At 46.6% G+C, this 55,082-nt stretch overlaps 2 protein-coding genes across 5 annotated transcripts; one reads left to right on the forward strand and one right to left on the reverse strand.

Annotated features, from left to right (window-relative positions):
- The first annotated feature begins 4,103 nt into the window (after positions 1-4,103).
- nfil3-5 (nuclear factor, interleukin 3 regulated, member 5) lies at positions 4,104-16,720 on the forward strand. Of its 2 annotated transcripts, none has more exons than XM_049014144.1 (2): positions 4,104-4,258; positions 12,364-16,720. In XM_049014144.1, the coding sequence occupies exon 2, from the start codon at positions 12,974-12,976 to the stop codon at positions 14,783-14,785; it is 1,812 nt and encodes a 603-aa protein (XP_048870101.1). In that variant the 5' UTR covers positions 4,104-4,258; positions 12,364-12,973; the 3' UTR covers positions 14,786-16,720. The 2 variants fall into 2 exon arrangements, with proteins under 2 accessions (XP_048870101.1, XP_048870100.1); XM_049014143.1 differs by lacking the exon at positions 4,104-4,258 and adding an exon at positions 5,054-5,401.
- Positions 16,721-34,895: 18,175 nt separating this feature from the next.
- Positions 34,896-50,535, reverse strand: rgl3a (ral guanine nucleotide dissociation stimulator-like 3a). Of its 3 annotated transcripts, XM_049014140.1 has the most exons (18): positions 50,493-50,535; positions 49,228-49,441; positions 44,327-44,616; positions 43,475-43,516; positions 43,195-43,361; positions 42,825-42,988; positions 42,495-42,725; positions 42,291-42,394; positions 42,034-42,118; positions 40,544-40,612; positions 40,018-40,104; positions 39,873-39,905; positions 39,034-39,155; positions 38,560-38,655; positions 38,296-38,425; positions 37,790-38,038; positions 37,045-37,159; positions 34,896-36,929 (listed from the first exon to the last, which is right to left on the reverse strand). In XM_049014140.1, the coding sequence occupies exons 2-18, from the start codon at positions 49,411-49,413 to the stop codon at positions 36,775-36,777; spliced, it is 2,325 nt and encodes a 774-aa protein (XP_048870097.1). In that variant the 5' UTR covers positions 49,414-49,441; positions 50,493-50,535; the 3' UTR covers positions 34,896-36,774. The 3 variants fall into 3 exon arrangements, with proteins under 3 accessions (XP_048870097.1, XP_048870098.1, XP_048870099.1); XM_049014141.1 differs by having other exon boundaries at positions 38,296-38,422; positions 49,228-50,527; XM_049014142.1 differs by lacking the exons at positions 49,228-49,441; positions 50,493-50,535 and adding an exon at positions 46,739-47,121.
- Between the last annotated feature and the right edge of the window lie 4,547 nt (positions 50,536-55,082).

The following is a 55,082-nucleotide window of genomic DNA, read 5'->3' on the forward strand; positions in this document are numbered from 1 at the left end:
TTTTGCAGTTAATTGAACGAAATATTTTGAGTTCATGAGTATTTTTGTGAGTTGGAGTTGTTCTAACTGATCTTACTTAGTCACAATGAGCAATGAGTTCACTCAGCATGATTACACTAGCCCATCTGACTAAAACCCCAGATCACTTTTTACAGTGTAGGTTTGCCTGGAACCAGGGGTGGGAAACCAGTGAGGGAGCAGGTCTTCGGGATAACTTCCCAATCAGCCGATAATAATGCTAACAATAACAGAACCACTGTTTTAATATTGGCTGACTGAGAGGTCCCAGAAACCCACACCCACACCGGCCCTCCGTAGAACAGCTCTCCCACCCCAGTCCTAAACCCTCCTCATTGTTCTTTTTGGCCTCCTGCTTTTCACCCCACGCAATCCTTTGTTTCTGTTTGTGTGCTTCTTGGTTCGTAATAAAACCTCTTTTTATTCACCCAAAGGCCGCATCTGAATTGTCCCTCCTTGTTGTGACACATGCATCCTACTTCTTAGTAACTATTAAAATCATAAACCAAAAACTCCATAATAACGCAGCACTGATAGCAGTCTCATTCACATTTTAATTATATGAACATCCAGCTCATTACTGTCACATCAAGATTTTATCGGAACTCTACAAACCTGATACACAGACACTTTTTTCTGTGACGTGCTGAAATAGCGGAAAATAGCCGTTCGGGCAAAAGAGGCATGTGTTTGCTTATTATGTCTGAAATGCCGAATGCATGAGAAGCATCAGTATATGATATTAATGATATTTATCATAAAATATGATACTTCAGTCCATTGGTTGATTTAAATGCACTGTACTTCTTGTTCTTTAGAATTAGTATTTAACCTCAAATGGTTCAAAAGAATGTACATGTACAAAAATCACTTTTAGCAAAAAAGAAAGGCTAAAGGAACAAAACAGTAAATGTACAAGAAATCAACAGACACTTTCATTCATTCATTCATTCATTCATTCATTCACCTTCTACACCACTTGTCCTACCAGGGCTGTGAATGTCTGATGGCTAAAAAGCACAGACGTTTGTCTGTGTCTTGTATTGGGTATGTTGTTGGAACAGCATGATAGAAACAGTTACTTGTAAATTGAAGATAGCTGGTTGAGGTCATAAAGCAGGGGTCTCACACTCATTTACCTGGGGGGGGGGGGGGGTACTGTCTATATGGTGTCCCCCCAAGGGGACTGCATGAGAAATCACAAAACAAAACAAAAAAAAAAAAGCATCCCATCTTTTTTCAACTTTTTGAAATTTATTGTGATTAACTATATTCAGGACATTCTGGTAACCTGGTCAGATTTTGCTTACTGCCTGCTACCAGAAACCTGGCAGTGAGGGGCCTGAGTTTATTAGTTACATTTGCAGTGAAGGGGCTGAGTTTATTAGTTACATTTGCAGTGAGGGGCCTGAGTTTATTAGTTACATTTGCAGTGAAGGGGCTGAGTTTATTAGTTACATTTGCAGTGAGGGGCCTGAGTTTATTAGTTACATTTGCAGTGAAGGGGCTGAGTTTATTAGTTACATTTGCAGTGAGGGGCCTGAGTTTATTAGTTACATTTGCAGTGAGGGAGCTGATACTCGACACTTTGAGAATGGCTATCAGACAGCCTAGATCTGCATTGATTTACTTAAGTTCGTGGTGGAGAAAAGTTTAGGAAAAAGGTATGTGCTTCCAATCAGACACATTACCCGCTTAAACTGTTTGGACAACTCTAGCAAGGAAGAGGGTAACTCTCAGAAATTGCGCAATCATGTCTGGGTTTCTGTTAGCGCCTCTACACTGCGCTTGGTGGTCGGTGCTGCACTGCAGGTCTATACGCTGCGTCTGAAGTGCGCTTATCGGCATCATCACGCTATGACTGAGATGTTCTGAAAATGTTCAAAAAGTACCCCAGACCCAGTCCTCTTAAAAGGCTGAAAAATCTCCAGAGCGCCGTAACTGCCTTCTACCACGATTTTACTGACACAAAACAAACCCACGTTGCATGTTGTGCCTGCATGCTTGCATCGGGGAGAACGTTGTTACCTTTGGTTGATGCTAGATAACTTTTACAAAGCGCGGTAACGAACCACGGTTTTAATTAGTTATGGGCAGATCTGCATTTTTTCAGTTCTGATCCGATTCCGACAACTGCCGATACTGATTCACATTCCTATACAGAGCTCTTTTTACTCTGATACTTTAATATAATAAATATATACTATATATTTATACTTATATATTAATATCGCTGAACTAGTAAATACAGATGAAAAATGAATGCCAAAAAATCTTAAATTAGGCTCCTAGAAACCTACATAACGTGGTGTTCCACCTTGTTTTAAGCATTTTTGCCCAAAAACACACGAAAAATAGGAAAGAGTTGTCATGCAACTGATTGCACAAATACATTTAACATGAAATAGGAGCTATGTTTTTAGAGACTGCAAAAAACTAAATAAGTAAGTATCAGATGTGGATTGGTCACGCACGGCCAGTACCAGATCCATGACATAGGTCTGGATCGGCGCCGATACCAATCTAAATATTGGATCGGTGCATCTCTAGTTTTTATGATACTGGTTAGGTTAGGGAAGCACACTTATAATTGAAAGACTGCTGGTTTGAATCCCCAACCAGCAAGGCACCACTGAGGTACCCTGAGCAAGGTACCGCCCCCAAGCACTGCTCCCCCGGCGCTGAATTAGCTGCCCCCTGCTATGTCACATATGGGTTAAATACAGAGGACATGTTTCGTTGTTGTGCCCTGTGGTGTGTCAACAATGACCACTGATCACTGAATTCTAACTACCTCTTCCCCAGCACAAAGTAACGACTGATTTGTGGACCAGATTAAATAGTAAAATATAAACATATCGGGGGCCGTGTGAAACTCTCTTGCGGGCTGGATGTGGCCCATGAGCTGGGAGTGAGACCTCTGTCATAAAGACTTACAATCCATCCATCCATCATCCATACATCTTCCAACCAGGCTGTGGGCTGTAATAACTTTATGTGAGGAAAATAAAAAAGGGTCCTACTCAAATGGAGCACATGCACTTATTGTATTCTTTTGTGGTAGAAGATAAGAACATTATGCCGGTTTGGGAGATGAAGGCTTCATATGAGCTCCTATCATCAAAAACAGAAACACTTATGTTGTAGGGCCTGCAGATGTTCTGTGAAGGTAATAAGGGGAAAAGAGCACAGAATATAATATGTAAGCAGGTATAAAATTGCAAAAAGATAAAAAGATTAGAACAGTTATGTTTGAGAGAAACTTCTTAAAGATACAGACCTGGACAGATGGCGCCCCGGCTGAACAGAGACGCAGATACACCACAAATACTTACACAAGGTCAGGTCGGTCTGACCCACACATACCAGTGTCAAAGAACAATTCAGTTGAAGACAAAACTGAAACGCCACTCCTGAATTGCTCAACTTAAAAAAAAAAAAAAGACACGAAGAAGAATCACAAGGTATTCCAGATTATTTATTTTTTTCCTTGGGGGGGGGGGGGGGGGGTGGTATTGGGACAAGTATGTGCTGGATATAACCAACTATTAACATGGTGAGAAAAAAAGGAAATGGATTTGTGAGCTTGTTTTAGCAGACAAGACACTCGCCTCCTTTCACTCCTTCAAACCAAATCAGAGCGTCCCACCAAACGTCTTTCAAACAGTGTCCCCTGTTCTATCATGCAATGCTGTATGCAAACCGTAATATAAAATGAAATATTCACATACTAAAACTGCATTTGAATATATCGTTGTGTGTGTGTGTATATACACATGTACACACATTTTCTGTGTTCGTTTCTCTTTTTCCTGGAACTAGAGCAAATAAAATGAGAATTTCATTGTGTACTGCACATGACAATTGCCTGAATGTTGAATGATTTAGTGTCTACAGACTGACAGCTTAGTTACACTTTCCGTTCAGACGAGGCTTTTTGTCATATTTATGCAGTGATCAAAATTGCAAAGGTTATTTAAGCATGCCCGGGTATTATACAATGTTATATATTTCGCAATTTCCTCTGAATCATACTCGTAAAAGTACTCGACACTTCCCCGTTACTCAAACCTTTGCATTTGATCTTCCTTCACATTGTATCCACATACGTATATAAGATAAACTAGCCTAGCAGTTGATGGACAGCTCGCTTACTTTTTACCTGAATGCTTTGGTTGAGGATTCACAGTAATTTTCAGTTGTGTTTTATGTTTTATTGAACAAATAAGACCAGCATAAGGTAAGCCAGCATGTGTTATTTTGTTTTAAAAACATCTATTCCACTTTTCAGTTCTTGCGTTTTACCATTCTTTCCACTGTGCTAAGGCTTTTATAGACTTGCGCAACCATGAATGTTTATTTCAAAATACGTAGAGCGTGTGTCAAGAGTACTTAACTAATATCGATCGCAGTTTCTAAATGTCAAGCACAACATGTGAAAACTGATCTGAACTCTTTCGACGGCCTCTGGTATGGTTGTAATCTAACTCCAGCACTCTGCGTGCACAAAAGTTAAACGTTATCGATTGGTAAGAAAACTTTTAAACGCAAGTTTAACGCAATTAGCGCGTTACAGTTGCAGATAATGCAGCCTGTATTTCGCATCTCGATTTCCAATCAGACAGGCCTATTCCTTTCGCCTTTCTCGTTATTTCGTTCGACTTCTGAAATGTATATGTATAACACCCGGTTCTCACCTTATTGGACGTTTATCGCCACTTTCCCTGGCTCCGCTACAGCTGACAGACAAGCACAATATACTTTTCCGGCTTATTGTATTTGCTGGAGGCTTTTTTTTTTTTTTTTTTTAAAAAAAAAAGACATCCCCCCCCCCCAACGTTACGTTTTGCGAGCCCTCTTCTCATATTGCCCCCCCGCACTTTACACCTTGTTTAGTAACTCCATTATGTATGCGTAACGTTAGCGCTCCTTCGGCGTTGCGCCGCTGCCCTGGCTCCTCCCCCGACTCCGCCCGGCCACGCCCATCGCCCCTCCCATTCGCCGCTACAGGGAAAAAAACGAAGGAAAAAGAAGGGGGGGGCAAGGAGGGACTGAGAGAGAACAAAAAACGTGACTAGGCACCAAAGTGTTCTGTTATGCAACTACTGACCTACTAACATACATATTGAGACAGAAGGAGAGAGAGGGTGAAACTGGAGCAAATCGCCAACATAACATGAGGATTCAAAGAGAGAAGGGAGACACGGAATGCACGCGCTGAAACTGAGCACCATTTAGCGCTAGTGAGCGGCGAACGACCTTAGCCTACATTTCAGTCCAAACTTAGAAGGCAGAAAGTAAGAAGACTGAATAAACGAGAACTACAGCCCCCGAATAGGAGTGTGCCGCTGAACACTGTGGATTTTTAGTACGCGCCAGAACGGTAAGTTTTCGTATATGTATGAAAATACCCCCTTGCTAACATATGGGAATCTGCAGAAACAGTTGTATATTCGAAGAAGAGCGACCGAAGCGGTGACAATGTATTGCACAATGTATTTGCCTGGATTCACGCTTACCTCTTTGTTCGTGCCTAGCCTTTACTGTTACTGTTACATGTGCTCGTGTTAATTGTTCTTGGATGTTGTTCACGCAAATCCAGACTGGAATAAATAATATCAGTCGGCGAGTTTTGCAGAGCATTGGTATAGCGTCTTGTTTCGGAGGGTGAGTGGATGGTCAGCGTGTTGGCAGCGAGCGGTACGCATTTGATTTTCTCAATGTCAGGGCGAGGCAAAGCCCCGGTGCGTTTTGCTATTGACTATTGTAGGGCGGGGGGGGTTAAATTCCTTCAGAAATGTAAAATGAACGGGGACAGCAAAGCCTTTCAAACCGGCGCAGCTCACAATAAACGAAAGCATCGGTTGTTTGACTTCATGAAAGCTGAAATTGTATTACGAAATGTAAGAGTTTCACTCGTTTTATGACATTGAAACTTATAGCGATGCTATGGTGGCGCGGAGGTTAATTTTTTTTTACTTTCACACTGAGAGCGTAAGAAATATATTTGCTTGAAATGAGGAGAAATAGCTTTGTTGGCGCGGTATATCACGGGACGTGGTTGTATTGCGCGGTCGTTTCGTAATGGTAGTACGTATGTTTATTATTTTTTTAAGTGATGCATTGTCCAAGTTATACGAGAACGAAGGGAAACGCCAAAACTAAAGCTGTCCTTTTCATTCGCACGTGTGGGCCTCTTTGCTGAGATTTACACCGGGGTCTGCAATGCCACTCATTATTTATACAGTTTTTTTTTTACCGTGTAACAGAATATTTATGCCATCTACTCATCCGATTTCATCACCACACAAACGTGTCCGCTTACGGGTGCGACGTGCCAACTTGTTTAAAAAATAAATATGGAATCGCTGCCTGCGTTTGACGCCGGCTTGTGTAATAGACGATGGCACGCATATTATTTTGGTATAGTTTTTGTTATGTAGTTTTGTTGTGTGTGTTCGTGACAGTGATCGCGTCCACGTGTAAACTTGTAGATTGAAGATTGGTTAGGAAGTGGCTAAGCCGAGCTGCTAATGTTGTAACATTTCCTGGATGAAAACCGCCTGTGAACTTGGAAAGGGTCAGTGGTGAGTCATAAGTGGCGGTTAAAGACAGAGAAAGAGAGGAAAAACTGAATATTTAAACTTAAAATGATCTGCTCATTTGAACTGATAAAATCTGCCGTTACGTGCACGTTATTGTAATCGCCAACCCTGACGTCAAAGGCACTTGTTTTCTCATTTTTTTTTCAAACTTTGCCATTATTTCCTCATGCCAGGATGACGTAATTTGTAAAACGGCGTGAAATCCTTTGGGAATTTTATATGTACCCAGATTTTGTGCAAAGCTGATTTGTTTTCGGTTACATCTAATTATTTGTAATCATACAGCTTAGTTAAATGCCTCGTATGCAATACACGTGCTGTAAAATGATTTATAATGACATTTGATGGCAGCACAAAACGTTTGTAACGTTTGTGTTTTTTTCATCAATGAATTGTAAATAATTAGTATGCTTAATCAGAAAACCATAAATCAAAGAATGGAATTCGGGTGAAATTTGGGTAAGGAGCTCTGTGATAAGAAGGGTTGCTGTTATGTATGAATGGGAGGAGAGGTACTTTTTTTCTGTAATCCAATGGGGAGGGGAGGGTATCCAGCCCACCCCCCTTACTGTTTGACTGTCTCGCCTGTATTCTTTGCACTCAAAAGTCCGCACACATGCCAGTACTAAATAATACAGGTTGATTTCTGGGCTTCCTGTCCTTGAAAGATCTACAGTTTCCAGAAGTTTGCCGAAATGCCTTCAAACTGAATAAAGAAGCCGGCCGACATTCATGAGCCCCTCCTTTGACAAAAGTATCGCATCGACTCTTCTGGAGCTGCACTCGCTCACGCAGGGCTTCCCAAGAGTGTGCTTCTCTGTGGCTTAAAGGCTGCATGCAACACCCATTTACATTAAACGCGTGTGTGTATATTTCATCCGGTGTGTTCTCGGGCAATATAAGAAAAAGCTGCTGCCTGGGTGCTGTGTAAGGGGTCGTGCGCAAACTTCTGATCCGAATCGTTTCTGAAATACCTGACATCCTTTCTCCGGGCTGAAATTCCACCTAACATCACACGTCACTGTCCCTAAGGGCAATTTGTGAGGTTGTGTAGGGAAGGATAAAGATAATAGCCCCCTCCGCCTCCAATTAGCTATATAAAAGAGATGACGCAACTAGTGGAAACCCAAAGTGTGTGTGGTGGTGTCCATGCCTGGCGGTTGGTCGCCGCTTAACCCAGTTGGCATCAGTAGCTCGGAAATGTAGGTCAAATCGGTTGTCCGGGAAAAGGAGAGAGAGGCTAGGGAAGTTCGGTGTGGGGGAGGGGGAGATTTCGCTGGCCCCGGGACACATTCTTGCTGGTCTTACAGGGGTTAGAACAACTGATGTAGTTGCTCTACTTGTGTGATCTCTAGTAGCAGAAACAGCCGTATATTGTGGTCTGCACGCTGTGTTCCTTAACTAACCGGTGTGTGATTATACTACAGTTTTCCATCGTGTGTTTTTGAAATGAAAAGGAACACAGCTGTGTGTTCAGGCTCATGATGCCACAGAGCAAAATGCAAATGACTTGCAAAATGCGTATGGAAATTGAGACATTGTCCATGATCATGGATACGGCACCAGAAATGTCTGCGACGTCGGCACCTCGTTTCTGCTTGGCCGTGTTTTGAACGAAATCCGGACGTTTTACACATGAAGCGGCAGTTTGTGTCTCGTCGTTAAGTCAAGGTGTTGCCTCTCTGGCTTTGTGGACAGTAGAGTTGGAAGAGGCGGAGCTGATCCCGGTGTAGGTTCATGCCAGCCGCAGAAAGTGCCGTCCAGTGGAGGAACCGAGTCCACAGAAAGAGCCGGTATAGAACAAGCAGTGTTATGACATGCCTCTGGCGCACGTATGTTTCCTCCTGGCTTCCTGTTCGGGTGTGTCGAAACAATAAAAATGTGTGTAGGAGGTTGTGTGCTATTGCATATTCTGCCAGTATGGGAGATGCAAAACGCTACACCTGTCCTGCATGTGAACATACTCATCCAGACTGACCAGTTTCTGTCCATCTTAATCTTCGCTTGCGCGTTCTTGGTGTTCATGGAATTTTGCAGTTAATCCAGGTATGGATTGTGTAGAATGAGAGACCTCCAGTTGCACAGGTGGAGTATATGCAATAGAAGAGCAGCGAGGGTGGGTGGAGCATGCCTGGGAGGGCCTGAGTAAGAGTTGGCGGAGGCTGTTAGTCAGATGATAGTCCATGCTTTTGCTCTGAATGCTTGAGATTTATTGCATTTTTTTTTTAAACCAAATTCATTCACACAGAATTTATGCAAAATACATACAGTTGTAGGTCAAAGATACAACAGCGACTCTTTGGCCTGTTGCATTGCCAGCACAGCGAGTTCTGGTCCTGCTCTATCAGCAGTCAGCGGGGTTTCTAATGTGCAGACACTGGAGGTCGGTGGGTGCACAGTTCTGATGGTTAAGACCGTAACTCCCGGTACGGTCCGACAAGCAGATGAGCAAATGGTACCAGAAGCAAAATGATGTATGAACTTCCTCATTCTTGAACTGTCTCGGTATATTTGAACTGTCGATAAGGCCAAGTCTGTATTATTGGGATCTTGTACGTCGGTGCCATAAAAAGACATGAAGGGGAGCCTTTAATTTTATTCTTAAAGAGCGTGCAGGAGGCTGTGTTTGCACTGCGATCGTGGTGCATGCTTGCGTCGTGGGGCTGCTCGTAATCTCCTCGTCCGTGATGCTTGTGGGAACCAAAGCCAATCATGCACTGGTGGGGCTGGAAAAAAACTTTAATGCCTGTAGCCTGTCCTGGCTGCAGGAGCAATAAACGGAACTGTGTGCGTATGTAGTGACGTCAGCTGTTTGTTTTTCTGCCAGCCCCACCCCCCCACACACACACACACACACACACACACACACACACCTGCGGTCTGCTTCAGTGCAACCCATTTGCCTCTGTGGTGAAGTTGGGATGTTTGGGGGGATTAATATTGGGCATGATTCATTGATCCATGAAGTGTCCCCCCCCCACACCCCCGTTGCTGACGTTTCTCTTGTATACCGCAGTGCCGGTAAAATTCCTCTCCTCTCCGCCAATTGAATTCCTTACAGCACATCCCTCCCATTCTCTCGCTCTATTTTTAGAGCTGACTCTAATCCCCCTCTCTCTCTCCCTCCCCCCTTGGTCTCAGACTCTCTGTCCCCCTCTTTTGCTCCTTATCCCCATTTTTCTTTTGCTCTCTTGCTCTCCCTCTCTCTCCCTGCCCATTTTCTTTTTACTGACCTGCCCCCCCCACCCCACTTCCAAGGCAGTTGGACAGTAAGCAGTGTTCACCATTCTGTCCGGTTTCTGGGTCAGTGGGACGCGCGTCTCAGAATGCAGTGAAGCCTTTTCCATCAAATCTCTCGTTATTCTGTTGGGCTTTCATTAACCTGGGTAGTCCTCACCCCTCGCGTGCGGTACCCCATGCCCCCCTGTTTCCCGCCTGTTAAATGTAAATTAGAGAGACTCACACCCTCATTTAGGAGTGCTTTAGTGTGCACCAGCTGTAACCCAGCACCTGGTTTAATGCCTCTGTGATTTCCGGTTTTGCTTCCAAAGCTCGGTTCATAAAATCTTGGGATGGAGGATGGGGGGGGCAGCAAAAGGTGTCCTCCAATACCATTTAGAAGTACGCCGGGGTTCCATAACACATTCCCACAACCACAGAGAAACCAGAAGATAACCTCAGAGTAGAGGCCTGTGTGCGAGAACATATTACATCATAATCACAATGTTCACGTGGACAACGGAAGCGAGCACGACTTCACATGGTGGCGTCAGTAAGCCTATGAAATGAAATGAAAATTAGTATTGAGTAATCCATTCATCCTCTGACCGCATATCCAGGCAGGGTTATTACCTCTTAGTCATACAAAAAATAAACTGTCGGAAATTAAATTAATTGTGAAAATTTGAAATTGAATTGTCTTTAATCAGACGATGAATTTTCCTCCTTGTCTTTAGGGTGATTTTTAGGACATACAGAGGATGAACGAGGAGAAGAAAGGAAGTGAACTTGCGTGACAGATGGAGTAGGGGGGTGTTGGGTGGGGCCAGGTGTAGGGTGTCCCCAGACCAAACATACTCCATTTATGGGAAACATCTTGATCGTATTGCCAGTGTTAGCAGGCACTAGTTTTTTATTATATGTTTAGCAATAGTCCTGTTGCAGAAGTTAATATTGTACGAAAAGTAAACACCGGACACTCTTGTTGTCATGGAGGGGAAACCCACTGAAAGTGTGATTTACGGTGGGGGTGGGGGAGTGTTCTAAGGCTTCGTGGTACACGTTTAAATCCCGGTTTATGGAACTTGCGGGCAAGGAGTGAGGCTGGTACGACCCAAGACGAAGCCTCGGCTTTCTCGGCAGTTACTGGGTTACCGAGAATGAGCAGCACTTCCCAGGGCTGCTGGAAACGCGTCCACGTTGTGTAACGCGGCGCTGACATAAGCCCCGAAGGGCTCAGCTGCATCTCGGCTCCGAGCCCTCGGCGATTTCGACACGCGCGAGAACAGATTGGTAATTCTCCGACGGCTTGGCGTAAGAAGCCGGGGAGCCGCTCAGAAGTTTGTGTCGTCAGTACCGTGGGAGTCGGACCAAATACTTCCCTTGTTTGTTGTTGCCTGTGAATTTATTTATTTATTTTGTTTTAGTTGGAGGGAAACAAAGCCACTGCTGGACGAGTAACACTTTGGGCAGCGGGGGTGGGGGGTGGGGGGGGCTGGAGCGCTGTCATAACGAACAGCGTCACAGGGTTCCGTTGTCATTTCGAAAGGCGTCCCGATGACTGGAGAGCCTGAGTGTGGACTGGTCTCTGCTCCGGACACACACACCCAGAGCGACGGTTATGTGACATGTTTGGTGTCTGAAACAAGTGGGTCATAGTAGGATCCACCTCCCTGCCCCTCTTCCCTTGACTGACCTGTATTCTTCAGTCAGCTCCACCTGCTCTATCTTCCCACAGAATCTAACCCTTTTCCATCTGCCTTCTATCTTTTTTTTAAACTATTTTCAGCTCACATGCAGAAATCTTTCTTTTGCTGCCTGTTGTTATAAATAATTCCACCTAGTCTGCAGTCATAGCTTTATATCGGACACACTTCATGGTTGGGGTTTAGATGCTGGTTCCTGCCATGTTGCACCTGTGCTCCTACCTGTTAATTGTTCATATAAAGATGTGTCCCCTTGAGAGACATGTTTGAGTATCTTACTACTATTCCAGCAGCTTTAGATCAGTGTTTCTCAAACCGGTCCAGACTGTCGGGGGGTCCCCTAGGACCGGGCTGAGAAACACTGCTTTAGGTTAAATTCATTTTCTCTCTCAATTCATTCATAACAAAAAGAATCAAGTTTTTTTTTTTTTTACCATAGCTACAAGTTTCTGATTTGAAATACGAGTTTGGGTTCTAGCAGGTATTGTGTTCATATGAGGAAAAGGAATTTGCATGAATGTTGAATAATGGCTTCAGATAAAGCACACATTAGCCAGACTTGTTTCTGAAGTCTCTTGTAATGATTTCGGTAAAAGCAGCCAACTTAAACATCAGGTTAGTGTTTGGGTGTCACTGGGTCAAACGTTGTGAACTTTCCAGAGCTAACTAATGATATTGCAAAACCTAAGCTTTAGATTTATGATCCCGTTCGCTTTGGCAAACATTTTGCCCGTTTGATATCTGTAGAGCTCGGTGTGGACGTTTTTGGAGTTCAACCATTAAGACATTTCCCCCTCTCTTGTCTGTTTCCGCAGTCTGTTAATCGTGAGTCACAGGACAGGAATTGGAACTCTGCGACCTTCGAGCTTCTGAAAATCCCAAGGCAGACAATACGACCTACATCCTACAAGACGCCCTGAAGTGCTGTTGGCCACATCCCTTGCCTCTCGGAGGTCCTGTGAGGATTTGGGGGGATCCCCTTTCGCATTCTGTAGACTCCAGGAATTCCTTCAAGCAACTGCGCAGTGGGGAACGTCTGAAAATCCTGGAGCCAGTCTTTCTCCCTCTTCTTCCCTCACACCATCTATTTAAGCTAAATGAGGGGTTTGCGTTGACTTCCGCCTGTTTTTGACTTGACTCGTTTTTTTTGACCCCTGAACATGCGAACATTTACATGAAATAAAATGCATGAAGGAATCCTGCAACGAAATCAATGAAGTTCATTTCCAGTGAAGCACCGATACCTCATCTGGAATTTTTTGCTGCTCTCCCTACCTAGGAATTCCCAGAACTAAACAAAGAAGTTACCCACGTGAGATCAGCATTCTTTCTCTGTCGCCTCACCAATCGCATTATATTTTTCAGAACTCCGTTTCCAATGTCAGCTGAGTGCCAGTATACAGACGTGGCCTCCAGCGAAGAACAATGGAAAGCCTGAATTTGCTTGTCTCTTCGACCAGTTCAAAGAATCTCGACAGTTTAGAGACGTTCTCCAGCTACAGCGAGAGTCTCCCCTCGCCCCCAAGTAACCCCCCTCGCCCAGCACGTGCGACGAAAGCCAAGCCCAGCATGACCTGCCGGCGTAAGCGGGAGTTCATCTCTGATGAGAAGAAGGACGCCTCCTACTGGGAAAAGCGCCGCAAGAACAACGAGGCGGCCAAGCGCTCGCGGGAGAAGCGGCGGCTCAACGACATGGTGCTGGAGAACCGCGTCATGGCGCTCAACGAGGAGAACGTGCGACTGAAGACGGAGCTCCTGCAGCTTAAACTGCGCTTTGGGCTGATCAGCTCTGCCTCCTACATGGAGAAAAGCCAGCAGATAGGCGCTTGCGGTGGCGGAGGAGGCGTGGGGGGCGCCTCCACTGGCAATCTCTATTTCTCCAGCAGTAGCTACTCCAGCTCCTCTCAGGTGTTGGTGAACTCGGACTCCTCGGAGGCTGAGCAGTCAGGCCGGGGTGACCGGCACACCCTGTTGCCCAAGTACTCCCCACGTGGCTCTCTGTCCGACATGTCAGACGGCTCCTCCCGGGACAGCCCGGAGCCCATACCCTATGCAATCAAGCAGGAGAGCTTGGGCGTGGACATCAGTGGCCCAGAGATGGATAGTGGGGGCAGCAGCGGCATGTTCAGCGTCCGTCACAGCCTGGGATCCTCAGAACACCAGCAGAGTCAGCAGGAGATGGAGCCCTCGACAGACTGCCGGCATGGACAAGAGGCCGTCGCTGGCACTGCCCACCCCTCCATAGCTACGCCACAGAGGAGCGTCATCCTCTACCGCTCCAGCAGTAACACCTTCCCCGTCGATGACCGGCGGTTGCCGGCCCTGGAGCAGCAATCTGTGCCCCAGCCGCACCAAAGCGCTCCAAACCCCCATCAAGCCCACGCCAGCAAGACGGAGACCTCCGAGACTGTGATGGAGGTGGCAGACCGGTTAGAGATGAAGGCTCTGGACTCGCCACCTTATTCGTATGCCGCTACACACAGTGACGCAGGAGAGGGACCAGGGCACAGAGCTCAGCACCAGCAGGGCCTCTATGGCTATCCAGATGAACAGCCGAACAACAGTCCAGACTCCTGTGCCCCCGAGCTCTCAAACAGTGTAGAGGAGGGTAAGTCCCAGTCGTACCAGCACCAACACGCCTACCTCAGCCCCATGGACGAGGAGCCCCCAGTGCTCACCTACGAAGGTGGCCTTGGGTCTGGTGGGTACTACAAAGAGCATTTATCCTCCGGCAAGGACACCTCGTCTAGCGACGGAGAGCCCCGCAGTTCAGACAAAGAGATATTGACTGACGACGAGTCCCCGGCGTCGTCCTCCTCTGATGCGGGAGGCTACTACCAGCATCCAATTGTGGCACCACAGTCTGTGTCCCCATCACTTACCCCCGTCTCCCAGAGACAAAGTGGGGACAGCCAACCAGAGCTCAAAGCCACCGCCCTTCCTCACAAGCTGCGGCTCAAGTACCGGACGCTGGGCGGTGGCTCGGCAGGAACCCAGAGGGAAGCTTTGCCTCCCTCTGTGGTCTCACCCGTTGCCCTGCTTCAACACCCGTCTTCGGCCATCGGTCCGAGCGACCAGAAGGCGAGTGACGGCAAGGAGAGAGCAGGTCCAGTGTTATCGGGGAGCTGCAAGAAAGAGCCTGCTTCTCCAAAGCGACAGGAGGGAGGAGAGGGGAGGAAGGAGGGCAGCAGAAAGGAACCAAGTAGTCGGAGTGGAAGAAATAAGAGACATGACTGAGTTTCCATCCTTTGTGTTTCCAACCTCAACTAGACCTGCCCCCATCCCTGGACCCAGGAAGACCTGAGTCCTTAAACAGACCTTCAGCTATGGCTGGACACCAGGATGCACTATTGTGCTGCACTGACTTGTTAGTGGACAAGTCTCCCACAATTCTGTCTGCTCTACTAAGCACTTACAGATCGACCAACCAAGTTGTGTGAAGGAGAAGGTGGAATGGAACTCTCTCCTTAAAAAAAAAAAATCTGTCAAAAGTGATTGTAGCACACAGATAGTCCTTTAAAAAAGTGAGGCCGTAATGAATCCACATTTTGTGAAGCCTAAAAGTGCCCCTGGTATATTTGTGTGTGTGGGAGGGGGTGTTTGTGTGTGGTTGTTGTTGCTCGGGCACCTCACCTCCTCAACTCTTGGTACCCTGGGGGCCATCCCTTGACCAAAGACGCCGTCGTCTCGTGAAGAGCTCCATCCAACGTCCTCTCCTTCAGTCCTCCAGCACTCTCCCTTTTGGTCTTGGCTTTCCAGCACCCTTTAACTCTTCAAGCACTTGGATTGTATATTACTGTGACATAAATATTCATATTATATTTAAATCTATTTTAAGATGAAAACAAAAAAACTTAAAAAAAATAAATAAATGTGGAACCAAGGAGGAGTAGGGATGGTTTGTCAGTGTTGAAATTGTTGTACAGTCTTACCATATCTTGTCAGTTGTAACAAATGCTACTTAAAACAAAATGTTTTTATTTATTTTCACAGCACTATGAGCTTTATTCTTTATTTTTTATGTGTTTTTTTTTTTTTTTAAACAATCCCCAAGGGCGCCGCGCTGCTGTGCTCCTGAGCGGGCCGGTCGCTCCTGGGGCTTCTTTGGGGTCGGCGGACGCGTCTAGATTAATGAACCTGTGCCGCCATGGTGGGGGGCAGAGGGGGGTGCTAACACGGCGAGGCGGAAGTGCTTCCGGGCGGGTATCAGGGCTGAACCAAGAACCTTGTTGTTTGGCAACAAATCATGCCTCTTTAAAGGTAAACGTGTTTTGACCTTTAGCCAAAAAATGAGTTGGAAATTAAGTAGATACTGCATGATCTAGAGTAGATCAATAAATCAAGAGTATATGAGATTTGCTGTCGCATAAGCGGTCTTGTACGGCACTGGTTACAGTTCGACCTCAGACCACACAAACTGTGCTCGAAACATATTAGCGGCGTTTGTGATACGAAACGAAATTAAACCTATTGTTCTCTGTCTGTGATCAGGTTCAGCCGAAAACTTAATTCTACCTCAGTGCAAAGGCGCGGTGATGTCTGAGCAGATATCTGCCAGGATCGCAAGCCGCCCTCCTACCGCCATGCCGCGGTTTACCAATGCCGTTTTTAATTAATGGAGGAAGAATACAACCAAGACATAACTGAAATAGTTCACTGTAATTTAAGTTGCAAGCAATTCAGCTCGTCACCTGGAAAGTCATTGGTTTGACACCCCAACCCCCACACAGTTGCCTCCTTGCCTTGTAATTTGTCTCACTGGGACTGGAGTCCAGAGTCTGCACTGAATCCGTTTCGCTGCCCAGGAGCCTGTCGTTGGCCATTGTGTATACATGTATAGTTTTCTCTTTTGGACAGTGTTGTAAGTTTTATTATTTTGTAATATTGTTTTGGGTTTATTTTCCCTTCGCTTCTCCCTCCATTACTTTGTCTCCCTAATGTGACATGTTTTTGATCCCTATAAACATGCTGCAGTGATTTTTATTTTTCGTTTTCAGTTTTCTGAAAATAAGTTGTGTGTGATATGATGGAGCGGGTTGGGGGGGGTGTCACCTTTCCATCCCCCCCCCCCCCCCCCAAAACAGACTGCGTGTGCAAGTAGAAACACTAATGTTAAAAGTGAAGATGGGTGGAATTCAAACTCTAAAGTAAATAAAAAGTTGTTAGGCAGCATTGGTTTTTTTTGTGTGTGTGTGTTTCACCATTTCGGGGAAAATCAATTCCGTGGAATTGTTTTCCCGCTGTGTACTTCTGGTCACTGATAATATGGTTTACAAAAACTGAGGTTCCATGACCCCCAGCTGGGTAAATGCATTTTATAAAAGGTCCCTCTCGCTGTGGAGTGTTCGCTGTATTTAAACCCTAGCGGTGTTCATCCCTCCCAAATTCAGCTCCCTGATCCGGCTGCAGCAATAAACCCAGGTGTGAAGATCTCACAGGTTCTTAGTAACAGGATCTCCTTCCCCTGAACCCCCCTCCATCCCTCGCTCGGTAATTGACGTTTTGTCGTCCTCCCGAGCACCTCGGGCATACACACGAAATGATGTCGACAGTCTTAACGAGTTTGGGCGCATTATGGCTCAGCTTCCACTCCCCTTTATTTCCCCCTCTTTCCTGCACGAAGTACGTCTCTCGTTTTTTTTTTTTCCGGAAGCTTGCTCTTTCATCGGAGCACACAGGAGCGTGGCGGTGACGTCTGGCACTCGGCGTCCCACCGGAATGCCCCCCAAGGCTTTGCTGATGTAACAGCTGGCCTAGTTTTCCTTTGCTCGCTCCTTCCTGGGCCCGGCTGCACGCGCTTCCCCGGCCGTCGGCGGACTCTGAATGAGCTCATTATCTATAGACGCCGTGACCAGAATCTCAACTCGTACTTTTTATTTTTCTCCCTCTTCCCTCAGCACTGAGAGGACGCGTAACACGACATGCATTAATATCTACGAGACGCCCTCGTTCCACTGACCACCTACAAGAGAGAATTACAGGGTCGTTTATGGTCAACCTCTACGAATGAGTAATTGGGACTGAGTGAAGTTCCCCTTCATCCTGCCCTGTGCTGAGAGGGGTCGGCATGGTTGGCGAGTCCAGCTGGCGGACTTTGGTTACGCCCTGGTTAGTGATAGCCAGACCCATCCCTGAATTGGCTTCCATCTAAATTTAATGCCACAGCTGTTGTGTTTGACTTGTGCATCATGCCTGAGTTTCTCCGGCTCCGTATAGCTCAGTGAGCCGAGCTGTGAAGTAGTCTCCTAATTTGTGCCCTTCACTATTTCCTCGGTTCCCAAACCGTGCGCTGTTTAGCTGTGTGAGCAACTATCAACTATTTATGATACTGCTGCCCTACTTATCTATATAAAAGCAAGTTTCCTTATGCTTTTAGAATATATGAATAAAACAAATTATGTAAAGTTACTCCAAGTAAAATATAGCGGTACAACAGCTCTTGGGTGGTTTATTTGTGGTGTAAGATAATCCCTGGTGGGATGGGTAATCTGGCATCTCGGGACCTGGACGATGGAGTGTGACCCTTTTCATCACAGTCGTGAACCCACAATGTGGCTGTGGCCTTGTGATGTGCCTCGGCTCCGTTCCCGAGCACGCCGGCGCCACCTGGCAGAGCCTGCATGCTTCGCAGCCCGACTCGGGGTGAGACCCTGTCCCATGACGGCTGCTGTCGATGTATCTCGGGTTTGGGACCCACACATTCCAGTACTCCTTTCATTTTTGTGGCCCTCTAGGTTCGACTTGAGTATGCAGAAGGCATCCAGAAAACCACAGGCCAGAGGAGAAGTAGGCCATTATGGAAGGGGTGGGGGGGGGGGGGGCAAGGTGTGTGTGTGTGTGGGGGGGCTGTATCGCTGCTTTCGCAAAGGAATCACTGGCACAGTTGGCAGAACATAGACTCTGAGGTTACCTGTGAGGTCAGTGGTACCATCCAGGTATTTGCCCCCCATCATGATTAAGTTATGTAACATTGTCACCGGTACGGAAAGCTAATTTCCCCCTAAACTTTAACAACCAGTCGCACCACACGTAGCAGCAGTAACTGCAACCGAACGTTTCCTATAATTTCATATCCGTCGTGCGTGTTGCTGTGGAGGAGTCTGACCCTCGGCTCTTTGAGGACCTGCCTTGATGGAGACGCTTCATTCAGCATGAGCAGCTTCTTGTGGGTCACTGGGTTCTGCCATGGCGCTCTGGACCTTGACCAGGCCACTCGATGCATTTTCATTCTGCTTCACCTCAGTCATTCACATGCCGTCTCCCAGGAAGAGCCCCCATCGCTCCAATTGCTCCCCATTTGTCGGCGATGGCTCTAGCTGTAGCTCAGTGGCATCCCAGACCCTCAGAAAGTGCTTTATAACACTTTCCAGATTGACGTATTTCAGCATTTTTTCTCCCCCCCTCTGCTCTGGAATCTTCTTGGATCATAACATATGGAACTTGTAGAAATTTTTTAGGTGAATACTTTACTAGGATGGTAAAGTTCACTATGAGTACAGTCTGACCCTCCATTTATTGACTGCTGAGACAAAAGAGTTTTAATCAGACATTTGGGAGCCAAGTTGGAGTGTAGGGTGTCGTATCTGGATCAGGTCAGGGTGACCCACCCAAAAACTGCTAGTTCAGGGAGACACTGCTGGCTGCAATCCAAGTGAGAAGGCTGGTTCTGGGTTCTGACCCCAATCCACGGAGACTGTATCCCTTGCCTAATCCACATTCAGAATTTTCACTGTGCTTTTCAGTAGTTATTTTAACAACCTAAATCAATGTATCTGGTTGTTAATGTTAAGAATATTCTCTCAGTTTCCTTTCATTTTCTTTTAGGTGTGTGCATATAAAGGAATCCTAAAGGGTCACAAGGTTTTTCAGTGGGTTGTATTGCTGCTTCATGCTTGCAGGGTTATGGGTTCGAATCCCACCCTCAAAAGTTCTTCTGACTTTGCTCCTGGAGAATGAACGCTCATTGTTTGGCTGATTGCAGTGGGCTGACATCCCATTCAAGGTAACCTGGGTCAGCCGGCTTTTTAATATCTGTCGGTTTTCCTTGGGAAAACATCCACACATTTTCCATAACTGCTCATCTAGTCCAGGGCTGTGGTGAGTGTGGAGGACACCCTACATGGGGCGATTTTAAGATGCTGATTCTTTTAACTGGATGACATTGTACCGCGCCAGGAAAGACGAGGATCAGGAGCAAACTCGTTTGGATCCGGGAGGGAATGGTGTGAGTGTGCAGTGCTGTCTACTGAGCCATCATACTTAAAAAAAGACGGATGAATAAAGTCCAAATTATTTTATTGTCTGGGTTCTCATTACGGCAATGTTTTGAAATAGCAGGGCAGTTAGACTCAACTTGTTTTTCTGGAATCGTACAACAAAAGCAAACCTTACAATAGCTAGCTAACGCTACTAAACTCAGCTATTACATGTACCAGATTTGGCATGTGACGAAACCGCTATTCCTCAGACTGGCTTGTTACCCTGCACGGGGGGTGTGGAGGGGCGGGGGGGGGGGCACATACAGTGAATCTCCTGGTGCAAGAGCCAAAATTACAGCTACCGTCAACAACAGTTATAGTTAACAATGGTTAACATTATCCGGAGTGGCAGGGAGAGGAATTCTCAGCTGATTGTGACCCCCCCCTCAATCTCCTGCATATGTCCTGGTACAGATGGTATTTTGGGCACCTCCCCGACCCCCCCCCCCCCCCATCCCCCCCCCAGCCCTTGTCGGACCTGCCTCCTGGGCCCTGATGGTCAGGCTGTGACGCTGAGCCGATCTGGCAGACTTCTTGAACGGGCCGCAAAGGGCCCGGACCTTGAGCGACCCAGTTACGTAACCAAAGTACCTGAGAAGTAGGTCAGACTTGGGAGAGTGAGACAGGGAGGGGTACATATCCACGGATGGGGGTGGGGGCAGTTCTGTGCTACACAAAGAGTTCACTGTACCACCCCCCCCCCCCTGGAAATTGCATTCCCGTTAAACTAAATCAGATCCTGGTTTGATTATGAAACTTGTCATGCCTTTGGCATCTCATCTATGTAGCAGAGTTGAGTCTAAGATCGTGCCCTTTGCTAAAAATGACAGGCATCTGCTGGTTTTTACTTCACAAGTGAAAAATTCTTCCGTGTTTAATTAGTCAGGATGTTCTTGGTATTTAGTCGTGCTTTAATTAATGACTTCAGCCCTTCAGGAATGAGAAGACAGCCCCGGTTACTGGTGTTAATATTACATAATAATTTTAAAATACCTTTTAGCTCACAAAACCAGACTATTAGCTTGTTTTGTTCGGTATGCTGGATTTCAGGCATCTTGTGCGGCAACTGTGCAGTTTAATCAGCGAGGATTAACATTGGGAAGATGTTTGTCGAACCGTATTGTGAAATTTTCACACTGTTAATATGAAATGATCTTGGATGAGGGTATAATGCAATTACAACACAGAACTGTCCGGGGATTATGAAACGCCCAAAACCAGCCAGTATTCAGACAGAGTGGAAAAACGCTATGAGTCACGGATTAGTCAGAAAACACAAATCACTGCTGGGGTAGGTCGCGCACGCTCATACGGTATCACCAGCACCGACAGAAAGCCCTGTGGTCCTTGGCGAAACACCACACCTGACCGATTTAGGCACCAGGTGATTAAATCCACAAGTCGGCGCGTAAGACAAAACATAGGATCGTTGTTAATATGCCTTAAAGCCCAACAAAATCTGGGGCAGCCCCTCCCCCGGATTTGTCCCCCCCATTTACTGTGGTGTGCTCGTCAGCCTGGTCCCGCTCCCTTCAACCACCTCAAAGATGAAGGAATGTGCCTCTGAGAGCAAAATGGTCAGCATGAGGCAGTGAGCAGTCTGGCAGCGAAGGGCTCTGGGTTCGAAGCGGAGCTGCAGCTGTTCAAGTGGCTGTTTTTGGTGGTTACAAAAAAAACTGGGTCAGCGCTCAGCATGAGCGGACCGGGGGCACCTGAAAGGGGGAGAGGTGCAAACAGAGAGAGGGAGGAAGAGAAAAGGGGGAGCCGGGGTGGGACAGAGCCGAGGCAGAGGGTAAAATCATTTAATAAGTCCAACATAGCTACTCTGTGCCTACCGACAGCCAGTAGTGTGTCATGGCTAAAAGCTTCCTAATAATAGATAATGTAGCATGGAAATAAGTTTTTCTGCAAGCTTTGAAGTGTGGTGACAGGGCGTAAACTTTTAGAGCACGTCGGGAGAGCGACAAGCCTCATTGTTAAGGAAAAAACCCACCGACAAGTGGAAGGGAGCGAAAGGCGGACATAAAATGTAGGTCAGTCACTCCTCTTTCCTCCGCCCTCCCCCATGTCCCACCCCCCCCCCCCCCACCGCCTTCTCCTTTGCTCCTTCCTCCAGCAAACATGTTTTCTGTGCAGGAACCTCACATGAACCTTCTGCAGTAACATGCTTGCAGCTTATTAGACTGAGGGTTGGAGCAGGAAGGGCTTGGGAGGGGGGGGGGGGGTGCGGCTGGCTGACAGGGGCTGGAGCAAACTAGGCCACAACCGCTCAAGGTTGGTCCTTCCTTCCCAGCCCCTCTCTCTCTCACCACCTCATGCAGACTCCACTCCCCTCACCAGGAATCCTGACCATATAAAGCTGTAGCCAAAGTGAGAAGCCTGCATAGTTCTGCCTTGGGATAACTGTTTCAACAAATTCTGTTTTCAATCACCACCCCCCCACACACACACCCAACGCACCCCTACTAAATGAAATCAATAACTCCCATGTTTGACATGACTCTGGTATCGCTGCTTATGTCGTGTGGAATGTGGAACCACTTCAATGGATGGAAGCCTTTTAAGGAATTAGGAAAATAGACGGGGGTGTTTGTTTTCTGAATGGTGCAAGTGCATGGGGGAGGGGGGATAGTAGTATAGGCCCCTGAGAATCCTCCAGGGCGGGGTTGGCTGTCCACTTAAGAAGACAGACACTGTGTGTGGCCAGACCATGCGTTCCAGTGCCTGTCTCTTCAACTGCAAAATATCCCTCTGCATTTTTTTCTTATTTAAATGCATTTCATTCAGTAAAACTGTGCAGAAACAATGATTAAAGCAGTAGAGACTCGAGGAGCAGTTCACAAACGATTTGAGTTGTATCATTTGACAGCTTGCAAGCCGCTGATTAGATTAACTTGCCGCACACCAAGATTAATTACAGCCCACCCACCCGGACAGTACAACCGACCCTGGCCTCACCCCCCCCCCCCCCATCCTCCTCACCTGCTCATGGACTTCAGTCAAGTGAGGCTCCTGTATTGGGGTCTGACCATGCAGAATTCCAGAGGGGGACAGCTAAAGATCGCCCCCTGCTGGTACACCTCTTTCTCCTGTGTCCTGTCCCTTCCACTCCCGCCGTCCTGCCGAGTGGCTCCACACCGCCGTCCCTGAAAGACATGGACGTCGTGCGTGAAAATGCAAAGCAAACAGATCGACGATCACGCCGAGGCACGAACACGCCAAGCACATGCTCCACTTGGCTTTTCGCCAGCACCCGAAGGTCACCTGCTTCAGGAACGAGGCAACAAGTTCAAATTCCATTGCTGTGATTTGCCTTCAGCAAAGTACTTCAACAGCTTCTGTAAGGATATTACTCTGTTAGGAGATTAACTATATGTAGATGTAATTCATTATGTAATATAATATTATATATATATAAATATCTAATTATATATAATAACCCTCAGTCAAGTAGAATATACATACATAATGTTCTGAGCTTCATTCTTAATTGATGAATACACAAAGATCTGATCTCTAATTATCTGAGATGAGAGCTGCGACGAAGCTGCCGTAATTAACTCCAAGGCACCGAGCCAAAGGGAGCATCGTCACTCTGATAACAAAAGGAGTGGAAATTCGAGTCATTCCAGATGCAAAGTTAGTGAGTGCATGTATAATGTGAGATGGGGCGTGCTGACCATTCAGTCGCATGTCATGCAATGATCAACATCCTCCAGTCCAGCGGGGGGCGCTGTGCGATGAAGCACATGTGAGGTCTGCCGACCGTGACTCTGTGCTTACAGTAAACGAGTGTCAAATCAATACAGACTGTCCCCAACTTAGGACTGGGTTCTGACCGACAGGTCAAACATCGAAATGGATGTATGTCAGAAAAGCTCGATCGCACTGATTTTTAGGCGCAAGGCCGGGAGATGTGAGTGAGGCTGGCAGGGTCAAACCAGCATACAGTGCAAAGCTTTACCATGTCAGCCTTCGTACAGGCAGTGTGCACTGGGCAGGGTATGTGTGACTCGTCATAAGTCTCAGAGCTTGTAAATCAAGAGATAATACGGCAATGTTCAGGGTCCACAGCATATACATAGTGCAAATAGGCATCAGACAGTCAACGCAGTGCAATATACAGGTAGTCAGTAATATACCAGTATAATTAACTAGCAAAAATACACAGACCACAGTTTAACTGGTCTAACACTAAGTTTAAACTTCAGCTTGGGGGGGGAAACCTCCCTCTGGCTGCCTGAGGTGTCCAGACCAATATATTCATCTAACATGGCAGCCACTGGATTCAAACCCGTAATTTTACTATGTAGCGATGTGCCTGATAGAATGTGTATTATGATATTTTTCTTTACAGAAATTATTTAATGTATCATAACTTTTTACAATCCCCCCCCCATTCTGAGTGTTTGTGTGACTCCTTACACGTGCCTCTGGTTTCCTCCCACAGTTCAGAGACATGCAGTTACATGATCTGCCATCCTCAAAATGGCCATAGTATGATGTTTGTGCTCTGAGATGGACTGGGGCCCTGGGGCCCTGGGGCCCTGGCAGTACCATTCTGGTAATTGGCTTTAAGCTCACTGTGGCCCTCTACTGGTGAAGTGGTCACAGACGACGGATGAATGGGCATTAAGGTTAAGGTTAAACACGATTAAGGTTAATAGCTTATTTTTATACTATTTCAATAGTATAATTTTTAATAAAGTTTATAAAAATCAACAATTATGTGTTTAAGAAGAATATATGATATGATAGTTCCATATCTGATATATCATATATGATATGAATATGATAGTTTTCTGTTTTTAGTATTGATATGGGTAGTTATGGAAATAAGATCAGTAAATGACATGTTCCGATCTTTTTTTTTTTTGATATACGTGTTACTTGTTGAGAAACGTAACGGCCGTGAAACTGTGTGAGTAAAACGACCGCACACACAGCCGCGTCCCGAGAATGACGCCCGGCGCTAAGTGAGGGAAAGACAGACGCCTCCTGACTCGCGCTGAAAGCGATTTTGTTTTCACAAGAGCCGCTAATGCCGAACACATTAGCCGGCTTTCGGACAAATTCGCCTTGTAAACAAATTCGTCAGCTCCAGATGGCAGGGAGGAATAACAGGGGGCAGCTCCCATAAACATCTCCATTTGTGTCCGGCATCTGTTCACGCTGAGCATCAGCCCTTTGCAGGGGCTCTTCTCCTCTACACCAACTGTCGGCTGTCCTGGCTGGCTTAGCGACTCAGCAAATGGACCCATCACTGACAGGCTAGTGGGGGCACCACCGTACCCTGGGTTAGGGTCCCGAACCTGAATTTCTTCAACATTACATCCAGCAGTTTGATCCCAGCCATCCATGTTCCACAAGCGCTTATCCGGATAAGGTGTTGGGTGACCTGAGGCATAGGGCGTGAGGCAGGGGACAGCCTTGGGCAGGATGTCAGTCCATCACGGGACACACACTCACACACCACCGGTATTATAGACACACAAAGTCATCTAGCCATATCGTTGGACTAGGAAAAACCCACACGCACGCACAGCTAGGGGTGGGAATCAAACTTACAACCTGAGGTGATAGGCTCGGGCTGGACTGGCCATCTGGCAAACCGGGCACTTTCCCAGTGGGCTGATGGCTTTTTGGGCTGGTAAATTTTATCATAGGGGACACCCCCCCTCACCAACTGGCAATTCATCGCAGGTATATATGCGTGGTGGGCCTATCTGGGCAGAAATCCAAGGCTGATTTTTAATCCAAGTGCAGCCCTAGTGAGGCTACAGTGATACCCGCTAATAATGACTTTAATAACAATGGTGTCTACTTTATTACACACATTTGAGGGTCAGACACCAGCAGGGTTATGGGTATCAGCTGCTGTTATATGGAGACCATGCAGGAGGTATGTGTGAATTGCAGCTGAACAGGGGCGAGCGCCAATGGCAGCGGACGTCCACAGTCAGCACACAAAGCCGGAAATTGGCCAATCAGACGCAGCAGTCCTGTTGAGCGTGTGCAACCGCATCACCGCGCATCGCAGAGTATCTCCGTCCTAAAACATTCCGGGACGCGGTTGCGTTAATGGCTCTTTTTCCGTTTGTGTAAACAACAAATGCGTCGTAATTCCTGCACATGTGGGAGGGAAGTGCTATCGCCATGGTTACTGGAAACGTTACCGTTGCAAGCGTCTGTAATAATTGTGATTAAATTCAACAGGCCTTGGCAGGTTTTTTTTTTTTTTTTTTTTTTTTTAAACTTTTTCTTTTTAAGAAGATTATAAAAAAAAAACTGTGGGATAGAATCCAAACGGCCATATGCGGGAGCGCAAAGTCAAACAAAAAAAAACACACACAGCTGTCAGATGGATTCCTTCAGGCCTCCTTTCATCCCACTGACCTTATTGTAAGTATTCCTCCGCAGATACTCCTTATCTAATCACGTCCCAGAAGGGATTATCTCTGCCACGTAAGTTGCACTATTTGATGTCAGGGTGTGGACTGTAAGTCAGGTGCATCTCCGTTTCTCGAAGCTTTGTGGGTTTTCCTGCTCAGTGCATACAGACTGGTTAATGCCAGAAGGTTCACTTAGTCTGGGGGGGGGGGGGGGCATGTACCCCTCAATATTTAATTTGCTTTAATTTGTCCCCCTTATAAATAGACCTTTGCCTTTATATTATTCAGTTGTGCCCCCTCCCCCCCAATGGTCTGGGGTGGCAGGTATTTTTCAGAGGGGAGGAGGGGTGAGGTTCCGTTGCCCAAAATGATCATGTAAAAACTGTGCAGCAGATATGGCACAGTAGGTATGTGGGCTCTGGCCAGCTTGCTGGACCCTCCTCTGCTTGGCCTGCCTGGGGCTGCCCTCTCTCTGACAGAGGGGAAAGGTGGGGAGCTTTAAACACACAGGCTTTGTGACCCTGCACTCCATTGGCTGGCCCCTGTCACATGCCAGCCGTCCAATGAGTACCGTTCACCCGTGACTCACCTTTGACTTGCAGTGGAAGGATGATGGGGGGACAGTAGCTGACCTCCCAGCTGCTGAAGGTGGAGGCCGGACAGGAGCCATCAATGGCCGCAGGTCTTTAGCCCGATTATCTCCGAGATTAGTGTCAGCAGTCGGCAGTCCCATCTGTCCCCTGGCTCTCCAGCTGACTGAGGCCACTGCATGTCCCCCTGTGGTCCTCCGAAGGACCTCGGTAAACAAATGACAAGCCAAAAACATTTATTAGGGAAATTCCCTCAGCTGACAGCACCAAGACGCAGACGTGAAGGCACTTTACTGTACAAATATGGACTCAAGAAAACCGCTGGACTGCCATTAATCTGAGGCACTTTGCTGAACATTTAGCTTTAGCACCGGAAAGGCAACATGAGGTACAGTAAGGCAACACATTTATTTACTGAAGAGACCCAGTACTACAAGGAGTGGCGGGCAGGTAGGCAGGCACACACACACACACACACACACACACACACACACACATATGTCGGGTAAACATATCTCTATGGGGCCCGCTCATTCATTTCTATGGGGAAAATGCTAACGCTAACTATGACAACCTTAACCCCCACCCTGCCCTAACCATAATCATAAGTAACCCAGCAAAATACAAGAGTTTTTGCATTTTTAGTTTTTTCATTGCAGTCACAGATTTTTATTAAATTGAGTTTTCCCTTATGGGGACCAGAAACCAGCTCCAGAAGATGGTTGTGGTGGGGGGGGGGGGTGGATAGTGACCTAGAATCATGCATGGCTCTTTATTATCAACGACAGGACATGGGCAGGCTACCCAGCCCCCTCTGTGCCTCCTCCTCAGCTCTGAGATCTTCGGGCAGGGGAGCAAGGCCTGTGTACCCAGGTGCTCATGTGGAGCTCACTGATACCGCCGTACTCCAAGGCCAGGGATGGCGGGCGGATGGACGACCTGCTGGAACGCTCACTATAGAATCACTTCTTTGTCAAGAGGTTTCAGGCAACCTGATTTGATGTGAGTGACGTATCAGAATAAGGCTTCCGATTCGGCAATTAACATGGCAGAGCTTCCCTTCCTCTTCTCTTTCTTCACAAGGACAACAAATAACAGTGTATGAAGTAGGATAGATATTTGTATTCCCTGGATAGGAAATATATATGGTTGTGGGACTGCTCCATCAGTCACCGCTGATGCACACGCTTCTTGTTAAGATGATTACTCAAAAAATATCTCATGGATCTTTTTCGAACTTTCCAGAGGCATTGTATAGGCAAAGAGTAGATCTTCCCAAAACCGAAGCAGCACCACATAATGAAAGCAAAGAAAATGGCAGCTTCAGGCACTTGATCCCATCGAGATAACTTAAAAAGTATTTGATGCATCTTTTTCAAACTTTGCAGAGACATTATAAGGGTGACAAACTGGAGCTGATTAACTTTTGAGACAGAATCGGCATTTGGGTAAATACACAGTCATTACACGTTACACAATTTCACAATTTCACATTTCTTGTTGATCCGTCCAGTAATTGTGCAAAACGTAGAGGATGTGGGTGTGTGGAGGATTAGGGATTAGATGGGGGGGGGGGTGTTAACAGGTCTGTCCAGGGGGTACATTGTTATCATGTGAACAGCATATTTTCTTGTTAATACTCTTCTTTCATTTTTTGACCAGTCTTTATTTACCATAAGGTTCCACAGAGTTGCCAGTGAAATCACATGCAAATTACAACAGAGGTAAAAATTATGATTATATGATTGTTATTATATGATGATTATAAGTTATGATGTGGGTTTCTGACAGCAATATTGGGGAGCATGGCAGCCTGTGATTTCCCTGGGTACTGCCAGAGAAAGGACATGTGGGTGGTGAGCCACACCGTCTTCACAGGGATTGCGCAAGGCCGCTCAGATTGCAACACCACATGCGATAACATCGGCGGCGACCTTCATAATCTTGGACCAGACCGAGACGACACCTTTCGAATTCTGCCTTTTCGCGCTATATCAGGAACTGGCACTCCGGAGCCAACCTGAAAGGCCAACGCAGCCGACGGAAAGGTCAGCCCTCGGCGCCTCCGAAAGCAGTGGAAAATCCAGTGGCGTGGACACTGGCGGGGTCCTAAAATGGCCGCCCACTGCAGAGCGGGTGCATGCGCCATACAGAGGAAACCGCGCGGTGCTGACTGACTGCACCGCGCCTCGGACGGGGCCAAGACAGAATTAGCAGCACCAGAACACGCAGCTAACAGGCAGCCGCTGTTTGATTTTGAACACCGGCAGATGGGAAGTGACATCAATGGGAGAGAAGCAGTTCCCCGAATTTCCATGCCAGCCTTTTTCCGGGAAAGGGGGCCGTGTGTGTCTGAGGGGCAGGGGCTATTGTCCCACAATGCACCTGTCCCTCCCCTGTAGAATAAGAATTCCACTCTTCCTCAAAACACACATGACAACTTGCCATGTGCCTGTCATCTGAAGCTTTTTTCCCTGCACACACTTACTAGCCATGTGGACCGGCGATGGATGTCAGTTCCCCTCTGGGGGCATGGGCATCCTTCAATACATTTTATCACCCCCCCCCCCCCCCCCACCATAAACAGTTCTTGTCTGTGTTTACACACCCACTGCCACACCGCCGTCAGCATCGCAGATGTCACGATGCGTTTCCACGTGCAGTCCCACGTTAAACACCAAACTTTATCACGCAGAGCTATAGCGAGATCGCAAGCGAAACAACCTAAGGATGCGGCTCGGGAGATAAACACCTGGGTGCGAAGCGCAGAGCATCGTGGGTAGCGGGAGGCAGCGGGAGGCAGCCTGCGGCTCATCGTACTTTTATATCTTGTTTACACAGGAAGCTCCCTTCCTTGATCTCATTTGGCTTTTTGACACAGGATGTGGCTCTTCTCATACACAAAGGCCAGGGTCGAATCCGGCGTCCTAATCTGGCGAGACTCTCCCTATTTAACAGCGAGATAAGAACTCGCCAGGGAAGGTGCTCCCCGCACTGCGAATGACGGCTCCCATCACTAGCCAGCACAATCCCCTACCTGGGCTGTTCTTGGTAAGATCTGGGTGGGGCCCACTTTTCTGTCTCCCCCCGGCAGGGCCCGTCAATGCGACCCTCGCATCCGGCACTAGTCTGACTCACCGCTCGCGTTCCGCTGCTGCCACATCACTCAAAACGATGAGTCATTCTCTCGAACAGTGCACGCTTCACACAGACTGTCGAGGGAGGTCTCCGTCAGCATGAGCTCACGCTCATGCGCTCGCAGAATGATGTGCTCGGCTGCGGAGGTTGCGCTGAAGTTATCGAGACGCATGGGGGGGTTTGTTGTCAATGCCCGCCCCCCCACCCCCGCCTCAGATGTTACAAAAACCAAAGGAATCCAAAGATCATAGCTAGCTAGAGGATAAATAAGGAATGCATTTATTTAGCATCTATTGTAGTGACTGTTTGTGGCCAACAGGGGGCCCCCAAATCTTGAGGGGCCCCATGTAAATGCATAGTTTGACTGGTGGTAAACACTGCAGCTCGTAAGGAGGTATTTTGAGCCAACAATGCTACAGGTACCAGCCCCGCATCCCACTTCCTAACCCTTCCACATTTGAAAAGTCCGACTCAATACAAAATGAGTCAAACTTGGAATCTCATGTGGGAGTAACTGTTGTACCATTAAGCAGGTAACTTACGGTGATCTGCTCCAGCAGCACAATCCTAATCTGGGTAAGCAGTCTGAGAAAAAAAAATCGATCAGTGGAGGATATCCAGCTGAGGATGGCTAATTGAATTAGTTCAAACTCAGGCCGGCTTGCAGGGAATGCATTCGCAGTTTCTAAGAAGGGGTATGAGTCACCAAGTCAGAAATGAGTGTCTCACTGCTACAGGTCAGCTGCTGGGGCTAAAGTGGGCGTTTTTCTGGGGGGGGGGGGGTGTCAGTGTAACATCACGGGATGCATCACGGTAAAGACCCAGGGTTAAAAAGAGAGAGAGCACCCAGCAGGAGAAACGATAAGCCAATCACGAGAGCTGATACTGAGAACCACCTAACAGCCAGAGGTTTGGAAGGTGCAAAGTGAACGGAAAGCAAACGTCGGTGGAGGGAATGAACACTGCATAGCAAAACCCCCCCCACCCCTGCCCTTCCCACCACCCATCAGCTCAGCCTGTCCTGGTGCCTGGTAACAGAACGGGCTCCGAAAGGGAGTCAGGGAGCTGCAAGGAAGCAAAAATGTGGACTGTCTGGCAGGAAGCTCGAAGGGAGCAAAAACATGGACTGAGTCCCCGAGGACCGGACTGGGAAACACTGGCATAGATATTCTGAGGCAGCGCTGTGCCAAAGCTCATAAGTCTAACAAAGCACTGACATTATAAAGTCATATTTATACAATGTCGGTTTAATTAAATAATGTGCTAAGAAAGATATAATAAGGTGAAATAATACATATTCAGTATATTATTATTATTATTATTATTATTATTATTATAAATCAAATTAAAGCTAAATACTTTTGGAGGATGACCAGTGACACCGCAGCCTTCTTTATGATATTCTGCGGCCCCCCAGCCCTGCTGACAGCGGATCTCCTGCTGCAGTCTGACAGCCCAGGTGAACAAGCCCCACTCCAACAACAGGAGCACATGCGCCAAACCCAAACAGTTGTTGCGCTGCTGCTACCGCTGAGGTAAGTCGTCTTCCAGACCGTCGTGGAACATCAGAGGACTCGTGCACTCCCCGGCTGCTGCGGGCCTTACCTCGCTTCCTCGCTGCTGACCGCAGTCAGCAAACCCACATGAACCAGGAGCGTGCCAGTGCACACACTCCCACATACAGTAGGGGGCGTGAGAGCCCACCCCGCAATCGGACCCCATTCCCCATCCTATCTCGTTCCTTTTGCCGAAACCCCCTCAGCCACAAAATGGGTTTCAAACTGGGTTGCAACTAAAGTACAATATGCCGTGACCCATAACTGGGTTTAATATTCACTGTCATCAGACCCTGCACCCATTCGACGAGCGCAACTCAGGAAAAGTGCTACGAAATAGCCCGGAAGGCATTAAAACATCAGCATGATGGCAAACACTGTGTCCCCCATGTTCCAATAATCTATGACACGCATACAGAGTCATACACCTATACAATTCACATTTTATTCAGCTTGAAGGATTTATATGGATAATGTCCAGACACCCCCAGTCCAAAAAGGTGACAATACTTCATTTGCCCTTTGTACAAGTGCGGGTATGTAAGGTCTTTAGTTATCACATATTCTGTCTTGCACTCTTTAAAGACAGGCACACATGAGAGTGGAGTTTGGGGTCAGAGGTCAGGGTCGGCCATGTTTTAACCGGGGCTCCTGGAGGATTTTTCAGGGTTAAGATCTTTGCTCGAGGGCCCAAAGGCTGCATGACTGTTTTGCCGACCGCAGGATTCAACCCAGCAACTTTCCGATTACGAGCACTAACTGAGGTAAACAACGCCCCCGAAAGAAGTAATTTGGCCGGTCCCAGCTCCACGGGCAGACCGGCAGCCATCCCAAACCATCTGAGCTGTCCAGATCTTTCAGCTAAATAGCGCAGCGTGAGTGCAAGTATTGCTGCGTCATTTCAGAGACATTGACGTGCTTCTTGTGTGGTCAAGGGGGGGGTGGGGGTTCTGGGAGGAGGGGCAGTGAAACATTAACAAGCCCTTGAAGGATGAGTCAGGCGACTGGGCGGACGCTGTAAGGGGGGGAGGTTAAAAACCCCACAGAGTCACTCAGCAGTCCACCCAGGCAGGAGTACAGGAGACTCTATGGATAATTTGGGATCTGGGTCTTTTGTCACTCAGCCAACCAGAACAAAGGTGTCGTGCTTCATTCTGGCTGCGATCAGAAGCCAGTGGAGAGAATCACTGCATGCCTGTTCCGCATAAGCAGCCCTGCGCATTCACTGCGCCGGCCAAGAGCTTTTAATCTCAGCAAGAAAACCTGGGCAACCAAATGTGCAAAACAGAATTGCTCCGGGAATGAATGCTACTATGTGTTTGCTGCTCTACCCCATGACTGATTGCTATGTGAACCTGGCGGACATGAATGTGAGACCTCCGCCCTCAGATCATAGCCCAGAGGAGGTGTCCTGTGGGGTGAGATGCTGCTCTGAATTGGCTGTCCTAGCGGGGGGGGTCCTAACCCCGGTCCTAACAAGACCTATGGAGTCAGGACTTTTCTTCTGTTGCCTTCTATATGTTTTTCCCACTTAGATTTTCTTGACTTCATCCATCCATCCATCTATCCATCCATCCATTTTCTGTACCCGGGGGCTACAGGTCCAAGGTTCCCTTGACTGTATTTCATTAACTGGGTTTAGTAATCTATGCTGCTGTTCTTGTTCAATCTCTATTAAGCACAGATAAGATAGGAAGATGCTAATTGCATTAAGGATGTGATCTTGTCTCGGGTCCCTGCGTTTCATGCACCTGTAATGCCGATGCAGCAAATTTCACATGCATGTCATCTGAAACGTACTACGCGAAGAGTTCAGAGTGTCAAAAGTAAATACAAGAATCACTGCAATGCAGAATCCTTGGAAAAGCACGTTAGATGTGACTTACTATATTATGTTTTCTGCTCCCACAATCTCCTTAAATAAAGCCGCCAGCTTAGAAGCTTAGTCTCCGTTTTCACACCACCTCCGCAGCTTCACCGCCACCTAGTGGCTCGCTGTGATACAGCCTCCTTACAGTACGAGTGAATCACAGGCTGTTGATCTGAGTAACAGAAAGAGAGAGTCAGTACTTTCTCACCGTTTTAGAAAGGTAGCGCCATCTGGTAAACAGATTTGTAATCCACTCCTGTAGATTCTGCCCTATCCGCTATGATTCTCACGTGCGTTTATTCATATCTCATATTATGGTTGCGGAAAGAGATTGAAAGGCTCATGGTGAGTGAGTGATGGATGGATGGTCATGTTCTCCTGGAGGACTCCGAGATGAGGGCCAACAAAACTCCGGCAGTAAAGCCAGCAGCAGAGGACAGCATAGCGGTCAGTTACGGAAAGATGTGCTAATTTAGCACCAAGTTGCAATAATGTGAAAAAGTTCCAGATGGCATAGTGGTCCATCAGGTAGCACACATCCAGGTTTCGGGGCTTGAATCCTGCCCCTGATACTGTGTGGAATTTGCATACTCCCCCATGTTTACGCAGCCTTCCTCTGTGTGCATGTGCCCTGCGACGGACCAGCATCCTGTCCCCTAGCTGTACCCTGTGCTCCAGGGGACCACAACTTTGTACCGGATAAGTGTTTGGAAGAGAGATGACAAATCGCCCACTGCAGATTGGTCCAGTCTTCCAGAACTTGACCTTCAAACCAACAACGAAGCACAGACTCACCTGCTGGGCTTGTATCTCCATCCATCCATCCATTTTCCAAACCGCTTATCCTACTGGGTCGCAGGGGGGTCCGGAGCCTATCCCGGAAGCAATGGGCACGAGGCAGGGAACAACCCAGGACGGGGGGCCAGCCCATCGCAGGGCACACTCACACACCATTCACTCACACATACACACCTACGGGCAATTTAGTAACTCCAATTAGCCTCAGCGTGTCTTTGGACTGTGGGGGGAAACCAGAGTACCCGGAGGAAACCCCACAATGACATGGGGAGAACATGCAAACTCCGCACACACCCAGGTGGAGACTTGAACCTGGGTCCCAGAAGTGTGAGGCAACAGTGCTAACCACTGCACCACCATGCCACCCCTACCCTTTAAATTACTCGCATTAAATTATTTGCATGCCATTTCATCACTGCATCCTTAAGTTACCTGCGTCCAGGTGCCCCCCCCCCCCACTGTAGTAATGTAGGTGGGCTGGATCAGAAAGCAATTTTATCCCCCTGCCACATGAGGGCGATCCATGCCTTGGTCACATCCGTCTGGGTCAAGTCACAGTCGACAGATAAGTACAGACTGCAGCCAACTGCCAGCTCAGTCTGCCACTTGAAGCCATAACCTACACAGGAACATGTGTTACGCTTTTATTACAGCGGCTTTCCCCGTTAAGTATAAAGGGGATGAATCAAATTTCTTCCGATGCAGCAAGTTTTTACCAGTGAACAATGTCACCAAACACCAGAACGAACATGTAAGTTTTTATTTGCAGCTACTGCTGCGAAGTTTAAAAGCAATGACATAGTTACACAGAGCCAAACAGAGGAGAGACACAAAGGTCATGTGACACGATGCATTCCACAAGGTACATGGGAAACTGAAAAGACAACGAACGCCGAGCTGTGGCCTGGTGCATGATATAAGGTGCTGGTTGGAAGAACAGCCCAAATTTAAACAGCACACCGACAGCCTAATCGACACACCTCCTGCACATGCACACAGACACAGAGACACACACACACACCTCATTGTTCAAGTTCATTTACATAAATACTTCCTCAAGTGCCAGGCAAATCGCCCAGAGACTCATTACTGGGAAAGAAGAAGAAAAAACAATAGCTGGGACACAGAGAGAGCAACAATAAGCATGACAATATATTAAATATACAATATAATATATAAATGCACAGATACAATTAAAACAATATAAATTAAACACCGACTCAGATCAGAGTGATAATTCAGGGATAATCCTCAGAATGAAAGTGCATCTTGGCTACACCTGGAAAGATAAAGGCGGACTTTCATTCACTGGTCGCTTATCCTTTGACTTGTGCAACAGACATCTTCTGCAATTTTAATACGCAATGGGGAGCATTCAGCTTGGAAATGATCAATGATAACACTGGTGGAACACTTGAGACAATGGGAGTTTCTCCGGGGGAGAGAGCAAACAGAAGACAACATTGGCAAAACGAGTGAGACGATGGGGGGATGACAGAACAAAGAGGGTCAGGGCTGAAACGGAAGCACCACAAGATCCTTTCCACAGATTCTTAGGCCTTGAGTGGTGCGAGTCCTTCATTTTCCCTGGGTAGTAACACTGAAATAACATCGTGCCGGTGCAACCGGCTGCAGGCAAACATTCTCCTGTCCGTTGCAGTGGTAATAATCACTATGGCGCCGTGAGTGTCCCTCACTATGAAGAATTGAAGTCAGGGTGTTGTGTTGGAATGCCGCTGGTCCAGTTAAGCAGTCACCCTCCTCAGGTCATCAGAGGAAACTGTCATCGCGGCATGTCCAAAGCAAGGCTTCACACCTCCCGGCCAACTGAAAGCTCTCCTGGAATGCTCACCGGCATTCCACTGAACAAAACTGCATCAAGGTGCGCTCCCCTACATCACGCCCGTATCACATGTTTCAGAAAGACTTTCCTTTTTTTTCGGACACGGGGCGTCTGCGTGGCTTAACGACACGATGCGACGAGTCTTTCCGAAGGCTCCGGTAACGCGTCAAAAGTTTCCTAATTTGTACAAATGCAATCGTGAGAACTGGGCTGCTACCCGATTATATCAGAAAGTATGTGCTCTTTTTCGAGTGCATTTAATTGCATGCAAGGCAATAGTGTGTGGATTTTAGTCATTATATTAGGTGTAAAAAATTAGTGGATGGCTAAGCAGAACAATCCAATTCCAGAAATCTCTCTGGAGAGCCGACATTCCCCAATAAGGCTTCCTGAAGTCACTCCCAACATACTTGTATTCATCCCAAAGTGCTTCTTCGTGTCCTTCCTTGTACGCTTGCATTTATTCACTAAGAAAATGCTTATTATTTTACATAAAATGTGTCCCTCCAGGCACACGCCAAATCTACAAATGATCCTGTTCTCTCCTCTCCATGTCTTCAGATGAAGTGCTCGTGCATCTCTGCACCTCTGTGACGATCTTCAGGCAGCCCCCGGCCCCCCCCCCCCTTTCTGTCCTTCCTCTTTGGGTTCCGGTCTGCCCTGAAATGCTTTTCACCTCCAAGGACAACAAACACAGCTGCTGCCTATTCTGTTCCTTCCCAATGACAACCGGTCTCCCCTCTTCTGCTGTAGTAATTCCTCAGCCCAAAGAGGGGTGCTGTCACTTGGCTTGGTGATGCGTTGTCAGAGACCCAGAGCTGTAGGCACCTTCCAGGGGTCTTAGGTGGCTCTTCCATCTCCGCCGCAAGATAAAGTCATAGTTGGCTGAGGTGGACATTGCATAGAACACATTGGCCTTGTCTGGAATGCACAGCTCTGCAAGGAACCCAGGGAGAAGCAACATTGGTGAACCATTCTGCTGCCAGCAGCCACATCAGTGGACAGCTGCGACCAGATGTTCTGTGAGGTCAAGTCTCCTGCTAGGGCTCACCTTTGTCCTCAGGCAGCACCTGGCTGAGGGTGAAATTATGGATGTCCACACCTTCCAAATTGTGCTTCTCCAGTGCCCTCTGGATGACCTGCGCAGTCTTGTCCTGACTCGTCAGCTGGAAGGAATGCAAGGATAAACCGGAGTTAATAGTGCATCTAAGCAGAACTTATGCAATTACTGAGATGTATAATATGAACCGGCTGAAAGTTCTATTATACCCATCCATCCATCCTCCCTCCATCTAAGAGCTTATCCCAATCAGGGCTGTAAGGGGGCCGCAGCCTCCCCCCAAACAGGGTTTAATTATATGCATTTGGCCATGGCTGCTTGATTCAGTGTGCGTAACCCACCCAAAGGGGGATCACTTTCCACTCAAGCAATAAAGTGAAATCAAAGGTTCACATATTTAAAGGCACGGCTTGCAGTAAGGCTAAACGCAAGACAATCAATCCCAGCTTCTCTTCATATATTTATAAAATGATAAATTTGGTGTGTTGTGGTTTGTTTCAGCCTGGAATTTCGGCCACATCTAGACCAAGGTTCCGGAATTCCCCAAGGGAGTGTTTGTCTGCCCTTTGTGTGTTTCCTCATCTTGCCACTTCATTTTCACTTTTGTTTGCCGTTCAGCCCATTGCTCTCCCAGGCTGAACTGTGATCAACCACAACTACCGTGTCCAGCGATTCTGTTCTCCATTCTGACCAAAGGGACCAATCCCCAAAGACGCTCGCACATCTCACATCTTACCAGGATGCTTTTGTAGACGTTGCCGTTGTTGCCACACTCGACACTGACCCGCACGATGCACGAGTCGGCCACCTGCTTGTTGTAGACAGGCTGAGAGGCCGTAGGGGCCTGGGAACCAGGGCTGGGGTCCTGGCTCATGGAGATAGACGGGGAAACTGATACGTCTGTCTGGGAGCCGGAGATCAGGGAGATGTCTGAAGTGGCAGACAGGGAGGCTTCAACGTCTTCGTGAGAAGGGCAGGGTGAAGACTAAAGACAGAATGGGAACACCGTTTATCCATCGTGTTTGCGTTTGACTTTTGAGCCAGCAACCACAGTCTAGTAACAGCACAGTTGGAGACCAGCTGGGTATTAAGGGATAAACCCATGATTAATAGCCACATCAAAAACAGTGGATTTAGTAATTGGTTTTATTAGAAGTAACATTAAGATAATGCATTAAGATAAATAAGGTAAATTATTCAAATCAAAACTTCAAGCAAGGGATTGATATGCTTTTTGTATACCTTGCCTCTCGGTGAGAGCTGTGGCGTTGATAATTCGTCCAACTCCGAGCTGCTGGACCCTGAGGAAGACACACTGATCTGGTCTGCATGTGTCTTGCTGTTGGTGCCATCACCCAGGGTCAACAGTCTGCTTGAGTACATGCACACACACACACACATAGAAAAAGCAATTTTGAGTAAAACATTCAACGATGATGATGCTGATTATGGATCATACCAAACTTCATGATGTGTAAGAGCTGAACAGAGAGCCAGGAGACTTACGAAGTTAGCTTCTTGCCAAATTGCCGGGGGGCCCAGGAGGTGGGGGGGCTGGGATAGGTGTCGACCGGGGGCTCGAGCTCCTGAGACAGCTCATAGCTGACAGGGTGCGAGAACCGACCGGTGATGTGTAAATTCACGTCATTGTCACTTTCACTGCTTAGACAGTCTTTCGTCACAAAGTTCTTACATTTGATACTCCTTAATATGATGGGATATTCTCAATACACAAAAATACTGAACGTCAAAGTATTTTGATACAAATTACATAATCACTTCGATGAAGTAAGTCAAATACAAATTACAAAATACGATATAGTATTTAAAGTATTTTAAATACATGCATCAGAAATCCTGCCCATCCCTGCTTACTGGCACATTCAGAAATCTCTCTGCTGTGCCAATCATACCCCTGTATCATTTACACCAACATCTTTAGCCCCGCCCACCTCACATATCTGCCCCGCCCCCCTCTACCTGGTTTGGTCAGACAGCAGCTCGCAGTCCTGTAGCCATGCAGCGATCTGGGGGTGGGGGGAGAGGCTGTACAGGGAGCAGGTGCCCTGGAGCTGCCGGATCTCGGAAAGGATCTCAAACTCCTATGAAGGAGACGGAGAAACGGGAGAGGAGTTGGGAGGGTCGGCCTGCACAGGTGGGCATCAGTGCTTTGAAGGACCTGCCTCTATCCAACCTGTTCAGGAATTTTATTATGACAGACATAGTAAATGGCCCTGAAACACCCCCCCTCCCCCACACCCAGCTATGGCAGCCATTACTATTCAACGGCTGGGGAGTGACTGGCCCTCCTCAGGCTGACAAACAGCACAGCATCCTGCCCAGGTTACTGGGTGTCCCACAGGCACAGAAAAACAATATTCCAAAGAATGGCCACTCTTTCTACCAAAACAATGGCGCAGTCGGTCATTATGGATGAAATGCCGACGAATTGTAAACACGCTGGCCATGCCCTTAAAATATACACTCGCACGCACTGGCTTTACCACAGTCCGTCCAGAGTCACTGCACGCTATTGCGAAATACTATCACACAATGCACCACCTAGTTATTGCCTAGTTATCGTTTCCCTGCCCATATTGCATGTTGGTCTTTTGTCTAGTATTGCTGTGTGTCTTATAGCTCTGCTCCAGTTCTCCAGTTGTCCCCCAATGCACCTGTCCCCTACACTGTAAGTGTGACACAAGACTTTCACCATGTTCCTTGGACTATTAGTAACTGCAGGTGCCCGTCACATACTGTAAAGACTGAACACTGAGACAGACACAAACGGCGGTTGGGGGGGGGAGTGAGATACTGACCCTCCTCCGCTTCTCGAAGTTGATGAGACCACCCTGAAGGAGAGATGGCGAGATGGGGAGAAGTTAGTGCTGCTATTCCCCCAAAAAAAGATCCCAGGAACTGTGCTGATTTCTACTGGTTCAATCCCAGTGCCAGCCTGCTCACCTCCACAGTGTCGGGCAGCGCGGTGTCCAGCATGGTCAGGATGGTCAGGTACGTGCCCAGGTAGGGAACGACGCCACTGGCTGCGCTCTGCGTCAGGAGAGGCGATAAACACACTCAAAAAGGTGTCACTCCTTAGAAGCACCAAACACCTGCTCCAATCCCATAATGCAAGGCGTCATGCTGCAGGGGGCCAGAAGCGTAAAAGTCCCTTTCCATTATAGGCAGATGCATAATAACTAAAGGAAGCTCGTGAAGCGTTCCCTGGAAGCACAGAAACACTGGTTCTGCAGCTTCAGAAGGGAATTTCAAAGCCTTCGGAACAGAGAATGTCCCAAACAGGGGTAGCCAATCACAAAGAGGGAAATCAGGACATGTTACTTCCTGTTATATATTTGGCATCACTGGCTTCCATTTCTTCATATTGCTCATGACCGCCGAGAGGCTCAGAATTCACATTTGGCACCGTAACTTATTTTTTCAGCATTCTGTTGTGAAAACACTTCCGAAGAAGAGCACTGAGCATTACCATCGACGGAGGGCAGATCTTGGGGGACTGGTGAGGGGCGGAGGGGTCTTCGACCGCCTGGCTCTCATCCTGCGAAGGAAGAGCAAAACGTGGTTAGACTTCATACTAGACGCCGTCTTGGTATGTTTTATAACAGAAGCACAGGCCTCCGCCAGCCTCAGCTCACAATCACGCGCGGCTGCCTTGTGTCTCGTACCCATCAAGCAGTAAACGACAGCTTGATTAGACAGGCAGGGACATTTCACGCGGATCTGGATTGAATTGAAACTTGCGCCGATAACAAGACGACACACCCCCAGCTTTAATCTGCAAACTGGTGTGGCCAACGTTCAATGCTGCCTCTGCAAATACTAGTGTATAAATCAAATGATAACATTATCTTTTAGGCTCTGGGAAGAGATACGAGCAGAGAGGTGCAGCACGAACACACGGCACAGAGACGCTACACCGCAGCACCTATCTCTGTTTACCTACTGTCCGTAGAACAGTGAATAAACCAAATCAGATGCGCATGCATAGCCTGTACTGGTGGATAATAAACCCAACAGAAAAACACTGGCTTCTCCCAACATATATAAGTGAGAAGGACCATTTTCATTCAGCCCCCCCCTTCCCAACTGGAACCTGGTGCCTGATTTAATCTCCTGCCAGGTAATGTGTGTTGTTGGCTTGTTTCTTTTCCCTGTCGTATTTATGAAATGCCTTTCTGTATAATGTCTGTAATTCCCTCAGCCCTCCTCAGGGCAGGGCAGGGAAGGGATATCGTAAAGCGCTTCGAGACAATGCAGTGTTGTGAAAATGTGCCATACAAATAAAACGAGTTGAATTGAATTGTGTCATGAGCTTGGGCCGCCACCACGCCTGGAGCCATCCCTGCAATAACGGACAGAGATTCCCAGGGCAGCGCTCCCCTGCTCTCTGACGTAACTATTAAAGGTTCCCACGGCGTGGCCGATAACAGGTGGGGAAATGCGACAATGCAAATCCGCGCGAGCGCAATGTGCAGCCAGCCTTTCACGCCCCAGGCTGTCAATTAGGAACAAAGAGCACAGTGATGCCCACAAGCACCACTCCCTGTTTCTGAATATTTGTGAGGCCAATCAAGCTAATGCTGATAAGGCTCGGCTCCTCACGCGGGGGAAACGCCGCACCAGTGTCACTGTTATCTTGCAGTTCATTTTTACAATAGCATTTTCCCTGAAATACATACCTTAATATTATTCAGTGTTACTATTAAAAATGAATGAAAATCAGATTCCAGTTGCATATTTTTTCAGAACAGCCACATTCCCAGCTTCCACTGAAATATGCAGCTGTAAACAGTGGTCTCCTACACAATTATGTAGAGAGAGAATCTTGACCAAAAGCCGTTATAAACCTTTAACCACCTTGTAGGGCAGTCCCACGGACTCCGGTCCTCCTTTCACTGACACTTTGTTTAAAAGCTACCTAGTTCTGCTCCAACAGCTGGGTTTTGGGTAAGTTCTCACCTCCACCACAATCTCCCTGCTGGTCAGCACACAGTTCTCATCTGTGAAGGTGTCGCAGAGGTTCTCAAAGTTGGCAATGTACTCCCTGGTAAAGACAAAACCAGCACAGCCACCATAACTACGGTGTCAGCTGACCTTCTCAATCAAACCGAGATGTGAGTGTACTAAGATGACCTTTTGGTGAAGATCCTAAATTTCCTACCACCTGTAGTGCCTCTTTAATCCAAACACACTGTCAGATCTCACCGAAGACCCACCTACTGACAGTCGCCCAAGTCTTCTTTAGCCTGTAGATGGCATTAGACTGCAGAGCCGACAAGATCGCCCTCAAGGAGGAGAGGTTCTTCAGCTGCCTACACTCCTGAACAATCCAACAAACCCACAGGTGAGTTCTACAAAGACCCTGGACATTTGCAGATACTGTCGAGAGCATCCCTTCCACCTCCGGCCACCACGCTCACCTGCGCCACGCAGATCCACTTCTCGATAATCCGAGCCCTCTGGGCAGGGCTGCTGGCCAGCGGAATGGTTACACCCACTGGGCTGCACAGCAGCGAGGTGATGACCCGGTTCGTGACAGTATTGAACTGGGCGACGGTTGCTCGGATAGTGGGTGCCAAGTTCTCCTTCTTGTCTCGCTGGGACCACACACAGCCCAGACACTGGAATGGCATGACCTTCTCAAAGAGCTCCTGTAATCCAGAAAAGGTCAGCCAATAGGCACGTCATTAATAGGCTTTGGCAAAGCAAGAGTGATGATGGTGTGATGGTTCAAAGTGACTGACACTTACAGCATCCAATCGCGTGAGCTCTTCTGCAACATCTCTCACAGGGAAGTCCATGAAGTCTACCTGCTCCTCTGCATTATCCCAGGTTAGGCTCATCTCCTCTGCACCCTGAACATCTAGCATCTCAGCTTCCTCCCCCAACAAGACCTTTTCCTGCTGATTGCTCTCTAGAGAAAAGCAGAATCACTGTTTACAGAGGCATCGGTAGAGAGAAGACTTGACATACCTGCCCAATCAAGTCAACTCAACACTAATATTAAAGCTGTAGCACTGTAACACAAGAAAGTTTGACTATACAATAAAGGTCAATATTGATTCAGTAAAGGCAACATGGTCTTAATGTTACTAAGGCATCGCTACCGTTCTTTTGTACCTTCCTGAAATTTCCTCAGCAGTGATTTAGCACGTTTGGCCAGTCGGCGGAAGCAGGGTCGCTGGAACAAGTGGGCTGAGAGCAACCGTAGGGCCGAGCACTGTGGAGGATCCCAGAAATCCTCACTGTACTCATCGAGCCAAGTCTGGATGAGTGGAAGCATGGAGCTACAGAGAAGACACCACAAGACCATGGTCATGTTTCTTGATAGGGATTCAAAGCGTGGGTTTGGGGCTGCGAAGGACAAACTCATTTCAGCTTCTGGTAACAAATTCCTCACCTGTTCTGGCAGTCCGGGTATAACTCGGAGAGGACATCATCCCTGAGGAAACACCCAGAGAGGTCTCGTTAATTTCCTCACCAGCGTAGGGAAGCACCAACATATGGGTTACACCCATGGCATATGTATTACGCCCGTTTCAATTACTGAAGGGTGTCTGAGACGTTTCCGTTTTTCTCTGACTGTACTGACATCTGCTACCATGAAAGGGAGACGTTACACCCCTCCTCCAGCTGTCTATCTATTAAGGAGACCGGATTCGTTTTGTAAACACTAGCCGTCAAATGAGCTTCATGCATCTCCAGTTCCCGTTGTGATAGAGTTTCATTTGATTAAATGCTTCCGATTCTCCTGACACACCTCAAAAGTGCCCACAGGGGAAAAAGTGGACAGTAATACCTCCAGGATTCCACTGAATTTTACTAATCAAACAAACTTGACAGCGTTTACATTCTAATCACAGTTGCCCGGTCACCTAGCAGTGCTCCTTAATCCAGCCGGTTCCCCTGCAGCTATTTAGCAGAAATTCTGCAGATTCTTGGAGTCAATGACATACTTCAGAAACTCGTTAGACGCTATGTGAATACTCCCTCCCACTTCTCTATAAACATGCGTGGAGTGACAGCCTTCTAAAAAGGGCTCCCTAGAAACCCAAGGACTGTTTTCAGTATGTCTCTAAAACAACATTCTTTCAATTTTTCCTTGACGTTAGAAAACTAATCCTAATTCTCATTCTTCCCATGGTGTCAATAGGTTACATAATTGCTTTAAGGGACACTGCAAACTATTTCTGCATGCGTGTGCATTGGAACAGCACAAAAAGGCCTAAAATGAAGGCATCCCTCACTGTACCTTTGGAAAAGCAGCTCAACCAGCGTGCTAGTGCTGGTAAAAGCTCGGTAGGTAGACAAGAAGATGTGGTTGTAGTTTGGCTCTTGACAGGATGGGTCCAGAAGCTCAGCCACCAGCCGGTCCAGAGTGGTTGCCTTGAGTCGCCGTAGCTTGCACACCTCCTGCTGAGCGCAGCCCTGGCTCAGCTGGCCGTCCGTGGTGTCAGGGGCCGGCTGGACTGGATCTCTGCGCAGGGTCACGCCATACACAACACCCTCCTCTCTCTCCTCCCCCCACTCCTGCACTGGATCCTGAGTAAAGCACAGAGATGAAGGTTGGACGGATTGGGAACGAGAGACAACCGAAGGATGGGAGGAACATCATCGCTGAAACACTGCGACTGCATCCATCTACTGCATTAATCAGTCAAGGGTAGGAAATAGCAAATAACAAAACATTCACTGGCACTATATCCGTAGGTGGAACTCAGGCTCAGAAAGAAAAAATCCAGACCAAGGTTTGGCTTCAACCAACCAGTTGAGTATAAAGAGTCACAGTCAATGTATACTCGACTGGTTGGTTGGAATGAAATCTTGGTTAGGATTTCTACTTTATGGACCTGAACTTTCCACCTCTGGATATATCCTTGTCATCTTCGAGAATATTCTCCTGCCACAATGCTTAAGACCAGAGCATTTGTTCTTGAGACCAAGCACACAGGGAAAGTGGCACAACTCAACACCCCCAACAAAGGCTTAAAATGAACATGTCAGGCCACAGGAAGAATCCAAGTCCAATTCAAGGGTAAACTGAGCTGTTCTGTGACCTGGCCATTGACTGTGGTTACGCTGTAGTGGTTAATGACAGAATATGGGAGCAGATTGACAAAGTAACAGGCAACCAGAAAACCTGGAGTTGATGGCAGTGCACAAGCACTTCAAGGTCACCATCTGACACCACCACAAACAGGCACTGTTCACTAACACTGATATGTATCACTCAGTAAAACACGTGCTGTGCAATCCTTTCTAGGCTTGTAGTGTCCACTGCTGATCTCGCTAAGAGAGACTTAAATTGCATATATCCAAACAGTGGTAAGATTAAATCAATTTACACCGCAACCTGTGATCACGAAGGCCACTGCGAAAGCTTACAGGACAGCATGGCTAATGAATTAGACAGAGGGATTATAAACAAAAGTGAACAGAACGCAAGAACAAAAGCAGCACTTCCACTGCGAATGGACACCCTGGAGATCAAAGCCAAACCTCATGTACTATTCGGCTGCCTGTGTTCTACAAAGACATGAAGCAGAAGCCAGAAAGAACTCATCAATAAATCATTGCGCTTCCACTCGAGTGACAAACGCCTGTTATATTTACGCATGGCAAACAGGCGAGCAGAAAACAAACAAAACTGTTGGATCGCTCCGAGCCGATTGATCTCAACAATCCTCCTGTTTTCCTTTAATAATTAAACCAAGAGGCAGGCAGTTGCCATGGTATTGGCGAGAAACACTCATCACTTGTATCCCAACTAGGCAAGTAGATGCTGTGGTATTTTATATCATTATTTATTTAGGTATGCAAGTAAATGCTATGTAATACTGACATGTGTAACACAAGGTGGAACATGGGCATGACTGACCGCACGTTATCGAATTACCCAGTGTTGGACGAAATCAACCTGCCCCACAGCCATGTACCGCGACAAAGGTCAGTACGTTCCGTTACACATAAAATAACCAAGGTCTAAGGTCAATTGGTGATTCCCCCCGGGCACCCTAAGCATACAAGAAGGGGGAACCGGCATGGCGAATTGCTAGAACGACTCAACCTCATCACCAAACCTTTAGTAATTATCTTAGGCCACACCATGGAACATTATACTGTAATGTCCACACAGAAACCGACCATCATAGAGCGTCATGCAGTCGAATGGTCTAAGGCAGCGTTTCCCATCCCGGTCCTCAGGAAACCCCCAAACAGTCCACGCCTTTGCTCCCTCCCTGACAGAATACATCTTCAGTACCTCCCAGCTCCCAGTAAGCAAAGACCGTGGACCAGGTTGGGAAACACAGCTCTAAGGCACTGTGACATCTTATGCCACTTGTTCTACTTTAAATCTCTTCAAACCCACTGAAAGTCTCACGTGCATCTGTGTGGGACAGAGGCCTACACAAAAGATGCTTTAATTAACATGCAGAAACGATCATTTATGCAAAAAAGGGTGGAGGTGTGTATCCGGTCCCCCATTATTTAATTTGATTTAATGCGTAACCCCCTCTAATAAATAAACCTTTTGGGTTTACATTAAACTCTCTCCAACACCCTTGGTTCGTCAAAAGATCCAATGATCTCAACACAGGTTTTATCCAGAATGTCAAAGGCCTGACATATTAAACAGTAAAAAAAGTACAACAAATATAATTACCATTAATTTTCCCATTTCCCGCAGTCGTTCCAGCTTACAGATGAGAATCAAATAAAAACGTGAACCTAGAAGTTTCTCCTTTTTAGGTTGGAATTCCTGCCATGTTCCGTTGTCGTGATTTTTCTTAAACGCAGAGGAAAGTACGTCCTATGCAAATAAAAAATAAATATACTGCACTCAAAAGAAATATACTCAAAAGAAAACAACAGTTCGCTCTTTTCGCGAAGAATAGCTTTGTTAATAGAATAAAAAAAATTAATAGTATTCCAGGTAATGCAAGAAATATGTGATATCGAGTGAAAATGCGCTGCACTAAAACGCGGCGGCGTTGCTCGGAAGTCAACGGCTCTCCCTGTGCCTGCGGCCACCAGCAGTGCGTCCCTTAAAACTCAGCAGCCTCCTGCCCGACAGGTGGGAGGCGACCGACCGCAAAGAAAAAAAATCAGGCGCTTCGTCTCCACCATCGGATTTGACAGCGCAGGTTGGAGGCGGAGAGACAGGAACAGCCCATTTCACCTGCTGCAGCCGCCAGTGACGACGCTACAATGCCAGCGTACGCATTTTGGAAAATTCCAAATGTCACATCACCAGGTAATTTATTTAGTGCTATAACTTACATATTCAAAATCCAGCTTGTCCATATATGATAGTGCAGCTCATAGTAGATAACAAGTACGCAAAGAGGAGATACAGAAACGCTTTAATTACATTAGGTACATTTCGCCTAACTTAATATCTAAATAACTCATAAAGGCTAAATTAATGGATAATTTTGGGGATTACATCCCTGAGTGGGATTGTCGGAATATATAGAAATTACATCAACATGGGATGTACTACATGAAAGAATGGCACTCTGTCCATTAAACGCCTAAGATCCTCATCTGTTTACATTTCTCGCCCTTATGCTTTACATGCTGACAACTTGACATCCTCGGTGCCCCGTGACGTCAGACTCAGTCGCCAAGGTCGATGCAAACTGACTTCTGTTTTGTTTGTTAGCATTCGCGTCGACGTTTTTGTTCCCTTTGAGTGGGGTGAGGCTCGCAGATGTGGGTCATGAGCTTAAATTACAACAAAGTTACGTCAGTTTCCATGCTAACTGTGCTTAACAACTGTAAAATGGGATTGTTAGATAATAATAATAGTAATAATAATTGTTATTAATTTAAATGTATACATCGAGCAGGTGATGATGAGATTTCGTGATCACAATAAGTGTCATATATTACAAAGGATCTGTGTATTCTACCATTCCAACTTGGCCTCCTCATTAGACAGTAAGCGCTTCCAGCTGGACAAAGAACTTTCGTCAACAGAGTGTTCAGACATCAAAAATAATTAATTATATGTCAATTCGCCCCATCTGCCTAAAAATGAATATCATCAGAGGATGAGCTACAGACACAGACCCACTGTAATTAAGGGGGGGGGGGGGGGCTTTGTGTAGCTTAATCAGTACTGATGAATAAGACCTGGATGAATATTACAGTGAGATCACATAAGTCAGTAATTAAGATAATCACTGCATAGTCCCATAAAGGGAGTTTTATTCTGAAATGGGAATCAGTTCAGAGCTCAGGTCTGTGATGTTGTTCCAGCTCTCACTGTATGAGTTAAAAGTCAGAACACATCTTTTTTCTTGCATACAAAAGCCTGATTTATACGCCGTGACCGACTCCGTGACCTATGCTGTCACCTACAGCGTGACCTACACCCTACAGCGTGACCTACACCCTTCAGCGTGATCCGCACCCTTCAGTGTGACCTACACCCTACAGCGTGACCTACACCCTACAGCGTGACCTACACCCTACAGCATGACCCACACCCTACTACGTGACCCGCACCCTACGCCATGACCCGCACCCTACGCCGTGACCCCCACCCTACGCCGTGACCTATGCTGTGATCTGCACCCTACAGCGTGACCCGCACCCTACACCGTGACCTACACCGTTGCGAGCGTTTGTACTTGTGCCCCGGTGCGTCTGTGTTTGGATGTCGCATTTCCCACCCAGTGTGACTGTTGAATCACGCAAAACATGCAGGAAGAAAAAAAAACATTTAACAAAGTATCCATTCATCATCTCCTGGCTACATCTGTGCTGCTTCAAACTTCCCTTAGACTAATTTGGAAAAATGTCCAGCCGCTACAAAGTCACTTTTTCATGCATCGTCCCTTTTAAGGTTAGTATCTATGCTACCTGTTGCTACAATGTCTATGGTGGGTTAATGCTAGATATAAATAGTGCTTCAGATTTAATCAGCGATATAAGTACATCTGGGATATATGCTTTCTTCACTCACCATAAAAAAATGAAAGCTACCAAGTGGACCAATCACAGAGTAGACCAATCATCATTATCCAGTCATTGATTTGATGTGGTGTCCTTCGCAGGACATTTGGGACCCATGTAACACACATGGCATGTCACACAAAACACACAGACACACAAAAGTCTCCCAATTAGAATGCTGGCACTGACCAGACAGTAGCGATCTGTGTCCAGGAAGTGGAAGCTACGCAGCCAGACACCAGCCCGCGGCTCCAGCTGGACGTCCACGCAGCTCTGGTGATCCAGGCACAGCCGTCTCCTCATCTGGCTCACCCTGGCCCATAGGCCCCGCCCCCTCCTGGCCAGCGGCAGTGTGGACCAGCGGCATGAGCTCATACCTTCGCGTTATAGGTCGCTGGGTTTCCTGGGATAGGCACAGCAGAGAGCGAGAACCCGGGGTACCCAGCCACGAGCAGCGGCTCCATTCACTTCACGCTTATGAGGCACCTACTCAGAACAGCTAGCCCAACGTGCTTTGCATATACAAAGACCCAGGAAACATAAAGAGGCAGCTGACCACAGTGGAGAAGAACAAAAACTTCAGTTGGACTAGTGGGGGAAAAAAGGACCCCCCTCTGGGGGGTCCAAGGTCATCTGTTGCCCCCCAACCCAGATATACTGAGTTTATTTAATCAAACATCCTGATGTATAAAACAACTTAATATCTTGTTATGAAGTTATACAAGGTAGGACTAAACAAAAGCATCTGTATAATTAATCTCTTTCATTATTATTTTTATCATCAGCAATAATAACTTTTGATTTGCATGTGGAAATAATCCATACTCATTCCAAAAAAACTGATATGAACTATGCTAATGGATCATGTGTGATTTTCCCTTTACCCTCTCGTTGGCCAGATTTGTAATACCAGCAACTTTCGCAATATTTTGTATAGAAAGCCAGCGGTTTCATTCCGGGATTCATCAATCATCCGCAGTAAAGATAATCTACCCGGTGATTCCGTATTCATATTTTGGGCTCCTTCTCATACGCAGAGTATGACCGCGACTCCTCTGTGAATTTCAGAGCTACCAAGTCCAGGCACCAAAATACAGCATGACAACAGAAACATATTCTAAATAGTCATAAATCGGCTGTCACAAACAGAAATACTTTGTGATACACTCAGGTGACTTGCGACACGTTTATTTCAAGATATACCGTGAGTCATCATCTTTACCGTGTATATTGACATTCCAGTTTCATTGGTAACAAACCAATCCACAAACCGTATACATAAACTTAAATGTATATTTAAGCTTTTGTTTTACTACGTATCCAAACAGGTCGAACGAACATCTCACTAACATCTGGCTATGAGAGAAGGGTTTCCCCTGACCAGATCCCTTCTGCAGCTTGCGCAACTTAGGTTGAGCTGCCAAAAACAGTTCGCACACACGCAGGGGACTTACTGAGAAGATTCAGAAGAGGAGCTCCAGCTGATTGCCAAGAAGGAGATTAACTTCAGGTCCCGTTACACATGGCTGCTGCCTTCCCGCATGCCGTTTCTGGGAAGCAGAAAAAAAGACTAGACAGAGAAGAAGCGGTAGTGTCTCTGAGTGATGCTCGGACCTGGTCCGCTCTTCAGGACAGTTTCTTGGAGTTCCATGCAATTTCAAAGTATATTCTTTTGTACTATTTAGGTACTCAGCGTCCATGAAAGTAATTAAAGATCTGTCATATTAAATCATTTCGCCTCACTCACGCGTTTACTTGAACATCACGCCCCATTTCTCTCGCCGTTTGCTTTTGTTTTAGTCCTGCAGTGTCCGCAGACCAATTTTCGTTTTCCCACGCGCAAAACGCCGTTCAAAAATACTTAAAAAAACTTAGTCCACACCGACAATGAGACTGGGTTTGTGGGTGTGCGCTAATTAAACCGCAAAGTAATAGAGTATGAAGAGGAATCCTTCAAAATGCAAATTGCTTTTCAAACCATTATAACATGATTCTCGGTCATTTGAGAGATGGTGATCGCATCATCGGATCAGTGTGTAAAAGGATGACGTCGTGTTTTTACCACAAGTTTTCCACAAACGTTTTTATCGTGTGATTGTCATGGTGCAGAAAACACAAATCGTTAATAGTCCTACGTCCGTCGATCAGGAATAAATACTATAGTAAGTCAGCATAATTCTTTCTTTAGACACAGAATAGGGGATGTTTCGGTTGGATGTATGGCGGATGGTAAAACGGGAGGGTCTCCCTTATATTTAAAGTCATATTTATCTGACGGTGAATTTGTTTTACTAATGAAAACCCTTTCTTTTTGCCATTAAAATCTACTTCTGTAGATTTATGCTAAAATTAAGTTAAATTATTTGCTAATTAAACCGTTTTTGCTGCTTTATGTTAAAATTAAGTTAAATCTCTCGCCGTCAGTGTCCTTTAAATCTATGTGAATTTCAAACTACAGAAATCACATTAACAGTTCAAAGGAAGGTTTGTCAAGGAAGGTGCACGAAAGGAATGCAGAGACGCATTACGCTGCAATTACCCTATATGAGCGGTCAGGTGCGTGATTAGTGCTGGGCGTAAAGGTCATGACACATTTTTATGTAGCTTGCGTGAGTATAACTGTAACCTGTCACTTTATGGAGGAGAAATAAATATATGTATATATTTATAAAAAAAACTAACAAAAATAATTCAAGCAGATCTATTTCAAAATCGTCTGTGTGACTATTAATAAACTAAATAAGATGGTGAAAGCCGACTGTGTTCCTGGAGAGACTGAATCATGCCTCAAATTGTTTTAAATACAACCAAATAGTAATGCAGCTCTTTCAGAAAGAGAGTTCCTGACCCCCTTTCTGCGGTCAATTTTTGCCATGTTAATTCTGTTCGGAAAAAGCAAAATTAGGTTGAACGTCCAGGTCGGAAAAACCACGGGGAATTACTTATCTGAAGCGCTGAACTGGTCTAACGAGGATCATGTGCTCTGGAGCGGGGAGCACATGACTGGGCTCGATGGAAGGTCAGGAGACGAGCAACTCAGCCAGGTATTTGACTTATTGTAAGAATTCCCCTATGGCAAAGCGGCCAATTCGTGTAGCGCCTAAGTAATTTCTTAGGATAGTTCCAAAAAGTTATGTTGTAAAATAACACATATCACGTGATGCATCGCTACAAGAAACCAAACAGAAACTTACAGTTTACTTGCAGTAAACGTCTATATATATATATATAGGCCTATATATACACACACATGCAAGATTTTACATGCAGTTATGATTGTAGCACGTATACGCTTCACATAACGCAAGTAATATGGATTTTAAAAAGCGCAGGACATCCGGGACCTGTGTAAGGGTGAACATATGCTTCTTGTGCTAAAATGCTCAGTAACCTGTTTTAAACTTTACAGGGAAAGCAGCTGAAAAAGTAGTACTGTACTGAAACGGTCACGTGCGCTTAGGAAAATGAGCTTCCTGTGTGGGAGTTTGGTTTATGGATTTGTCTGGCAAACAAACATACGAGATAACCGATGAGAAAACTACGGCCGCTTTTCCCACAAGCATCCGCACGCACTTCCGCTCCTCTTGCGGGACTGCAGCCAGCTGCCTTGCTATTTAATAGTTTGACCCACAGATTAAACCTGGCAACTCTATTTTAATACCTGTAAGCATTTCTCATGTACACCTTACATCTTCCTCTAGTCTGACATAAATATTGTTCATTTTGTTACGGGGACACCATTGCTAATTCTCTTCTCTGTTTGTGTGAAATGTATTCCCCAATATACTTATTACAGGGCAAATGGGTTGTACTACTTTGGAAATGTATTCTGCATGAAGATAGTGCAACTAGAGTAAGTCAAATTTCACCTGATTTTGCAATGGATATGTATCAGTAACATAACACAGCATCGTGTGTCTAACATTGTGTCAACGAATTCTTTTCATTTTTAGGATCATATGCATTTCTTTGTAACAGGCTGGCTATGGGACCTTTATATTACACGGTATACGGTGTGTGAGGGAACTGTACTTTGTTGGACCCCTATATCACAAGATATACGGTATCTGAGGGAACAACTTTTTGGGACCCCTATATCACATGGTATTCGGTATCTGAGGGAACTGTACTTCAAAATGTTTGTTTTCTTCGTTCTTTATTGCCTTTACCCAAGACCAATTATAACTTTAATGTTGCAGAGTAATACAAAGAAATGAATATTGTCCCCCATATAACAAAGACACACAGCGGGCAGGATGAGGACAACATTTCATGTTGCTTCATTTTCCACATTACATCTGACTTGATTCCAGAGGTATTTGGGTTAGAATCTTTCCATGCTATATGCCCAGTATCTGTCATATTATTTGACCAGAAACAAGAAGCAAGCTCTCTATAATCCCTCTGCCACAGGGGTTTAGAGTCAGGATGTTCTGCGGTATTTTCATCATCATACATAAATCGAGTATCTCAAACGGCACATCTGCTTGCTGAAGTGAGAGTCAGTCAGGCTGCCCTCCATGAGCGTGCCATGGATAGAGGAAGGCCACGCTTTGAATGGCATTGGTATGAGAACACAGAGAGGAGAAGACAAGGGCATCAAAGGATGAGCAATTTCACCAAATGAGTCAGGCAATGCGCTAAACAATGAAGCCAACGAACCGCATGTGCGTCAGGGCTGAATCGCTGCTCTTGCATTCCCCAGCTCCTTGTCCAGCGAAATGAATCTTGTAAGTTTAAACTACCTCCACCTTTAGCCTCCAGTGACACACAGCTACAGAATAGCTGACCGCACGGCATCTCAATGTTGGCACCGCTACTGCGAGCCGAACCCGTATAATAGGGGTTTAGTCTGCGACTCACGAGTAGGTGGAAAGAGAGAGGGGCCTTGGATCGCTCGACCACGCCGGCCTGCTTCCTGCGGCTCACGTGCTCTGCCGTCATACCCTTGGTCTCGGAAGACGATGCTGTCATTTCCAAATGGATCTGTTGTTCTTGAGTCACAAGTTTTGAGATTTGGGGGGGGGGGGGGGCGACACTAGCTGAGAGTAAATTAATTCAGGAAACCAAAACAGTGCGAAAATCAAACAAAGCTAGAGTGTTGTGACAGTATAAGGTTGTTTTGGGACACCTCTCTTGTTGGGTATATTATTGCCTCAACATGCCGTTCTGAGATGGTACAGACTGGTTCAGACTGGCTTCAGGCTCAAGAATCAAATAAAACGCAATTATGGTGTCAAGTAACGACTAGCAGTCACTGACGACACTAACGCATTCTAAGGCACTTTAAAGTATTTTGGATGACTAAAGCCAGTGGAAGGCAGAGCCAGGGCAGTGTCTGGGTGAAGAAGTGTGACCGCCAACTCTGAGCATCAGGAAACATTGTCAGTGGAGTCAAGTTGACCCTTGTTAGCATAAATATCTTGGTATGGTTATGTAGCGAGGTGGGGGACAGGAGAATGGCAGAGGGGGGCTGGGCCCCGCCTGGATGCAGGCTGTCCTGTCAACACAGCGGTTATGCGTTTATGATCGGTGCGTTTCAGGGGGGGTTTAGTGTCTTCGTAAGAGTGTCTGGTTTGTCCCACATCTTGCGTTAAATTTTCTGTTTAATAAAGTACAGATGCTCCTCACTATGTAATGTTTGACGCATGATGTTCCTACTTTACGATGGTGCAATAGAGATGCACAGTCATTAGTCATCAAACTTTGAATTTCGATCTTTGACCAGGCTAGCGATACACGGTACAATAATTTATACTGTCGCTAGGAGACGGCTGCAACCCCCCCCCCCCCCCCCCCCAGCTACGTTTCTAGACTCTGTAGTGATTGTGAGCGTAAACATCTCATACAGTGTTTAACAATGGTGTGTTTTTCTGTGTTCAAAAACTGTTCTCAAGCCTATTATATCTACTAAAGCACCCTATGAATTTATACTGGACTTGCGATATTTTCAGATTACAAGTTCATCAGATCGTAACGCCCATCGTAAGTCGAAGAGCATCTGTGTTCTCACACTCTGCTCACCTTTGACTTTATCTGACTTT

This window comes from Brienomyrus brachyistius, chromosome 5 (genome assembly GCF_023856365.1).
Source record: "Brienomyrus brachyistius isolate T26 chromosome 5, BBRACH_0.4, whole genome shotgun sequence".
In the NCBI taxonomy this organism is placed as follows: Eukaryota; Metazoa; Chordata; class Actinopteri; order Osteoglossiformes; family Mormyridae; genus Brienomyrus; species Brienomyrus brachyistius.

Excerpts from the sequence above, each read along its gene's own strand:
- nfil3-5 (XM_049014144.1), top strand. The coding sequence starts at position 12,974 with ATGGAAAGCCTGAATTTGCTTGTCTCTTCGACCAGTTCAAAGAATCTC.
- rgl3a (XM_049014140.1), bottom strand. The coding sequence starts at position 49,413 with ATGAGCTCATGCCGCTGGTCCACACTGCCGCTGGCCAGGAGGGGGCGG. Across the intron at positions 43,517-44,326 it reads GTTGAGCTGCTTTTCCAAAG|GGATGATGTCCTCTCCGAGT; the intron begins GTACAGTGAGGG and ends GTGTTTCCTCAG. Across the intron at positions 38,039-38,295 it reads AGCTCTCACCGAGAGGCAAG|TCTTCACCCTGCCCTTCTCA; the intron begins GTATACAAAAAG and ends TTCTGTCTTTAG.